The following is a 60,948-nucleotide window of genomic DNA, read 5'->3' as shown; positions in this document are numbered from 1 at the left end:
CGAGTCAAGATGCAAATCACATCAACAACATTATATCCTACACATAAAGCTCAGCTCACACTGGCTAGATGGGATGTAATGTCTACACAATGCTAGGTGATAATATGTTAATAAGGTAGCTAGCTTGCACCTGGCTAAAGTTATCTGCATGAACTCACCTGTGTTCTTATCCTAGCCGCTAGTTAAACCAAGGAAACATCAAAGGAGCTAAATAAAAAACGTTCTGTGACGTCCCCGATCGATCAGGTTACTCATTTCTGCATCTATTAGGATTGACGAGGACCGAAATCCATGGACTTGTTCTGAGAAAAAAATTGGTAACGATTCATCCCTAATTACTACAGCATTTATGCTAAACAGCTTAATAGGAAAGAAAATCAATTCCCCGCCCATCACGACGAGCCAAGAATCGCAGAGAGAAAGAAAAATGGTTTTATTCGAGGGGGAAAAAAAAGAGCTTGTCCTTCTGCTGGGAAATAAAATTCATGTCTTACAGGTGTGTAAAAATGCACTATTTATGCTTCTTTGTGTAGTAGCTCACCTTTAGCTATTTATTACCGAGTTTCGAGCTGGAACAGCATAGCGTTAGAGCCAGACACGCGTGATTTATAGTTTTCATTAGGGAGCTACTGGAGGTTACATTTTTTTAGAAAAAGAAAGAAAGAAGAGAGCAGATTGTTGGTTATGTACGATGTAGGAATTTAGCTACAGGGAAACATGATGCATCATAGCAGAGGAGGTGAAGATAAGAGTGATGGTAGGAAACATAAATAAACGTTCGTGGAGATTTGTCTTTCAGCAGCGTCACTCCTCCAGCACGTCGATCACAAAACGTAATAAAATCACAGCCAGAGCAAAGTGGAGAAAGCTGCGTCAGTCCTCCAGACACTGCCTGGACGCAAGACAAACATCTTCACCCGCACTTTAAAAACCTCTCACCGCCGCGTCAAATGGCAGCGTTAATGGTTTGTGATCCGCGCAGTGCTCACTCGAACGAGGCCTAAACTGCCATATCTTTATGGCCGCCTCACTGATAGCACGCTAACACACGTGCCGTCTGGAGCGCGGGACGAGGCGACTAATGTGAGCAGAGTGCTTCAGAGGCCTGTTTGCCTTTTGCTGGTGTGTGGGAGCAGAATGAAGCACACACACATACGCACACACACACACACACACACATCAAGTAAAGAGTACAGTCCCAGAGGAAGGATGTGGGTAATAAAATATTCCAAATAAGGTCGTTTTTGTCATGAATAAGGCATTAAGTGAGGGAACAGGTCTATTGGTCTATTTCCCCAGAGAGACGGAGGAGGGTCAAGATGACATCCGGAGTGTCACTGCACTGTGTGGAACAAAACCGGAGCTCTGCTGATTTAATACATTTTCCTTCATGTTGCAAGAGGAATAATAAAGTTGGCTGCTAGAAGAGACCTTTAACAGATTAAAGGAGCAGTATGTGATCCTGACATGTCCTGTGTCTATTACACATACCATACAGTGGCCTTCAAAAGGTTTTTTTTTCTGGAAATGTACAGGTATTACATTTCAATAACACACTAATGAGGTGTAAAAACACCAAATCCTTGCTTAAGTATAATAACCAAGTACTTCAGCGTTTTTCACACATCATAAAGTTCCACTCAGCAGCTCCACAAGTTGCTTAAAGGTGAAGTTTGGAACGTTTATCTCCATTTAGGGGAACTCTTGTTGGCGAGATGAAATTTTAGACTTTTAAGACAAGAACGTTCAAGTCCACATTAGAGCAACCTTCTCGCAGCAGCAAGGCTCCATGAGGAAGCTTTTGTAATGAAAGCCAATAACCAGCCGTAAATGAGTCGCAAGTGACTAATAGCCATGGGAGTTGCTCTAACGTGGCAATGTCCTGATCGATGCAGGATCTCATTAACGTGCGTGTTAAAATCACGCTAACATGGCTAGCAACAGAGACTCGTTTTAATGAGGTTGAGTTATGGGTTTAGGATTACTCGAGCTCGGATATATTGACAGAATGTGAACTGGGAATGGATTTCCAGAACCCTTTAAACTGATCCATATCACTTGTTAAAAAAACACACACACAAAACAACCTGCTATGACCAACAATTGTTGGCAGTGCCCCAATTCCTGGTTTGAAGCCAGTGAAGTGTAGGATTAGGTGTGTTGGTGATGTGTGGAACATTTACGGTTAAGTGGGAAAGCAGGGCTAAAGGTAAACTATATTGTTATAAAACACTATATTAACACTGCACTGAGATCTGGAAGAACCCTGGATCTGTTCAATTCCAATTAAATATGTCTTCTGTCAACCCCTCCCCCCACCCTTTTGTTGCATACGTTTATAGCGCACTCTGGAACAAGATCACATGGAAATGATCAGCGGATCCTCCACAACCCCAGAGGAATGATGGGAAGCACCCAGTCCTGGTTTCTCTCTCTCTACATCTTAATGCAGTCCCGAGCCATCACGTCAGCTCAGATCGAACGAAACGAGGTGATGTTAATCATCTGTATGGAAACAGCACATCCTTATCCATAATGACACTCGTAGATCTCCTGCCAAGCAGCACGGGGCAGAGGCTGACCTTTTTACTACATCTCACTGGGAGTTCAAGTAAAGACATGAGCCAGTGCTGGAATTAGCAAAGAAACTTAAACGCCATCTTAAGGATTCTGAACGTTGGAAATCCAGACACAATTTAATTATCTGTACAGAACATCAGAGGGATTAGAATCACTCCTGTTAAAACCTGTTCAATATTCTGTACAAAGAATCGAGACACCATTTTGGTTCAGTTAAATGATTCCTTCACCTTGATCATGCTGCTCTTAAAAGCAGGCAGTTTGAAGAGTATTAAATAATTAATAATCATGGTTATTTTATGAAAACAGAGTGTCAATGTCTGCCATGAATCACTGAGTCCTTTAGATCATGGATGAGATTCACTCCTCCCTCGTTCAGTGGCTCGGTGAGTGCCTCCGTGAACTCCGAGATTTATTCCTATTATGTTCAGTAGAGTCTGTCTCAGTGAATCTGTCGGGAAATGACTCTCTCCAGGATTCTCTTAAGTCTTGTTCAAAGGTTCAGTGTTTGACTTGAATGAATGTTGAGCATGACTGAAATGATTTAGAGACTCATGGCCAGAAATTGCTCCTCTCAAGTTCAAGGGGGTTAGTGTTTGACTCACATGAATCTCATCCATGATTAAAAAGAGTCAAAAACTGATTCACAGCACTATAAGAGAGGAAAGATTCTTAGACTCATCTGAAAAGATTCAATCAATTGAATCAGATAGTTGTGAATCTCAGCCATGAATAGAAATGATTCACTGAGTCAACTCCTGACAAAATGAACCAAGAGAATTTGTCCATAACCAAAATGATTCACTGAGTGAGTCGATCTCATTCCGAACTGAAAGGATTCAGTGAATCAAACGCTGTCAGTGAATCACAGGAGTTAGTCTTGGCCCTAACTGAAAGAATTCAGTGAGTCAATTGCTGATCTGCTGAATAAAGAATGGAACAAATTTTGGTCTTAACCAAAAAAAAAATTGGTTGCAATCTCGAGCAAAATGATTCCCGGTGTTCAACATAGATAAAAAATGCTGACTGATGCACATATACTTACAACATAAACCTACGAAATAAATCTTTGTTTGGTTATGAATATGTATAGAAAGCTTCGATTAAAAAAATAAAAACAATTCACAAACAGAACACGCGTCTAAAACAGAAGCTGAAGACCATAAACTGGTAGCTTCATGTTTAATAACCTGCACTTATAACTTTTGACAATAAACAAACCAAAATATACTACAAATTAGTTTAAACCAAAACAACTTGCTTCTTTTTAAACCTGAATAAACAATGAAATGAAGGACTAACCACTAAATATGATTAGAAGAGTACAGATAAGGGAAAGAAGGCAAACTGAACTATAGTTAATATTTGTTAAGCATCTACTTAATATAAATAAACGTGCAGGAAGGGCAGTCAAAGAACAGAATAATTATTCAGATTTTGCCAACAATGTTTCCACCATCTTGGGCAGGAAAGAATCGAGAAAATGGAAGAAGTCTTGAAAATGTCCCGCAGGATCATCGGTTGCTTTAAACGTGAGCACCGCCTTTGTGCACTCATCACTGCCCCTCACAGCAGCATCCACCCTGAACTGCACTTTCTCCTTGGGGTTCGAGTCATTCTCTATGATATACTGAGTCACCCTGCTCTCAATGCTGCTGCAGCCCCCTTCAGGCTTGGAGGTCTCATCGCTTGTTTTTAGTAAAACTCTCCGGATCTTTCTTCGGCCAGCCCACACCGGGTGTATCTGAGTCCAGTTCCAGTGAGCCACCTCTGGATAGTCTGCTGAGGGTTCCAGTCTCATCCTCTTTCCCTGGGGTGAAGAAGAGGAGGATGGACCTTCTTCCATCGCCAAGGGTCTCTTTATTCCAGAGTGAGCAATGGGCTGATGGCAGGAAATGTCAAGACTCTGATTATTGTTCACTTCCTCATCTTTGGTATCCTCTTTGGCACTGGTTTGATCTTGACTGATCTCAACATGTTCTGAAGGTGCACACTTGAGTATGTCATTGAACACCACTTCCAAGGTGGAGCAGACCTTTTTGAACCAAAGCACTCGGAATGCCTCTCCTGCTGAACTCAGCTCTGTACGGAAAGATGGTGACAAAATGTCTGCCCTGAACGGTACGGTGATCTCCGGGACTTTTTCTATAGCATCATGTGAGCCGGAGGGACCCTCTGTATGCGGTGCGAGAAGCTTGACTAGCCCCCAGGACTTGCCCTTGGATGACTTGTGCTGGTACTGCAGGCTTCGGCAGTACTTCTCCGCTTCACAAAACTCCCTGCGAAGATTCTTGTGTGTTCGCTCGGTAAGGTTGCCGGCTACATTATGGTGGAGTTCAAATGGGTCCAGGATGTTTACAGGTCCAAGTTTAGGGCGTATAGTTGGATTCTGCCTGGTGGTGTCTGAGCTCTCTGCAGTATCAGACAGCTCATCATCTCTGCTCAGAAAGTCTGTGATGGGAAGAACACGCCCGGCTCTCAGAGACACCACAGATCCAGGAAAATCAAACTTGGAGAAGTAGGTGAAGAAACCGAAAAGTAACGTGCCTGAGAGGGAGAAAGGGGGATAAGAATGAGAAACCGAAAAAGAACGGGAGAACCTACAGAAAAGATCAACCAGAGTAGAGGTATATAGGGGACTTTTTTTTCTTCTTCTTTTTTTTAAAACCCCCATCCCACCCACTCTGCAAGGAATTCTGACTGATCCTGTCCACTCCTGGAGAAACTCTGACCTACACTACATGGGCCAAAAGTATAGACACCTGATCTTCACACCCATGTGGTTCTTACCCAAACTACTGGAAGCACACAATTATATAGAATGTCTCTGTGTGCTGTAGCATTACAGTTTCCTGTCATTGGAATGAAGAGGCCAAACACTGTTCCAGCATGACAATGCCCCTGTGCATAAATCCAGCTCCATGAAGCTTCATGGTACGTTAAGGCTGGAGTGAAAGAATTCAAGTGTCCTGCACAGAGCCCTGACCTTTATCCCCTGAACACCATTGGAACAAAATTCAACACCAACTGCACCCCAGACCTCCACACCCAACATCAGTACCTGACCTCACTATTGTAGCTGAATGAACACAAATCCCCACAGCCAAGCGACAAACTCTAGTGCAAAGCCTTCCTAGTTAAGTAGAGCTCATTATAACAGTAAAGGGAATGCTGGAATGGGATGTTCAACAAGCACATATGGTTGTGATGGTCAGGTGTCCACATACTTTTGCTGAAAATGGTGCATCTCACTGACTCCTGAATGAATTCTGCCCACCCAATACTTCCCATTCATAAAACGACTTCTGACCAATCTCACCCACTCCTGAATGAATTCCGACCAATCCCACCCATTCTCAAACAAAGTCTGACCAATCCTATGTGCTGCCTAATGAACTCTGTTCAACTCCTCCCACTCCTAAAGGGACTGTACAAATATTTATATTAGAAAACCCACCACCAAAGATCAAATCTACCGTTCCCAAGCCTATTCTGACCAAACCTACCTCCTCCTTTTACTAACCACAATGTAAAAAACATCAGTAATTTATTCCCCAGTGACCCTGACCAATGTAGAATAAATACCAAAGTTATACTGGATATACACTATATTGCCAAAAGTATTCGCTCACTTGCCTTGACTCGCATATGAAATTAAGTGACATCCCATTCCTAATCCATAGGGTTCAATATGACGTCGGTCCACCCTTTGCAGCTATAACAGCTTCAACTCTTCTGTGAAGGCTGTCCACAAGGTTTAGGAGTGTGTTTATGGGAATTTTTGACCATTCTTCCAGAAGTGCATTTGTGACGTCACACACTGATGTTGGACGAGAAGGCCTGGCTCTCAGTCTCCGCTCTAATTCATCCCAAAGGTGTTCTATCAGGTTGAGGTCAGGACTCTGTGCAGGCCAGTCAAGTTCATCCACACCAGACTCTGTCATCCATGTCTTTATGGACCTTGCTTTGTGCACTGGTGCACAGTCATGTTGGAAGAGGAAGGGGCCAGCTCCAAACTGTTCCCACAAAGTTGGGAGCATGGAATTGTCCAAAATGTCTTGGTATGCTGAAGCATTCAGAGTTCCTTTCACTGGAACTAAGGGGCCAAGCCCAGCTCCTGAAAAACAACCCCACACCATAATCCCCCCTCCACCAAACTTTACACTTGGCACAATGCAGTCAGACAAGTACCGTTCTCCTGGCAACCACCAAACCCAGACTCGTCCATCAGATTGCCAGATGGAGAAGCGCGATTCATCACTCCAGAGAACGCGTCTCCACTGCTCTAGAGTCCAGTGGCGGCGTGCTTTACACCACTGCATCCGACGCTTTGCATTGCACTTGGTGATGTATGGCTTGGATGCAGCTGCTCGGCCATGGAAACCCATTCCATGAAGCTCTCTGCGCACTGTTCTTGAGCTAATCTGAAGGCCACATGAAGTTTGGAGGTCTGTAGTGACTGACTCTGCAGAAAGTTGGCGACCTCTTCGCACTATGCGCCTCAGCATCCGCTGACCCCGCTCCGTCAGTTTACGTGGCTGAGTTGCTGTCGTTCCCAAACACTTCCACGTTCTTATAATACAGCTGACAGTTGACTGTGGAATATTTAGGAGCGAGGAAATTTCACGACTGGATTTGTTGCACAGGTGGCATCCTATCACAGTTCCACGCTGGAATTCACCGAGCTCCTGAGAGCGACCCATTCTTTCACAAATGTTTGTAAAAACAGTCTGCATGCCTAGGTGCTTGATTTTATACACCTGTGGCCATGGAAGTGATTGGAACACCTGATTCTGATTATTTGGATGGGTGAGCGAATACTTTTGGCAATATAGTGTATGTTATACTGGAAACTGGACCTGGTAAACATGAGCTAGCAACCTGCTCCCATATTAATGACTATGGCCTTTCGTTGTCCCAGTGAGCTTCATGTCTGTGTAACCAGTCCTGATTAGTCTGTCTATAATTTCTGAATCCCTTTTTGTTGGCCCTGGAAGGATCCTGGTCACGCTGCATAACTTTAGACCAAAGATTTATTGTTACAGAGCTGTATCAGGGTTCACACAGATGCTTCAAATGTTTTTAATAAAAAGTATACAGGAATACTGAAGTCAGAAAAAAACACTGATTGTTGATGTTTTTTCTGCTGGAGCTAAAGCTCATTTATTGAACGTGAAAGTGAATATTAAATGGCTTTCTATGCTTCGATCACTTTTGAGCTACATTCATGTCCGTTTTAATAGATACTTACACAGGTCGTCTGTGTTTTTACTAGGAGGCACGCTGATCGGCTGACTAGGGAAGGTGCAGTCCCATCCGTCAAGGACGCATTCCTCCTCCTCACCTACACAACCCAAGGCAAATAAAAAAAAAAATGACCGTTTGCTTTTTTCCCCTGAAATCTTTCCTGGGGACATTTTCCATGACTGGTGCACATGATATCTGGTGCTCATTAAAAATGTCATCCTAGAGTGATGATGAAGTTTCCCCAGGAAAGAACACAACATGAAGGGGAATAGCCAATGTGTAGATGAACATGCACACCAAATAACAAGATTTATTCCTTTATTACTGAAGTTTTTTAAAATAAAATAAATAAATAATAGCACTATGTAACAAATTTTTTTACTTTTTTCTTGTTCCTGGGAAATAAGTGTCATTTCCCCATTCTTTCTAAACCAAATAAAAAGGAAAAACCCCATCTTAGCCATGAAAGTTTGGGTTTGAACCATGGGCAATGGGATTCTCAAATTCTGTGAAAAAAAACATGTGAAAAAGAGCTAAATTATACTTTCCAAAGTACAAACTACCTCTGGAATTGCAATGAAACTTTGGAAATGCACTATAACTACCTTCAAAAATGAGGTAGAACTCTCTGTAATGTTTCCGATAGCCACCCATTTTTCTAGAATCATCCAGAAATTTGAGGAAGTTCTTGGGGGGAAAAAAAACAAAAAAAAAAAAAAAACAAGAAATTTGGAGAAAATCAAGGTCTCTTTTTCTGGAATATTCTAGAACTTTGTGGCATGTTTTTAGAGTAATTTAGATTTTTCAAGAACTTTGTAGATTATTTAGAGAATGCTCTGGAGAGAAGTTTCTATTAATTTCTGTAACTGGGCTAATTTTGAGGTTTTCGTTCTCTTAAAAGCCCAAACCCAAACTTCAAGGGGCTTAACGGCTTTTTTTTTTTTTTTTTTTTAATCATTTTCCATCAAGAGTAATTGGAAAATGTCATTCACTACCCAAGGAACAAAAATAGTGTCATCAAGCTGAATTTATCTGTGAATGGTTCATGGGTGAATTTGCACCAGAAATCTGGCATCCATTATGGATAAATATCGTTCGTATCCTACTCGTTACTCGTGTGAGCAAATTTACACACAAGAAGAAATACTGAATTTTACTCTTTTTAGCGTTTAGGGATTTTCACATTAAAAAACACAAAACAATAAGCTGAGGTGTACGTACATGCCATGTTCTTGAGCTGCTCCACAGAGGGCAGTACAGGTGGACTGACCGTCTGCAGGTAGAATAAGACCAGCAGCGTCAGAGCGTAGTTATTGAGCAGCGGCCCGCCGCCGGACGGATTCCCTGTGCCGGAAGCAAAATTCACAATACACCATTATCCTCATCTTGTGAAGGATGTCGCGCTGGTTTCTGTTTTTAAAATGATTTAACAGCCAATTCGTCCAGCTGTATCAACTAAAGATGCAGATTTAAAGGTTTTGGGATCCTGTTTTTCCATTTAAGGTCAGAAAGCATCAGTATTCATTAATCATGCATTATGCTTATTAATCATGCTTTAACGTTCATTCTATTAATTGTTCTAAGGCAGAATACTCTTCTGTTATGTTTCTCTTCTTTAATGTGTTTAAACAGATGCATTTTTACATGATCCAAATTGTTGTATTTTACTCTGATCATGTAAATGAAGCACTTAATTCCTACTTTATGCAAAAAAAAATGTGATTATTATTTTAAAATGTTATGTTTTATCTACTTATTATTATGATTATGATTATTAGTCCCCTACACCACAGAAAGCTTGGCTCTTAAAAAGAAATGTATTTATATATTTTTTTTTTAAAGTTAATACACGTTAACAGTGATGCGGCTCATGAGGCTGCATCTTGTGACTGAAAACTAAAGCTCTGCTTTAGGTCATCTTCAGGTCATGACGGGGAAATAAAAAAACCTGTCTCTTTTATGATTCACATGATATTCACAGTAACTTGACATGAATATATGAACTGTGTGTGTGCGTGTGTGTGTGTCCTGATGCAGTACCTGCTATTTGTTTCTGCTTGGCCCAGAATCGTACAGTATAAACGAGAGGTCGCACCCTGGAGTCCAGCCCCGAGCAGAGCTGCAGGAATCGCGTGTTTCTGACCGCCAGCCTGCCGTCAGCAAACCAGCATTAGGACTAACTCCTCTTTATACCTTTATTCCAGTCTGAATGAAGTGAACAATGATGATGATGATGATGATTTTTGCTCTACCTGTTGTTGATGGTGATGTCTCCCTGCAGGTTGAGCTGCCGATGGCTGAACTTGACCACCGGGAGGCGTGCGCTGCTCACTGTTTGGACCTTATGTACTCCAGGTGTGCACTTCCTCAAAATGGCTGCCAGCAGCTCCAGCAGCTCCGCCGGGGAGGCCGTGGCCAGGTCGATGTCCGACAGGATGGAGTCTTCTGACTGGCCGTCCTCCGACTGGTTCTCGGCCGTCTGCTGGTCAGTGAGGAGAATATGATACTGTTATAATGCATTTTTATTTTTAACTCCTTTAAATCCCATTTTAGCTCTCTTTAATCCTTACATAAATTCTTTTATTTAACGTTAATCCCTTTTAAAAACATTTAGTTTTTATTCCTTTTAAAGTGGTGTGTTTTTTGCAGCTCCTATTTTAAATCACTTATTTACACCTACTAACAACGTGAAATTATTTTTATGCTCCTTTTCCCCCAAATGTTTAGACTGGATTAGTAATAAATAAAACGTGTATTTTTTTTTAACGGTGTCAAATATACTCAGGTGATCCTCAGTGTACCTGTGTGTGTGTGTGTGTGTGTGTGTGTGTGTGTAGGAGCGATCACGGACCTCCTCGGACTTCCTGGTGCGGTTCTGGAAGGCTTTGGTGTTCTCCAGGTCCAAGACGAGATCGAGGTCACACGAGTGAGAGCCAAACGTGTTCACAGAGGAGCCGAACGGAACAATCTGACAACCTGCATAAAAAGAAACAAAACTCATGAGGAGCAAACGTGAGACATGAGCCGAGTCATGGAGCAGTAATATGACCACACACACACAGTGAGATCTATACTGAGTATTCAGGCTACATAGAAAAGTTTTGAACGACTCGTAATGCAACGTTACGTCCAAGTGCATAATTTTACAGTATATTTACATATTTTTATATTTACAGTATATAGTACAAAAATTCTGTATCCAATAATTCACATCACAGATGGCTGGATAGGTGTTATGGCCCCCCCCCCCCTCTTTCTCTGTCTCCATCTCTCACACACTGATGGACTCGAGCTTTCCGCCGTCTTTCCACAGTCTCAAATCCAAAACTCAGACCTTACGATCAAGAGCATTTAAAAGATCCAGAAGAGCTTTCAGCAGGTTTGAAGGAGACATAACAGGTTTTTAAAATTCAGGTTCTGGCTTAATGACGGTGTGGAAAACAAGAGAAAAAGTTCAATTTGAACTCCTCACTCCGAGCCTGTCGATCTCGTAAATCAAACTGGTTTGATTTATACATTTAATTTAGTCCGATATAACGATATAATATCAATATCGTGATTAATTATGTCACAGTACTTACTATCAGAGATCATCGTGCCTACTGTGACATGTTTATAAAATATTTTTTAATCTTAAAATTTTTATTTTTTATATTTTTTGCCAGTGGTTTACTCTAATATACTAATATATTGTGATGTGTATTGTGTACCGCTGGAACGTCCTGAAATATCGTGACACTGTTTTTGTTATTTGCGCGTGCGCACACACGCAAATGCCTCAGGTGTGGATTCTGACCTGGTAGGAATTCGATGAAGACCTCCTGCAGGAGCTGGACGAGGAGCTCCCTTGCTTTACTGTCGTTCTCACTCAGCTGGAAAATCTCCACCATTTTCTGCATCTGCTCATTTACCTGAGAGGAGGAGGGTGGAGGGCTATGATCAGCTGTGTGTGTGTGTGTGTGTGTATATATGGGTGGGATGGAGATGAAGAAGGAAGCACTTACAGAAGACGTGAGGCAGAGCTCATGGTTGAGCTTCTCCAGGCTGATGTGAGGTTTGGTTCGGTCATGCTTCCCCTTGCTGGCCAGCTTGAACTCCTTCCTCTCTCTGGGTTTCACACGGAGCTTCAGTCCATCCAGACGATGCTGCAGCTGAGTCAACGCCGCCTCAGTGCTCACACTCTCAGCAAACTCCACAATGGCATACAGACTCTGACAAGGAACACACAGACAGGAGTTACGCACTGGGTTCCTCTGGGATCAGTACCGGGACCAGTTCATAATCATGACCCAGTACTATTTCTAGCACCTACACACACTGTCAATATTAATGACTGCAGCACTAGAAACTCAAGGTTCTGTCTGATTTAAATCTCACACACACACGTACCCGCTCCTTGTCCATGATGACCTCGGACACGGGTCCGAACTGTTGGAAATATTCAGCCAGCTTGCTTGTGGACGTGTCGGGCTTGAAGCCGCTGACATAGACGCTGTTCTCCTCTTGAGCCTTCCTCTTCGTCCGCAATCTACACAGGTGCTGGTGCTTCTTCCCCTTCATATGGGCCTCTAAACTTGCCTCTGATAAACCATAAACCATTAGGACAAAAAAAAAAACAAACATTCAGGATGGAAAGACAGACAGTTCACATCAGGAGTGAAAGCAAGCCACTACAGCTACAAAGTCAAACTAAAAATAAAAAGACTCGTGAATCACATATCTGATTCAAAAAAAAAAAGAACCGACTCGAAGAATCGACTCAAAGAACCGACTCCAATGTAAATAGTTTAGTTTAGCTGAAACTATATAAGCGGTATTTTTTTTTTTTTTAAGTTACATTACTTTATTTTTAAAATAAGCTCATTTATTTGCTGTCAGGTTATATTTATTTATAGCCCACGTCCTAATCTAAAATCTGACGGTTTTCCTACATTCTTAGCCCTCATGCTAGCTGCAGCCATTACTGACAACAACGTGCTGAAAACGTAACCAATAACATTAGGCAAGCTAACACAGTTAGCATTCGCCGATTCACTCGTGCTACATTCATTTAACTCAAAATCTTTGAGAAACAAACGAAGCCCCGTACCGTTAGGGATTTTAACGTCGCATAATTTACAATTATATCCTTTGGACACTGTCTGGATGTCTGGATCAGGCTGCATTGTGTTCCGCAAACAGAAAAATTAAATCTCCCTCCAGGTCAGGTTTTCTTCCTCCTCCGGCGCGGACCTCTTCTTCTTCCTCTTCGTTGTTTTATTAGCGGTTGTCTTTACGGGGCATTACCGCCACCACTGGGCAGAGGGTGCGGGGCATGGGTGTGACTTTAACTTTGTAAAATGTAAATAAATATAAAATATATAAATTCATCGCTATATAATGTTATAGCCATATCTATAGCTTCTCAACACCATAATTGTTCTATTTCAACTGAAAGCATAATTACAATCCATTAAAACCTTCTAATGGTCCCTGTTCATGCTCCTCTGTACTTGTAGTCGGATTTATCAAATTTCCAATATTTCAATGGTCATCATCTACCCATCAAAGAAGACCTCACCTAACACCGGTGGTTAACAACAACGCAAATATAATCAGAAATTTCCTGAAAAGCATTAAAGGAGAAGTTCACTTCTAGAACGAAAACCTACAGATAATTCCCTCACCCCCTTGTCATCCAAGATGTTCGTGTCTTTCTTTCTTCAGTCATAAAGAAATGAGGTTTTATGAGCGAAACATTTTTTCTTCATATAGTGGACTTCAATGGTGCCTGCGAGTTTGAACTTCCGAAACGCAGCTTCAAAGAGCTCTATCGTCATTATATCGGACTAAATTAAATGTATAAATCAAACCAGTTGACGAGATCGACAGGCTCGGAGTGAGGAGTTCAAATTGAACTTTTTCTCTTGTTTTCCACACCGTCATTAAACCAGAACCTGAATTTTAAAAACCTGTTATGTCTCCTTCAAACCTGCCGAAAGCTCTTCTGGATCTTCTAAGTGCTCTTGATCGTAAGGTCTGAGTTTTGGATTTGAGACCACGGAAAGACGGCGGAAAGTTTTGAGATAGCTCGAGTCCATCAGTGTGTGAGAGATGGAGACAGAAAGAGGGAAAAAAAAAACACAACACCTATCCAGTCATCTGTAATGTGAATTATTGGATACAGAATTTTTGTACTGTAAATATAAGAATATGTAAATATACTGTAAATGATCCCAGACGAGGTAGAAGGGTTTTATCTAGTGAAATTATCATTTTCTTAGAAAAATAAAAATTTATATACTTTTTTAACCACAAAAGCTCTGGGGTGTGCGTCTGCGATGCTACGCCCTACATCAGAAGGTTACGCGTGATGTAGGCGGAGCTACAGACCCAGTGTTTACTAGTGTGGAGAAGGAGGAGCGCGCCAATGTTGCGTGTGGAAAGTTATATGTACCTTTTTGTTAGTAAAGAACGTTTGACTTATTTGCACTTCACATACATATATACATTTTATATATATATATATATATATATATATATATATATATATATATATATATATATATATATATATATATATATATATATATATATATATATATATATATATATATATATATATATATATATATATATATATATATATATATATATATATATATATATATATACATACACACACACACATACATACATACATACATACATACATACATACATATACATACACACACACACACATATACACATATATACAGACAAGCTGTTGTAGTTTAAAAAGTATATGATTTTTTGTTTTTTTAAGAAAATGACCCATGGTTTTGCTAGATAAGAGCCTTCTTCCTGGGCTGGGATCATTTAGACCAAATTATTGGTACTTGTTCATGCATTGGTGTTAATGTGATGTTTAAGGAAACCAGATTAAAATCGACACTCGTTTTCCAATCCTCAGACTGTTTATTATCAGGATTTTTTTTTTCAAGCTATGAATACAAACACTGCTTAAAACAGGCAAAGAACAAAACCTTATATCATGGACACAAGCAGATAAGTGAACTTTTCCCCGAAAACAAAGAGAGAAATAAGACTGAAGACTTTGCATGAATACAAAGGGGGGAAAAAGCAATTCTGTTTATACAAATGCATTAAATGCCCCAAATGTTTCAAGCTTTAAAAAAATAAATCTGTAAATTTGAAATGATTTTTAAAAAAACAACTATGCTCTTTTTAAACAATAAAAATGGTTAAACTTGGAATTAAAAAAATACACCACAATAATTAAATGGTTCAAATATATAAAAACCCCTCGCTCTTGAAGATTATTTACATCATCTCAAGATCAGTGCTTTATTTCCTTCTTGTCCGTCTCACAGGAGCCGCGGGGACGTCTGCCTCGGCTTTCTTCTGACCTCTGGTTCCTTGGCGAGTGGCTGCTTCTACAGTTCAAATAATAAAGTCAAACAGGTGTAGATTTTAAACGCTCACAAAATCCTATCTTTGAACATCTATGTAATAATCTCTACAAGCCTTTAAAAAGGTGAACGGGTTTCTAAACGGAAGTAGAGAAAACCTACCTGGGACAGGATCCTCAGCCTGGGGTGGAGCATCTTCCTGAGTTGCTTTTCTCCGGCCTCTTACGGGTTTTCCTTCCTTTTTAGGAGCTTCTTCAGCTTTCACTTTAGAGGTTTCTTCTGCCTCCTTTGCCGTGGTCTTCCTCCCTTTGCTTGGTACAGCTGCAATCGTTTCAGTTTCTACACCAGCTCCTTTGCCTCTTTTCCTCTTCGGTAAAGACTCTGTATCCTCTGTTTCCTCAGCTACAACCTCCATGCCTTTTCTTTTCTGCCCCCTTTTTGGGCAGGCAGCTGTTTCATCGTGTTGGGAAATTACCAAAGCAGCTGCTCTTCCTCTCCTGGCTGGTTGGACATTTTCTTCAGCAGCTGGTTTCTCCATTTCTGGTTCGTCTTGTTTCTTTGCCACTCTCCCTTTGCGTCCTTTGCCTGACTGCTTGATCTCGGCAACTGAGGGATCATCTTTATCTGCAGGTTCATCCTTCTTGAGTTGAGGCCCTTCCACTTCTGCTTCTTCTCCAGCTTCATGGACTGAAGTGTCCTTGGTTGAGACCTTAGATTTCTTGGTGACTCTTCCTCTTCCTCTCTTAGCTACTACCTCAGAGTCTGTCTGCACATGTAATATTTCCTCGGACACAGACGCCGGAACCTTTGTTTCATTGCTGGCCTCCTCAACTGGTTCCACCACTACCGTGGCATCTTCTGTGACCTCCTCTGGCTCAGATTTTGAAGCAGCTTTTCTGCCACGGCTGGACTTGACAACTGGAGGAGGAACTTCGACAGTAGCTGCACGACGTCCTCTTTTGACTGGAGCCTTGGACTCATCCTTGACAGCAGCTGTGCGCTTTCCTCTGGCTGATCTGGCTGCTGGTGCCTCAGACTGCTGATTGGGTTCCGAGTCAGTACTGGGTTTATCATGCACTTCTTGAGAGTCATCTAAAACCTGAGCTTTGGGTTGTTTTGTCCTCCTGCCTCCTCTGATGTTTTTCACCACTGGTTCTGCTGGTTCCTCAGTCAGCGCAGCAGTTGTAACAATTTCTGTAGCATGACCATTAGCAGCATCCTCTACCTGTGGTTTTAACTGTTTGTTTCTAGCACCCCGACCAGATCTGACTGCTGGAGCTTCTGGTATAGGCAGAGATTCAACCGGATGAGGCTCAACAGTGGATTCATCAGCCACTGCCTGGCTGTTCAAAGCCACTGGATTCACTTTCCTTCCTCGTCTAGACTTCAAAGGAATTTCAGTGTGTTCTTCAGGCAGCACCTCAGGATCTGAAATGGGTTTAGGAGTTTCCTCAACTTCTGTTACTGGAATTTCCTTCTTTGCTGCCCTGCCTCTCCTTGGTTTTGAGTTGGTTTTAACATGATCTTCAGTTTCTGCTGACTGAACTTCAGTACTGTCTGATAATTTGGGCTCAACATCATCTGACTCCACAACAATCAGGGTGGGTTCCAGAGACTCCTCAACATGTGAAGTCTTCAACATTACCTTCTTTGTTGCCCTGCCTCTCCTGGTCTTTGTGGTGGATTTAAGAGAATCTTCATTTTCTGCTGCAGATTCAACCACCTCCACTGCAGCATCTGCGCTCTTAACGTCTGAGGTTTCTTCAACTTCTGCAGCCACTGTGGGTTCCTTCCTGCCTCTCCTTGCTCTAGCGGTGGTCTTAACTGGTGCCTCAGTGTCTGCTGATGGCTGAAGTTCAGCACTCTCTGATGCCACCCCAACCTCCTCAACTGAAACTTCAGGCAAAGGTTCTGGCTCTTGTGGATTCTCCAATCCATGTTTTCCTTTCCTTCCTCTCTTGGCCCTAGCAGGAGCTGGTGACTTCATGGAAACTTCTAATTCTGCAGAAACCTTCAAGTCAACAACAGGACCCACCTGCAAAACTTCGACATCTTGTTCAGCTTTCCTTCCTCTTCTGGGTTTAAGTGCTACCTGCACATCCTCTGCAGAGGCATGAGATGATTTTGGAGCCTCCACTTGCTCCTTAAGGTTTTTTCCTCTGGTAGACTTTCTAGCAGGACTTTGTACAAGAACATTCTCAAGGAGGTCAATGGCTGACTTGCCTCTCCTTCCTCGAACAGCGGAAACAGACTTGGCAGAATCAGCACTAGTTTCCTCTTCAGCTCCTGCAGCTCTAGCAGACAGAGAATCGGAATTCACCGGATGTTCTTGAATCTTCTGGGTTTTCTGTGCCATTCTTACTTGAGCACCACGCCTAGTTTTTTTAGCAGGAGAGGATGTGTTTGTTTGCTCATCTTCCACCTCCTGGCTAGAAGTTTTTGCTTCTGTACCATTTTTTACATCCTCAACCAGGCAGATGTTTCCCTTCTCTTTAGATTCCAAACTGGCATCTTAAAAACAAGGCATTAACCCATCAGCATATATACTTCCACATAATTATATAAAACAAGAGCTAAACAATTGTACATGCAAACACAGCAGAGCATTTAACTCACCTTCCACAAGCAAAACACCAGAACCGCAAGTTTCAAGCTCTTCAACAATAATGGAACCCTCAATCGCAACATCTGTTTTTTGCTTGGGGGTCATCAAACTATCAATTCCAAAGTCATTTTCGACTGGCTTGCCTTTCTCCTTGGGGGTCTGATGCAAGCTCTTGACACCAATCAGATCTTCAACCAGCTGTTTCTTCTGCTTGGGAGTCTTCATCATTTGCTGAATGCCAGTCAGGTCTTCCTCAACCGGCTGTTTCTTCTGCTTGGGAGTTTTCATCATCTGTTTAATGCCTGTGAGGTCTTCTTCAATGGGCTGTTTCTTCTGTTTGATCAGCTGGCTCTCCTGCTTGGGAGTTTTCATCATCTCTTGAATGCCAGTCAAGTCTTCGTCAACCAGCTGTTTCTTCTGCTTGGGGGTTTTCATCATCTGTTTAATGCCTGTGAGGTCTTCTTCAATGGGCTGTTTCTTCTGTTTGATCAGCTGGCTCTCCTGCTTGGGAGTTTTCATCATCTCTTGAATGCCAGTCAAGTCTTCGTCAACCAGCTGTTTCTTCTGCTTGGGAGTTTTCATCAATTGCTTAATGCAGGTCAGGTCTTCTTCAGTGGGCTGTTTCTTCAGCTTTGGAGTTTTCATCATCTGTTTAATGCCTGTGAGGTCTTCTTCAATGGGCTGTTTCTTCTGTTCAATCAGCTGGCTCTGCTGCTGGGGGTTTTTCATCATCTCTTGAATGCCAGTCAGGTCTTCCTCAACCAGCTGTTTCTTCTGCTTGGGAGTTTTCATCATCTGCTGAATGCTGGTCAGGTCTTCTTCAATGGGCTGTTTCTTCTGTTCGATCAGCTGGCTCTGCTGCTGGGGGGTTTTCATCATCTCTTGAATGCCGGTCAGGTCTTCCTCAACCAGCTGTTTCTTCTGCTTGGGGGTTTTCATCATCTGTTTAATGCCAGTCAGGTCTTCCTCAACCAGCTGTTTCTTCTGCTTGGGGGTTTTCATCATCTGCTGAATACCGGTCAGGTCTTCCTCAACCGGTTGTTTCTTCTGCTTGGGCGTCTTCATCAATCGTTTTACTCCAGTAAGGTCCTCCTCTTGCTCAGTCTTCTTCTTGGGGGTTTTGGCAAGTCTCTTCAAGGCTACAACACACACCACAGGACTGTTTGCATCTTTTGGAGTCTCCATCAATCTCTTTACTCCAGACAGATCTTCTTCTAAGGGAGCTCTCTTTTGTTTTGGCGTTTTAAGTAGTTCTTTAACACCTTCCAAACTCTCTTTCTGGAGTAGTTTTGGTTCTTTGGGCGTCTTGAGCAACTTGCCTCTTAGGTCATCTATAGGATCAGCTTTTTGCTTAGGTGTTCTCATGAGTCTTTTGACTCCTGTAAGGCATTCAGATGGGGCTGGTTTGTGTTGTGGTGTTCGGACTGGTACAGCCTTCTTGTTCTTAGTCTGATCTTCACTAGGCATATCTAATACTGTGGATACTTCAGATGGACAAAGACCAACAGTGTCACCCATTTCTTCAATTAAACTTCCATCCTGGTCGTCCTGGAGGAGTCTGGTTACAGCTTCGCTGTTGTAGTGGCCCAGTTTGGCGGTGGAGGCGACACTCATAGGAGACACCACCATTTCACCTATACACAAAAATGTGTTGGGTTTATTCTCGATAAATTTATTTTAAAAAAAAAAACACAAACAAAAAGGAGCAATTCTTACCAGATTCCTCAGGAGTATTCATTACTGACATTTCAGTCATTTCACCAACAGCAAGCGGTGTTGCTGGACACACATTCGTCTTTGTAAAAGCACTCTTCCGTCTGCTGTTAGCTGGAGTTTTAAAGATATCCGATACCCCTGCAAATGAACAAAGATTTTGGAGACTTGAAGGAAATGAAATAATATGCATATGAGCTGAGCACTCAACTTAAAACAAAATCAACTCACCAGTTAGATCTTCATCCATTTTCAAATCCTTTTTAAACAGGGCGACGTTGCATACTACTTTAGGAGCAGCACCCACAAGCTGAGTAGATCTTAAATAGGCCTTGCCTACAACGATACTGGCTGGAGAATCCGCATGTCCAGTGCTTGTGTGATCTTTCAGTCTGTGTGCAGGTGTCTGCAGAGAAAATAAACAAACATTCTTAAACAATTAAAAATCCCAAAATGTCAACAACAGCAAAACAAAGCAGTAAAATTACCTTGGGCTTGGTGACTTTAGTCTTCTTGACAGCTGTTCTGTTGTTTTCTGTTTTCTTAGCACCACCTTCCATTTGAGGCTTAGCCTGTCCAAACTTTACAATGTCAGCCCAGGAACTCACAACTTAAAAACAGGAACAAAAGAAATCTTAATAGAAATAAAAAACACCAAAATTCTTCCTGTTGTCGTACAACACATGTTGACTTTACCTTTCAAGTTAGCACGTGAAGCTCCACTGCGTCGCGATCGCACAACATCAAGTGCGCTCTTCAGAACGCTCTTTGGGGTCTTCCGAGCCGATGCCTTCATGCTGCTCCTTCTCAGTGTGGCTCTCGGGGTCACACATTCCCGAGGCTCTTCTACTACAGGTACAGATTCTTCCTTTGTTTCTTTCTCGTGATCGGAGATGGGTGACGGGGTGCTGATTCGGGAAACCGAAAATCGCCCGTGCGTCATAGGTGTCTTGAGAAGTGACTCTTCAATTGGAGATGGAGACTTCACCGAAGCATTCGAAAGCCTCCTTGAGGATTTAGGGGTTGATGGTTTTGAAGAAGGTGGAGGGGTCTTGGAATTTTTAGGAGACTGGGTTTTAGCCTTTGGGCTTGGAGACTTTTTGGCAGATGATGGAGTCTTCAGAGCCTTGGCAGGGGAAGGGGTCTTGGGAGCCTTGGCAGGGGAAGGGGTCTTGGGAGCCTTGGCAGGGGAAGGGGTCTTGGGAGCCTTGGCAGGGGAAGGGGTCTTGGGAGCCTTGGCAGGGGAAGGGGTCTTGGGAGCCTTGGCAGGGGAAGGGGTCTTGGGAGCCTTGGCAGGGGAAGGGGTCTTGGGAGCCTTGGCAGGGGAAGGGGTCTTGGGAGCCTTGGCAGGGGAAGGGGTCTTGGGAGCCTTGGCAGGGGAAGCTGCCCGTTTAGTTGAAGCATTCTTAACAGGGCTCTCTGCAATATCCTCTTCAAGCTGATAACCCTACAGACCATTAAAAGACGTTAAGAGACAAACCCTTTAGAAATTAAATGAAAACACTTAAAACATCACAAGCACTCTATTCAAGGCTTACCATCAGGCCAATGGTGGAGGCTCGCCTCAGAAGAGATTGAGATTTCTGAGTGAACCCCAAGCTGCGTCTCCCAGGGGTTGCTCCTCGGCGTAGGGGGGAATTAGGTGGTAAACGTTTGTCAAACAGTTCAGGGCTCAGCTGTCCACCAAAGGACACACGTTTTCTCTTGGCTGCAGGAAGCGGTAGGTCGTCACATTTGTGCTTCCGGGTGGAGGCCTGCCTGCTACCTGCTGAACATCAAGTTGAGTCATATGTCTGAAAGGTGCTGTGTGGCATACGAGTTTTTCTGTCTGCCAGCTAAGATGTTCTTGTTAGCAACAATAGTAAATAATAGTTAGCAACCTCTGTTGTTCGGCATGTGGAATTGGGATTGGAGTCCATTTTAAAAGTGACCAAAGAGACCACAGCCCTGCCTACATAGAAACTAATGGATCACAAGACAAATTCACAAGGCAATATTCACCTAAATAAAATTGACTAATTCAATGAGAAGAAAACCTCTACAACTAAATAGTAAAACGTTCTCGCCATTCAATGCTCCCTGACTTCCTTTTTCCAAAAGGAAAACCAGCAATAAATACAGAATAAACTCACAGCTTAAAGGACATCACAAATAGTAATGTATAAAGCAGTTCCCTAGAGATGGTAAAGTAAGGCTCTACAATCTGTAGTCGACCAAACAAAATGGGAAGTATTACACTTATGATGAAGAGATGCAGGAGAGCGGTCAGCACCTGAAGTCTGTTCGGTTACTTAGGGTTAATTACGGTTAGTGTAATTATGAATAAATATCCAGAATGGATTGTGCTTTACAATAAATTCTATCAACACTTACTTGGTACATTTTGGTGGCTTTTATACAGGTGAGTAATGTTCCAAATTCTATTTGTACAAAGTAATTTACTACCATAGCAACACATCATAAAGCAGATGCAACAGTATTCAAGTGGTCAGCATCTTCAAATGCAGATTAATGTAGAACATGTTAACTGAATTTTTCCTTTGAAAACTTCATGCTACTTTTTTTTTAGCAATGGACATTCAAACTAAACTAATGATAAAGTATAACTTTAAAATTTATTAAAAGTTACTGCTTTGTGTGTTCAAGTTAAAAAAAACAACACTGACCTCTGTCATCAGAAGTGGGTGTGGCTACAACCTCCTGCAAGACATCCTGGACTTGGAACCTCTTTCCTGCATTTGCTCTCGGAGACGTCCTATTGGCCGGTTTCTCTTTAGCTTCTTCAGACTCTTCTACCTGAGAGGGATTCTGGGAAGTGGTCTGGTCCTCCGGGGTTTGGGAAGCACCGCTCCTCCTGGTTTTCGGTGACTTGGTACTCGGACTCTCGAAGGTGATTTGCTGGGCCACTTGGTCTGCGGTGAACTTCTGTGGCGTTGTCTGAGGAGTTTTCTTTTGCGATGCAGGCGTGCTGCCGCCCTCTGACTGCCTCTTCTGCTTTCCCTGAACTACAGGTGTGGCTATTTTCACCTGTGCAGACAGGTTCTCTGTTTGAACACCCTCTACAGGCTTGGCGGTTGAGGATCTTCTCTTTTTCTGGGCCGATTTCGGAGTCACCGGCTTGACGTTCTCGTCTGAAACCTCTTCAATCTCCTGTTTGTCCACTGGATGTCTCGAGAGAGGGGTATTGGACAGACTAGCAGATTTCCACACAGGTTTGGTGGCCAGATCTCGCTTGACCATGTTGTAAAGATCAGAGAAGGGAGACAAGGTGCTGTCCATGCTTTCTTTGCTCTGCTGATCTCCAACACTCTGGTCCAGACAGACAGGCAGGTTGGAGCCATCTTTCAAACAGGTATCTAGGAGAGAAAAAAACAAAAACAAAAAAACAGTCAAATCAAGGCAAAGGCCAAACCACAAGCTATCAGCAATGCAACAGCTTCTCATGAAGATTATGAGGGCTCACCTGTGGCGTGCTCAGACTTCTTTTTCTCTGTGGTTACAGGTGTGCTCTTCACCTGCTGGTCTTGTAAGACCTGGGAAACAAACACCACCATTTTAAAGAGAGAAGATGAACGCTGTCAGCTTGGGAGGCATTTACACTGTCGCTGTATATAATTTCCTTCTGAAGATACGCTCTTAAGTCTCTCAAAAAAATAAAGAGGGTTCTCTAAAGGTTTTCAAACATTCTTTGCCTCCTAAAAAGGAGTTGAAAGTACTTTTACAAGATTTTAAGAGTGTAAAGCTCATCCTAACACTAACCTAATATTTCAAATAATTAAACAATAGTTAAAATCTAAACAGCATAAACAAATTAAAAATAATTTTAAATAGTAATGTTGTAAACTAATTTGATTAACAAAACCACATTAAGACCCAAAAAGAGAGAACTTGTTTAATAATTTTCTTACATTTGATTTGTTTTTTTAATGAAAGCAAAAATAGAATAGAATTAATAGAGTTGGATTAATATGGAATATTATTTATTATAAAACAACAACAAATAAATAAATAAATAAAATCAGTCACATCAAACATGATTCATTTTTGCCCAACGGAAGAAGAAAGAAGTAAAAAATTCACTACTGGGAAAGAACATGAGTGAAATGTAAACCTTTGGGGTGAAAAGGATCACACTGGACTAGTATCTAATGTGAAAAGTCCACACAGATTCTTGACCATAAACAGCATTGTGACAGGACACTGCTCAGGTCAACTGCTCACCTTGACAGTGTCTCCTTTACCAGGTGTGGATAAACGCTTCTTCTTTGGCGTCGGGGCAGGTGGATACTCGAACCTGCAGAGCATGAAGTCAACTTAATACCAACACTGAGAGAAAGTAATGTAAAACGACATGGACATTAAGTGGTGATGTACCTAAAAGAACGATCGATAATTGTGATTAGATCTCCATGCTTTAAACGTTCGGACTGCTGCAGAATCTCGCCGTTGATGCGGGTCGGATTCACTGAGCTCAGGTTGGTCAAAATAAGCTAGAGAGAGAGAGCAAGAGAGAGAAATTATAACTTTGTTGATTCATGCTAGCTCCATTTATACTGCCTTTATTCATAGTGTTAATGCAGCAATAAAATCTGACGATAAATTCCTCAAAGAAAAACCCAGTGACGAGAGCTTTGAGCTCTACCTGTCTAGCTACACTGGTTGTTATGGCAACAACTGCTACGTTTTGTGAACCTCATTAAGGATTAACTTTCTCTTTTGTTCATCAGCCTGAATCTCCAGATCACTTCCAGCAGTCGAGTCGATTCAGACTTGAATCACTAAAGCCCAATAGGAAGTGAAACACCGCCACATTGTACAGACGCTCCTGAACACGATAGAGTAAAGAACCGCCCCGAAACGCAGAACACAGGATGGTTCCATTCAGACTCACTAAACAGTGTAGTGACTGAAACGTCAGTAATAGTGCAGCTACAGGAACCCAGAGAGAGAGCAGTCTTATGTCACACTAATCTCTGTACATTACTCAATTCAGTGGGCGGGGCTTCTGAGTGCCTAGTTAATATCTGAGGATTTACAACTGTCAATCATTCCAGATAATAAAGGTCAATTGGCTCATTTCTTTTTTTTTTTTTTTGAGAGATAAAAGACTTGTCTAGCGTGTTGAGTGACGACCCAAAGCAGCGTACTCCAATGTTAAAAAGGAGTTCCAACACAAAAAGCATAAACGTTGGCAGTTTTGTGTTTGCAGATGCCAGGCATACAAGTGTATTACGTGTAATTTACATTAAATAGGAGGGCTTTTAAAAAAGCAGTTACCAATCACAGCATCCATCACTAAATAGTCAAATGCATTATCAATACTTCACCAGCATAGTTTGGAGGACTTTTACACAATCAGCAACAAAATCAGAGGGGAAAAAGCCCAGCACAAAACGTCAGACAATCTGCTAATATATCATTTGGTGGTGATGAGGAATGACATGTGGTGGTGATGAGGCTGACACAAATGTCTCCACAGGAATCTGAGTATTCACTTATGTTCATTAGAACTAAAATAATGTCATCCTGTAAGGCAACTAATACACTAGTCGCTTGTTCCCGAATCCGTTACCTCTTTGTTTTCGTTAAACTCGATTCTGCAGTGTTCCTTGGACACCTGTGGCAGCTGGATCCGGATATCACAGTCAAGCTTCCTTTAAAACGGTAATAAGCAAAATCACATCAGAGTGAGATCATAAACAAAGTGCATTACCAGAGTAAACGTAATACATAAATAACAGAGCTCATTTCTCAACTCAAATTAAAAAACAGGTCACTGGGGCATTTATGCAAGAAACGTGGTGTTAAGGAAATTTCAGATAGGTTTACATCCTATATTTCTCTTTTGACACGAACCTTGCTTGATCAGTTTTAAAATCTGTTACAATTCCTAAACAAATCCATAAACCACATTAAAGTCAAGTTGTTCAATTAGGACAAAAGTAGGAAAAAAGAAGGAAAAAGGGAGGATGAATTTGTGTCTAAAGCAGGTGGAGTTACTGGAAGATGCTGATCTTCCACCGCTGTTTTGTCGTTTTCAGCTCACTGTGAGCTTTTTATGGCATGTGAGCTAAATATAATCCAGTTCCCTTGTGAATGTAGGCTTTATTTTTTACAGCTGATCAGCATACACACATTAGCACAATGAAAATTAGTAAAAATTATCTTGAGTTTTTTCCCCCCACCCGTTTTGGCCACAAAAGCATTCACACTTCGAGTCATAAACTAATGACTACCATATTCTAACACCATTTTGGTGAATGCTTATTGATCTGAACTATTTTGGACTATATTTGGACAATCTGCGAGTACTGAAAATTAGAAAACCGTCCAGAAACATTGATAACTATATTCAGAATCGACATGTGTTACTGTTAATCTTGACAATGAAGGAGAAAGCAAGAACCCGAGCACATTTCCTGGAGCGCGTGAGGTTTAAACCCACGCTGATTGGCTAGGAGGAGTGTCTGACGTCACTGACAGAAAAAAAAACCCGCCCGAGTTTAAACAGACGTAAAGAGAATCTCAGCTCTTTTCAGTTAGTCTAATGAGTCGGCTCATCTGATAAGAATCGACTCCCAAGATGATTTGTTGCTTTTCATCATTCCAAACCAAACAAACGCGATTCTGACGTGGGATTCTTTCATGAAATCTCAAAAAAAAAAAAAAAAAAAACCACAACTCTTCTTTTTAGGGGAATAAACAATCACATGGCATTCTGTAAAATATGCACACACATCCTGTTTATCGGCTGGGAGTCAAAAACACGAGGACTAAGCAGCTTATATATTAAAAAGAGATTTACGTGATGGCGTTTTGAGTTAATTCGACGGAAATGCAGACTGTATTACCTTTAGCTAAAGCACAAGATGAAAATACAGCTCATGTACACCATATGAGTCGACTCTTAACGTTCACCCAAAAGAGCAGAACCAAAGAATCGACTCGCGCGCGAACGACACATGGCTATTAAACAACCGTACTAGACATGTCCAGTTACAGACAACACATGAATAACTAAGTACACAAACACGTTAACGTTATGTTGTTATGATAAGTAGAAAGTGAATGAAAATCAGTGGTTATTACTGACCTCCCGAAGAGACAGGATGCTGTGAGTGGAAATTCGGTCCCATCTGTACCATTTCTCTTTATCACCACGATTTTCCCGAGCAGAGGCATCTTCCTTGCACCAGCTCTACTTACCTGGTGGATAAAGAGGGGGAACAGAAGACACTTAATTGCACAAAATTGTCAGTTTATACTCATTGTCTGACTTAAACATGGAACTCGAGGCTACGTTAAACTCCTAGCCCAGTAGCATGTGGTTCTCCAAAGTAACCCACATTGCTCCAAGTCTCTAAAAATGGATCTAAGGCGATGTGAAAATAAAACACACCTTTATTAAACTTTATACATTTCAAGTTAGATATTACTGCAATAGCTCTGTTCGCGTTCTTTCAAGCACCGATTTTCCAACAAATCCCGCCTCTTTGCGCTGCATTGGCTAGCGATTGAGACGGACACGGAAACAGTCCAATGAGCGAACACTCGCGAGATTAACCCACCAATCCCAGCGTAAAGCGAAAACTCTGCCGCAAAACGGCTAGGAACCAAAATCATTACCCTTGAAGATAGCGAGTTCTTTATGTGGCAAGAAAAGAAAATACACCAATAGTCTAGAATGCGTACTGAATACAAACGCGTTACCTGATTTAAAACAGATCTTCAAGACGAAATATATTCCATCGATAAGTTAAAAACGCTACATAAACAGACACTGAGGCGACATAAGCCTCCTCTCGAACCAACTACTTTACACTGACTAGTTCGTGCCGCGTGCTGGGACGCAGCGCGCGATCCATATCCCTCCGCCAAACAACAAACAACTCATCTACACAGACTTTTATTAATTAAACTTTAACCACAACAGAAACACGGAGAATATGATAAACACATTTAACAATTGATTCAAAACGTATGCGGTCCGTGTACTAGTGCGAGGAACTATTTTGTTTATTTCAAACAAGCGGAGGAAGACTGCGGCCAATCACGACTAGGGGTTTGAACAGAGTTCGAAATTCCGCGCGAAGGCCGCTGAATGGTCGTTGCGCGAAGTGATGGAAAAGGCTGCAGCCAATAGGAAGAGCGCTCGCATTTAAACTGCGATTGAATGACAGCGTAGATGTAAATAGTTCAAGTTTCATTATTTATAATCTGACAATTAAATAAACAAACAGTACTGGATCGTAATTACACGAATAAAGCCAGAAAATATGAAATGCAACGGTTAAAATATTTATTCATTATTAAAATTGGTCAATTCTATCTAATTATTATTATTATTATTATTATTATTATTATTATTATTATTATTATTATTATACACTTGCGGTATTTTTCTGACTGTAGCATAAACGCAAAAAGAAAGTTAACTTCTAAACAGTATGAAGATGTTTGTTTAATATATATGTATTATATAGTAAGATTTAAGATTTAAGAATTTAATGTGAAGCAGAGATGCGTGATTCTGCGCGTGCATGCTGAAACAGAAACAGTTCTCCCAGGTTTGACGAGCTCCATCACAGTGTGGTATGGCAGCTCCATACTGGGTAAAAAGAAATGATGCAAAGGTTAGTGAAAACTGCCCAATGCATCATCTACCTGCCACTGAGTCTCTTCACTACTGTAGACGCCTGCACAAAGCATACATAATCATCAAGGGCTCATCCCACCCTAGTGACAAACTGTTCATCGCCTTCCATCCTGGAGGAGATACAGGACCATCCACACCAGGACCAGCAGGTTCAGGACCAGTTGTTTCCCCACAAACAGTGGTGGACTGGGACAATAATCCAGGCTGGGAATTTGACTCCATCCCAGGCCAGACTGCTAATCTTATAGGCTAACCCTGTTAGTTGATGTAACAGGTAGACTACCAGACGAATTTGGCCTAAATTAACCCTCAAAAACTCACTAGAAATACACCATCTATACTACCACACCACATACTTGGCTTACACTTTTAAAAAAGGAATAATAGGAGATACACATTCAAATGTTGAAATATATATATTTTATGTATTTCCAATGATCAAGTACAGTATATCAAAAGTAACAGAAACACAAACTTAACAAAAGCTACGATAATGTAAGTAACAGATAACAATGTTCCCTCAAAGGCATAAGAAGAGACCAGTAAGAGTAAAGAGTAAGTAATTAGCACTAGTGCACCAGTAGGTGGCGCAGTAGCTGCTATCTTGTCAATTAGAAGAATTTTGTGGTGAAATATGGCACTAGAAAATACTGTATCCCCATCTCTAAAACAGTGTGCACGTTTGTCATTTTCTAAGCTGTTGCAACATGCTCTATCATTATATAATTTTTTTTATATATATATTTTGTACATACCATTAGAAGTGGATTTATTAGGCAATAGTTAGCCATACTGTAGATGCGCGTTTGTAGGTAATTAATTTTTATTTATTAAAAAAAAATCTTGGCCCTCCAACACTAGCTCTCTCATTCACCTATTGCCTGCCTCTGGAAATAACCAATTAGGCAGTGCATCGCTGTCATTGGGTCATGTGGTGATGTGGTCATTTTCACTCCGCGATTTCCTGATTCTTAGATTGAGAGGTCCGTCAATTCATTCCTGGTTACACACCAGCCTATCACACATCAAGGTGATCATCTGCACGATGGCAGGCCAGAACGACCACCAGGCCACCGGGAAGCCTTCACTCCCCATATGCATCAATGAGCCTTGGCCAGCCATGACCCTGTCACCAGTTCACCACTGTTCCTTCCTTGGACCAATTTTGATAGATAGTGACCACTGCAGACCGGGAACACCCCACAAGAGCTGCAGTTTTGGAGATGCTCTGATCCAGTCATCTAGACATCACAATTTGGCCCTTCGTCAAACTCGCTCAAATCCTTACGCTTGTCCATTTTTCCTGCTTCTAACATCAACTTTGAGGACAAAATGTTCACTTGCTTTCTAATATATCCCACCCACTAACAGCGGCCATGATGAGGAGATCATCAGTCTTATTCACCTCACCTAATTAGATTAGAAATGCAGATAAGAGTTAAGATTATTTATGTATGGAATACTTTACACATAAAACTACAAATTGTAAAATAAAAATAAAAGTAGTCTCTGCTAGATTTTGTGGCCATGCAGCAACTTGTCATTTAGTCTGAGCTTAAAAAGAAACCATGGTGTAAACCTTTTATAGGAGGATCTTTTACATTTCATTTCATCAGATAAAAACACACCCAGTCCTCCTCTATACCATGATGAACATTAGATATTTAACATAGAACAGAAGAATCTGAAAAGAGGGAATGATCACCATGAAATCTCAAATGTCAGGCAATATATTTTTATTATCATCTATATAAAATAATACAAAACAATGATAAACATTTAACATAAACTTCATAAATATCTAATAAAGTCTAAATATCTGATAGTTTAAATATCTAATAAATCTTAAATATCTAACAAAATGTAGAATAAAGGATAAATATCTAATAAAATGTAGAATAAAGCTTAAATATCTAATAAAATGTAGAATAAAGCTTAAATATCTAATAAAACTTATGTAATTAAAGCTTAAAAATCTAACAAACCTTAAATATGTACAATAAAAGCTTAAAGATATAATGAAGCTTAAATAACTAGTAGAAGAGAAATGTAGAATAAAGGATAAATATCTAATACAATGTAGAATAAAGGATAAATATCTAATGAAATATAGAATAAAGGATAAATATCTAATAAAATGTAGAATAAAGGATAAATATCTAATAAAATGTAGAATTAAGCTTAAATATCTAATAAAATGTAGAATAAAGGATAAATATCTAATAAAATGTAGAATAAAGGATAAATATCTAATGAAATATAGAATAAAGGATAAATATCTAATAAAATGTAGAATAAAGGATAAATATATAATAAAAGGTCAATGTAGAATAAAAGGTCAATAGAAATGTCTATGTGAACTCCAGCGATGTTTCTACAGCTGCTCAGGAATGAAGAAAAGTGAAAGAGGTTATTAATCAGTTCACAATAACAACAAACACTGAAATAACTATTTACTTACCTACAGAGAGCTCAAGCAACATGTCAAGAGAAAGAAGAGTGTTTAAAGTGTGACCAGGACATGGATTAGTTTATTAAACTTTGGTTAGTTATGAATAAGTTAATAATCATCTAGGATTAAACTAAATGGAGAATAAAAACAGTTCTATGTTACCAATGAGCAAAACATGCAGAGTTTAATCTACTGATGAGGATCCAATAGCAAATAATAGATTTGTGTCCTGATCACTCTTTAAGACAAAAGGGATAGAGGTGTGTGTGTGTGTGTGTGTGTGTGTGTGTGTGTGTGTTAGAGGGGTGTGAATGTTGCTCAGACTCTCTCTATGGTCTTCATCATTTCCTGGACACGCTGCTTCACGATCTTCAACACTGCGGAGGCTAAAGCTGCTGGATCTCCGTAAAGCTCCAGAGGCTGATGGAAAAGATCCTCAAGCAGAACTGTCAGTATATTCTGTACACACACACACACACACACACACACACACACACACACACACATATCCAGCATGACATTGATGAGACTGATCAGAGAATTTAAAGCAGATTCTTTAGAACGTGTATCATGGCATTAGAAAAAGTTCCTGACTTACAGAAAGCCTTAAAAAGAGTCGCTCTGCCTCAGGCTCCCTGACCTCCACGTCCCACTGGCTGATGGCTAAAAACAGAGGCTGCAATAATCCTCCATCCGACTTTAAAGAAGAAAAACAAGAAACATGATGTTACGTGATAGAACCTTCTCCCAAGTTTTGCTGGCAGTTCTATAGTGTTTATGAGACTCTTACAGCTGGAGGCGGCGAGCTGTGTATAAAGCACCTGAACAAGACGAGCTCGAAGAACACATCGAGGAAGCTGAAATGGTGCAGCTGTACAGGAGAGAAACGTTAGAAAAAGCAGTTCCATTTACACCTTAAAGACTCCATCTCTAATCCTTTCCATTTAGCCAGGTGGAATTGTAAACGCTTATTTCCCAGCTTACCTGAGCCTGGAGCAACTCCGCCTCGATCCACTCCCAGTTGGACGGCTTTCTCACGAAACGGATCACGGAGTCGTAGGCCCGCTTAACACCGTCCACGTCCTGTCCGGAAAAGGAGACACCTCGTCACTGCTTTGTCACCTGGGCTAACGCCGGGTGTGTACGAGACAGAACCGGGGGAAATCAGCACTCACCTTTTTGTTGGCTGCTGCCAGACGCATGAGAATCTTCTTCCCTGACAAGTACAGGAGGTTCTGCACGAGCATGCAGTCCAACATTCCCTGAACAACAGAGATAACACACAACACGAGTCAAGCCAGAGTGGAATCTACCGTGGAGGAACAACACGTCTTCAGAGAGACTAGACGAGTAAAGAAAGGTTGACTCACAGAGAACGCCTCCCGAATGGCAGGCAGCTTCAGAGCAACGTCTGTAACTCCATCGAGCCAGAGGTGTGCGCTAAAACAAAACACGAGCTGACGATGAGCCGATTTCTGTTACACTGACATGAGACAACGTCAAAAGGTGAAGATGACCCTACCTGATGAAGGGTACCTCGCTCTCCTCAGGAGAAAGATCATCCACACTTTCCTGCAGACAGAAAACAGCATGAGATCATTAAACAGCACACAGTACATTTATCCAGAATCCCACTGATGTAGATACAAATCCTGTCTGAGACACTGGATTACCTCAAAATCTGACTCAATATCCAAGTCAGCATGAGGAGTGAAGGATCTTTCCTCTTCCTCCAGATGGGACGTGTCCACCTGATCCTCCACACTCACAGGTAGGTGAGAGCATCTCCCCTGATTAAAGGTTTGCTGTGAATAAAACACAAACATTGACAGTGCACATGAACAAACCCCAGAAGTGAACTCCACAATGTAGTGGACAGAGGAATGAATTTACCTCGCCGTCCTCGTGAGGCACAGAGGTGACGGTCTCCACGCCAAGGCAGGGCTCCGGCTCTTTCACGCTCCCAGAGACTCGCTTATGAGGAAAAAAGGAGAAACTCAGTCGCTGTACTTACTAAAGCTTTGTGGTGCTGCAACAATTCAGCTCTTACCTGTACGCTGGTGAAAGACTCCTCACATGCGGTGGAGTTCGAGGATCCCTGTTAATAACAACCACGACAACTGCATGTCACTCAAACGCTCATCTATTCATAATGAATGCTTTATAAACAGAAAGAAGACTGCTACTACCAAAGGAACGCAGGAGGTCTCGGTGACGGTAAACCTCCACGGCTGGATGAAATACCTCCGCACTTCCACCGACTAGAGACAGAAACACAACACAGAGTGTGACTACGACATACAAACAAGAGCGTACATTCGTGTCTCTGCTGCTGCGCTGACTTTAATAAAACACCTGAAACTGGGAGCCGTAGATGTGGGAGGTGAGAAACCGGACGTTACTCCGAGCGCTGTGCAGGTCACCGGCACCACTGTGGCGTGAAAACTACAGCACAAACATTCCAGTGTGACTCTCATCAAAGCAGTTTCATACAAACACATGGAACAATTTCATTACAGTAAAAACTAGACTGAGAAAAGGAGGAAATATGAAATTACCAGGACGACAGCTGACGTCTGAGGGAGGAGTTCAGTGGGAGGGAGCTGCTGGATCGGCTCAGTGACCTTCATAAACACACACACTCTGTTAGAAATGAACAGCTAATAGAATTTTCATTGTAGTATGAAGTGTTTTAACTCTAGTGCTTTATTACTGACACATACCTGGACATCCTCCACTTCCTCCACATCAGCAACAGCTCCTGTAATCAATTGTACACATTTAACCAAATCACTATTTATTCATGTCCCTGCAGAGGGTGTGTGTGTGTGTGTGTGTGTGTGTCTGTGTGTGTGTCTGTGTGTGTGTGTGTGTGTGTCTGTGTGTGTGTGTCTGTGTGTGTCTGTCTGTGTGTGTGTGTGTGTCTGTGTGTCTGTCTGTGTGTGTGTGTCTGTGTCTGTGTGTGTGTGTGTGTGTCTGTGTGTGTGTGTGTGTGTGTGTCTGTGTGACAAGAACTCACTTGTTTCTGCAACATTAACTGTAACTTTAAAGTGTTAAAGATAATCGAGGAAAGTTTTGAATAAAGACTGAAAATAGAGAATAAATCTCTGTGGTTTGAGAGGAAGAAGAGGAAAGCTAACAGTAACTCCGCTTCATGTCGGGCTTCTGGACATCACCCTGTCCTTCATTCATTTCATCTAAAAGCACAACTCCAAGTCTTTTATTCCTCACATCATCACTTTTAGACCTAAAATCCTCTTCTTAAGAGCCATGTAGCATCGCGGGCTAACGTTAGCTCGGCTAAGCGCTTTATAGCTAGCTCTGTTAGCTAAACTGCACACCGGGGTTTATCCTGTTTATCCGCTGTAGCTGTGTATTAAAGTCTTTCATTTCTCACACACACACACTCACACACACACACACACACTGTGTCTCTGTAAACTGTAAGCTGATTATAAAGACACAAGCTAAGTGCTAAGTGAGCTCTTCTCTTCTTACCTGGAGCAGGTTGAGGATCGGCAGCGGGCAGACCGCTTCTCCTCTTCAGCCTGTGATAAGCCCAGTATCCCGCAGAGGCGAGCGCGAGCAGACCGCCGGCGCAGGCCACACCCCGGAAAGTGCTCGCGCTGGGAAGAAACTTACCAATGTTCATCTTCTTTGTAGAATAATCGTAGATTTGAAGCAGCGAGAGTCCACTAGCAGTCCAAATTGTTGTTGTTTCTGTTGCCGTGTTTAATTGTAAACACTTCTAGGACGCCTCCTGGTTACGTCACGCATTTTAAAAATCAACAACATGGCGACGTATGTTTCGTATATTTTTTTAGGTATTAAATAAAATAATTATTAATAACGAACTTAGACGAGGCGCGAGTAGTAAAATAATATTAATTTAAAAAAAAAACCCATATAAATTCCATATTTTTAAACAGTAGAGAGCGCTGTACCGGATATTGATATGGACACCGACAGGTCAATGCGTCCGCCATATTGGAAGGGGCGGAAGTCGTTCATAATCAACTCGCTTTTATCTACAATTTGTAGTGGACCTTTAGAAACTCATGCTGTAACTCGCTTTGTCTTTGTTACAGATGACCTCCTTTTCGTAGTCTCCATCTATCTGCAGATCTTCCACAACACTTCATTAATAAAAATGGAATAATGAGTTGATCATGTGCTCCAAACACAATGAACATCATCAGCCATAGTGCCACATTAGTAAGTCACCAGAAATGAGTCAGGTTCTACGGTGGAGTAAAGTCTTCTCTGACTGTAGACACTTACACGCTGTCATTGGTCGAGATGTGATATTTGGTTCAGTTTGGTTTCATCAGCTTATTATTATTATTATTATTATTATTATTATTATTATTATTATTATTATTATTGAAAACAAACAGGTTGGACCTTGCACACTCCTTTATTTATTTGTTTGCTTCACACTAGTGATGCTGCAGCTTGTCCTCAGTGATCACAGGATTAATGTGGAAACATCTTAGAAAGCTTCAGTTTGGAAAGATGATGTCTGTCTAATATCTTCAAATGCAAAAGCCCACGTCTAGCACACACTGAGGAAGAATGAACTCGTTCTTGTGGCCTAACATGTTTCAGTATCTTAAAAGAGTTAAAAACCAAAGGATTTGTTAACGGAGATGAGCCAGAGGTAGATATGGCTGAAAAAAATTAATCCTGTCCAAGAGGAGGGGGAGCTGTGTAATTTTCTATACAAGTCCAATCAGTCAGATCTCTCAGGACCCCAAATAAGAGAGCGCTTATATACAATATACAATATTATTCCCTCACATTACAAAGTCATGGCCACACATTGAGCAACATCCTCACAATCTGGTGAGCAGACCCCAGTTTATGTGACTGGACAGTTGACTGTCTGAAGAGGAACTGAGCGGCACCAGAGCAGCACAGGGAACTGACTCTCTTAGAGAAGATATATCCTTACATGGGTTCTTTTACCACTGCTACTCTGATGACACTCAACTTATCTTCTCCTTCCCTCCCTCAGATACCATGGCTTCTGCTTGGATCTCAGCATGTCTGGAAGACATATCTTGATGGGTGTCAGCTCATCGGCCTAAAGTCAATCCCAGCAAAAACAAACTGTTGTTCATGCCTAGGTAAGGATCTTGCAGTCTTCCTGAAAACTGGTGACCACTGCTCACAACCTTGGGGTAACCATAGATTAAAAAAACTGTCCTTTTCTTCACACATTGGTCATGATGGTGTTTTTCTTTACAGTATCAGAAAGATTCTGCCTTTTTATCCACATAGGCTGCTCATGTGCTTGTTCAGTCTCTTGTCATTTCGAGACTGGACTACTCTAACTCTCTGCTGGCAGATCTAACTCTGAGCACAATTTGGCTCTAAAACTACCTCTGAGCACAATTCGGCCTCTGCAAATGATCCAAAATGCAGCTGCGTGATTTGTTTTCATCCTCTACACCACACTGCTACGCTCATTGCAGTGGTTTCCAGTAGCTGGATGCATCACATTTAAAACACTGATGCTTGCTTACAAAGCCAAAAATGGACCAGCAGCCTCTTACCTCAAAGCTCTTATCGCTCCTTGCACTGCACCACTCTCCCTCAGATCCTACAGCATTATTATATCAATAATTAAACATATTATTATGTGCTTCATGATATATTTTTATTAAACACTTCTAACCAGTCCAGAGGGGTTGTGTGGAAGTGCAATAGTTCTGCCACAGGATTCGTCAATTGTCTACAAAACACAGCAACACCTGCAGGATGGTGAATTCTCATTAACATAAATATCCACAATGTATGTATAGTTTACAGGCAATAAAGTTATTAAGATATTTAATTCTTTTGCTGTGTAATGCTTCTATAAATCTAATATTCAGAGTTTGTGGTATTTTGCACTGAGATATTTGTGGGTTATTTTCTCATATTTGTACAAGTCAATGAAGTGTAATGCCTTTCCTCAGGAGTGCTTCAATAAACCCAATACTATAGTTTGATGTATTTTGTACTGTGATATTTATCAACATTATGTAAGACTCTATCTGCATGGAATCTTTAAAATAAAGTTTGTTTCATCAAAAGTATATTTGTTTAAGAATGCTTTGTCTTTCTAATTTCCATTTGTTTACATTTATCATACATCTTTATGACTTATGTCTGAAAGTTACTTATCTGATATCATCGTTGTGCTATGGTCATGTCCTTACCCAGTAATCTGACACTTATTACCACCCACCTAAATGTACAAGAACTGAAGGAGAATTTCTGTAAAAGGACATGATAAATGTTTGCTCTTTGACTTGGCCCAGCAGACGGGTATCAGGGCTCACCTACAGTCTATAAATATCTGTATCTTCTGATAAAGAAATATACTCCAGGTGTTGATTTCATTAATTAAAAAAAGCATAAAATGGGCAACACTTGAAAAAAAACCCACAACAGTGTAGCAAGTATCATTGAACATGAATAAGAATAAAACCTTAATAAAATTCAAAGAATTTACAATTTATACAATAGCATGCAACTATGTAGGCTACTAGTGTTTTTGGAGTTGGAACTAAAGTAAACAATAAAAGAAACAAATCAAACAAGTTGCAATTATAATTAAAGACAAATCGCAAAAAAAAAATGAAATGGAAATGCTTTGTTTTAAAACCAAATAAAATTGATGCCCAGTAGAATTTCACTTTAATAAAAATAGTGCATTAACTGTTGAACACAAACACACACACAAAAAAGCATTTAAGATCATTACATTTTGTGTGGTCTTTCAGCTTCCTGCTGGTCAGCAACAGAGGTAAAATGTTCAGAACTTTCGTACACTCTCGTTTCCCAGTCATTTTGATGGAGACATCATTTTTAGGGTGCAGAAAGGTTTTTTTTGTATTTTTTATGTTCCTGGGCTGGTTGGCCACAGACTGTGCACACTGGGAGTTTTTGCACCCTTGACAGTTTGGCTCCCAATTCCGACAGGTGTTTCAGCTCACGCTTGTATAGCGTAGCTTTTGTGCCAGTACTGTGTGAGGTGCAATTGGTCTGACTGGCAGGCAATATGGGCACCAGTGAAGAATGCAATCTGGCTGGACCAGTAACGTGAGAAGTTACCTGACTGGTGAACATTATCAGATGTGTGAACGGGACAGAAATCCCATGGGTCGCTGTAGAGAAAGAGACAGGTTTTTCTCACCAGCGGCAGCAGAAGTGAAGGCGGTTAAGAGCAGGAGAGTGGTATAGATATGTCGGTCCTCTCCTTCAACCTCTTCGTCCCTGCTGTGCTAGCTGTGGGCACTGCATGATCGGGTAGTCCGGTGCAGGAAGGACTGCTGGCTGATGTGGCGCCGGAGATAGCTCTATGGATGACATCGAGGTGGTCTTTGTGACTGTCAAGGGCTGTTTCGTATTGTCCAGGTTGAGGAGCCTCTCTTGATGATGGATGAAGTCCCGCATTGTCTGGACAGTTATTTTCTGTAGAGGAATGCCTGCTTTGCACAGGACTAGATCCTACACCAAAATCCGGTGCTGAATTCTCTCATACACCTTCAAGATTGTGCTCTTCTCTAAGCTGGTGCGAGATGCATGAGCTGATCACAACCACAGCAGTTTCACCAGTATGTACATCAGCCTGTTGTGCTGAGGACTGATGTCTCGTTGAGCTGGACTGCAGGCATCCTCCTGTAAAAAATACAATTCAGAATACAAGCTTCAAATGTGTACGTTCTCTTTTTTGTTTATTGTGGTTCATTGTAGCAGACACTTAGCTAAATGCTGGAGGGTGAACGGAGGTGTCTTGGCTGGTGTGCGTGATGTGGGACGGGGCAACATCTAGAACCTCGCCTTTTGTCTCCAAGTCACTGTGGTACGCCTCGCCAGCTTCGCCTGTATCGGGGTTTCCGGGCTGAAATCCACCTCCTCCTCAGGACCAGGTCCGCCATTGACGATGTCCTGGAGAGAGAAGGGCCCAGATTCATCCATGCTTTGGCTGAATAGGTACTCCAACAAGAGCAGCTCCTGGGAAGGCACATCAGCAAGGGGCCCAGAAATTCTCCTCCACAGTTTCTCTACAGAGCTGCTGACAGCGGGTGTTAAGGAGGTCAATCAGTGGAGTATACCCTGTGGTGCTTTGCCAACAAACACTGCACTGGAGCACCTGTCAGTGTTTCACTGTATAATGCCTGGTAGGGCCAAGCTGCACAGTGGGGACATGAATGTTACGATAAAGTGTGTTAAAAAAATGACAAGGTCACATATTTCCTTTGTTTCAAGTATACAGACTGCAGTTGTGTACCTGGAACCATATTCGGCAGAGCTTTGTGGAATCCCTCCAGGCTGTTGCTACGACGCAGATATTTGTAGTAGGGCACGTCCACGTTGTTGATGGTTGTGCTACGTACCACTCTGTACATGTTCATGTCTGGTGGGTCCTGGATGCACTCCATGGTGTTGCTGCTGACTTGCCCACACCTAATCGATGGCCTCTGTAAATACGCACAGTCCATATGTTCATACAGTGTATTGCGTTCTTTGGATACTACAATGTCAGTAGTGAAATTTTTTGTATGAGGTCTTTTATTTACCAGGTGTTTTGAAGAGGCTCACTCCACTTTTGTCCAGCCCAGTGGGACCTTTCAGCTCCTTGATGGCCAAGTGGATGGGACGGAACATTTCCTGGGCCCCGAGGGTGACCCTCCACACGTGGTGTTTGAGATGCTCCCTGGAAATGTAGTGCTGGACGACATCCTGATCCGACACGGATTTTAGCATCGCCGGATTCTTGGCGAGCAGATCCAGATCTGTGCGGTTGTATGCCAGCACTGCCCCAGCTAGCGCAGACTTGAAGGCAGAATATTTGCTGTGACTTTCTGGGTGGATGGCTGCATCAAACCGGTAGATCCAGTGAAAGATGTCCAGACACACAACCATCCCGTTGTCTGCACAAGACTGGAACAAGATCTCCACTGCTGTTGAGCCCTGTGCATATAACTCTGCATATAATATTTTGGGGACAGATAACTGGCCAGCCAAAACATTTCCATAAGTCTCTGTTGACTCCTCCCAGGTCAGCAGAAATGAAACAATTTGGGAGTGCTCATTGCCGATGCTGGTGAACCATTCAGCTGAGCCTCGACCTTCCCTAGACAGCTTCTTCACCACCTATAAGTTGGCATTTGATAACCTGTTCGATTCTACAGTGTTTTTTTTATCGTTTTAAAACAGTGTGAAATTTTGTTAAATTTGAAACAGATAAAAACACACAGTACTGCATTATGTTTGCCATTAGATACAGTACAGCCTCTGCCAGCATGAAGGCATGGCACAGGAGACGAGCTGAGGGCAGCTCTCTTGGAGCAGGTGAAGCCTGAAACCTGTCTCCCAATGCTGAGACGATCCCACCAGTTTCCACTAGACTCATGAGGAGCTTGGTGTACAGGTCCTTGCGTTGACGGTACTCCTCAAAGTGATTCTCCTGTATTTGCTACCACACTTTTACTATAGTGTTCACTTTGGTCTGGTCACGCAAAGGTCACACAACGTTCTTGTCCACGCCACGTCTGTAAAAAGGGTCACAGTCAATATGTGGAGATTGATTTGAGATTTCACTTCTTGCACAGATCATTGATGTCCTTGTAGGTTTGAAGGGGGTTTCTGACTTCTTGGGCCATATAGTGGACTTAGACTTCTTGGACCTGACGGTGGGGTCCGACTGCTCAGACCAGACAGTGGGCTCTGACTCCTCGGGCCGTACAGTGGGATCAGGCTGACTGGGCTTGTCTGATGGAATCCTGAGAAGGCAATCTAACAGATGGACTGCTAGGGTTAGCTCTTACCTGTGGCTCTTGGGTCTTGAGCAAATCTAACACATTTACAGAAAAAGGAATGTTATAAACTAATAATAATAATAATAATAATAATAATAATAATAATAAATAAACAATATAATTAACCAATCATATTATAAAAAGGCTTGATTTTTGTTAACCCTCGCTTTAACTCAATTACGTTCCACAGCTTGCAGCTTCCATTTCAGCATCATCACCTGGCCATAATGAGGGATCACACCTGCTGTTGAGGAACAATAAATGTATGGATAAATGGATCTATCTAGATTTTATGATTTCCCAGTTTTTAATAAACAATCCTAGAACACAACTGACTTACGTTTGAGCATTTTTTATTGTTCTGTGCTATTCTTCTATTTCTGTTCGTAACACTTACTTGCTCCTTGTCATTAATACACTTCTTGAACCTCTTCATCTGCATACTTATGATGTGGGTCAGCAGTGTGTGTAACCATCTCCTCACAGATGTGTCTGCTTTCTGAATGATCTCCCTCTGCTCAGAGGAAAATAGCTCTGGCCTGTTCTTTAAAGTGGAGTGCTGATGGTAGAGCTCCCACATCTCCTTAAAGGTGTGACCTTCAAAATCTTTCTGACCATAGATACATCTATCTACGATGGCCTCAAGGAGAATAGAGACTTGTGGGAAGCTCTCTCCATTCTCAGTGAGGTAGTCTTTCACCCACTGGGTCGCTATCACTGCATTTTTATGTTTATTTGTCACCTCAGCAATAATAACATGAGGAGTACAAGTTCTTGGACAGTAAGGTTAAGGGGCTTGGCAGGGTTGCACTGGATGCTGTACAGGTTTGACTCATGAACAATAGGATCAGAGAGGTCATCAGAGACAAGTAGTTTGACATTTTGACATGGAGACAGAATTTCACCAGCTGATGGAGAGATCTGTAACCATTCAGAGTGTACTGGAGGCACAGTGGTATGACATGTTTTCCATCGAGGGGTTTGGGAATATCTGCTGTCATCATCAGACAGAATGTCACCTTCATCATCTTCTGTGGTATTATATCTGTCTTGAGTATCTATAAAAACATACAAAATGTAAGTTTCCAGTGTCAATGAAAGCACAGCAAAAATAAAAGAGTGTGACATTTGACTATTTTTATGCTGTCTGCTGCATAAACCTATCACAACCATTCTACTACAGGAAGTAAATCAATACATTAGTCTTGGTTGTGTACAAATGAGCTCACCAATCAAAACCATCTATTTTTTTTTTTTTTTTTTTACTTCTGCTCAAACCTTTTTCTCCATTCCACTCCTCCTCACTGTCAGTGCTGTCTATCTCACTGTCCTCACTGTCAGTGCTGTCTATCTCACTGTCCTCACTGTCAGTGCTGTCTATCTCACTGTCCTCACTGTCAGTGCTGTCTATCTCACTGTCCTCACTGTCAGTGCTGTCTATCTCACTGTCCTCACTGTCAGTGCTGTCTATCTCACTGTCAGTGCTGTCTATCTCACTGTCCTCACTGTCAGTGCTGTCTATCTCACTGTCCTCACTGTCAGTGCTGTCTATCTCACTGTCCTCACTGTCAGTGCTGTCTATCTCACTGTCAGTGCTGTCTATCTCACTGTCAGTGCTGTCTATCTCACTGTCCTCACTGTCAGTGCTGTCTATCTCACTGTCCTCACTGTCAGTGCTGTCTATCTCACTGTCCTCACTGTCAGTGCTGTCTATCTCACTGTCAGTGCTGTCTATCTCACTGTCCTCACTGTCAGTGCTGTCTATCTCACTGTCCTCACTGTCAGTGCTGTCTATCTCACTGTCCTCACTGTCAGTGCTGTCTATCTCACTGTCAGTGCTGTCTATCTCACTGTCAGTGCTGTCTATCTCACTGTCCTCACTGTCAGTGCTGTCTATCTCACTGTCCTCACTGTCAGTGCTGTCTATCTCACTGTCCTCACTGTCAGTGCTGTCTATCTCACTGTCCTCACTGTCAGTGCTGTCTATCTCACTGTCAGTGCTGTCTCTCACTGTCAGTGCTGTCTATCTCACTGTCCTCACTGTCAGTGCTGTCTATCTCACTGTCCTCACTGTCAGTGCTGTCTATCTCACTGTCCTCACTGTCAGTGCTGTCTATCTCACTGTCCTCACTGTCAGATGGGATTTGCCTAACATTCCAATTCTGCTCTTGCCTTCCATAAAACAAATCTAAGTCCATTTTTCTGTGTTAAAAGAAGTAAAATGAATATTAAAAAAAGAGAGAAAAGATCTATTTTAAGGGTTTATACTGTGCATGTTTACATGTGACAATTATGTGATGACATCATAACACATTATCAGCAAAAACATCCTTAACAAGGAACAAAAAATCATTAAACCATGACAAAAAGCTTCTCTATGCCTTCATAGATGCACATCTATTTTTAATTTACAGTTAATGTAATTTTAGATAAGATTACTAATGGAAATAATCTTACCTTCGCTCACACCACGTGCTCATGTGACCATGTGGCAGAAAAGAAAGTCCCGCTGTCACATGATGCTGGATAGTGACTCCCACATACTGGATTGTTCTTTGATACTTTTGGATTATTCTAGTTGATTGAAAAAATTGATAGTCACATCCACTGGATTTAGGGCTTGAGAAACCTTTTCGTTGCCTGAGGGCTACGCTGTGTAGTAATGCTTACTATTTCTTGTATCCTACATCATCTGAAAACAAGCCAGTGAAACAGTGCATTTTCATATTGTCCAAATGGCACGACCAGCTTTCTCAGACACTGCTGACGTGTTGGTGTGGGGATCCCCTCATTCACTAGGAGCTTCTCTGCATGGACCAGGGCAGTCGACTGCTTTCCCTGTAGTGACGGGCGTCTTTGGTTGCCATTAGTATGGCCTGCTGGAGATTTTTAGGGGCACCTGGGTTCACGACACAGATTGGGGTCAGCATCCTCAGGTGTAGCCTACTGAAATACACTTTTAAAACAACAACAGCAGCAGTCTGATAATAATGAACTTTGATGCTGACTGTTTTCTTATTTAATTGTGTCCAGAAACTGAACCAAATATCACATCTCGACCAATGACAGCGTGTAAGTGTCTACAGTCAGAGAAGACTTTACTCCACCGTAGAACCTGACTCATTTCTGGTGACTTACTAATGTGGCACTATGGCTGATGATGTTCATTGTGTTTGGAGCACATGATCAACTCATTATTCCATTTTTATTAATGAAGTGTTGTGGAAGATCTGCAGATAGATGGAGACTACGAAAAGGAGGTCATCTGTAACAAAGACAAAGCGAGTTACAGCATGAGTTTCTAAAGGTCCACTACAAATTGTAGACAAAAGCGAGTGGATTATGAACGACTTCCGGCCCTTCCAATATGGCGGACGCATTGACCTGTCGGTGTCCATATCAATATCCGGTACAGCGCACTCTACTGTTTAAAAATATGGAATTTATTTGTTTTTTAATTAATATTATTTTACTACTCCACTCGCGCCTCGTCTAATAAGTTCGTTATTAATAATTATTTTATTTAATACCTAAAAAAATATACGAAACATACGTCGCCATGTTGTTGATTTTTAAAATGCGTGACGTAACCAGGAGGCGTCCTAGAAGTGTTTACAATTAAACACGGCAACAGAAACAACAACAATTTGGACTGCTAGTGGACTCTCGCTGCTTCAAATCTACGATTATTCTACAAAGAAGATGAACATTGGTAAGTTTCTTCCCAGCGCGAGCACTTTCCGGGGTGTGGCCTGCGCCGGCGGTCTGCTCGCGCTCGCCTCTGCGGGATACTGGGCTTATCACAGGCTGAAGAGGAGAAGCGGTCTGCCCGCTGCCGATCCTCAACCTGCTCCAGGTAAGAAGAGAAGAGCTCACTTAGCACTTAGCTTGTGTCTTTATAATCAGCTTACAGTTTACAGAGACACAGTGTGTGTGTGTGTGTGTGAGTGTGTGTGTGTGAGAAATGAAAGACTTTAATACACAGCTACAGCGGATAAACAGGATAAACCCCGGTGTGTAGTTTATCTAACAGAGCTAGCTATAAAGCGTTTAGCCGAGCTAACGTTAGCCCGCGATGCTACATGGCTCTTAAGAAGAGGATTTTAGGTCTAAAAGTGATGATGTGAGGAATAAAAGACTTGGAGTTGTGCTTTTAGATGAAATGAATGAAGGACAGGGTGATGTCCAGAAGCCCGACATGAAGCGGAGTTACTGTTAGCTTTCCTCTTCTTCCTCTCAAACCACAGAGATTTATTCTCTATTTTCAGTCTTTATTCAAAACTTTCCTCGATTATCTTTAACACTTTAAAGTTACAGTTAATGTTGCAGAAACAAGTGAGTTCTTGTCACACAGACACACACACACACACAGACACAGACACACACACACACACACACACACACACACACAGACACACACACAGACACACACACACACACACACACACACCCTCTGCAGGGACATGAATAAATAGTGATTTGGTTAAATGTGTACAATTGATTACAGGAGCTGTTGCTGATGTGGAGGAAGTGGAGGATGTCCAGGTATGTGTCAGTAATAAAGCACTAGAGTTAAAACACTTCATACTACAATGAAAATTCTATTAGCTGTTCATTTCTAACAGAGTGTGTGTGTTTATGAAGGTCACTGAGCCGATCCAGCAGCTCCCTCCCACTGAACTCCTCCCTCAGACGTCAGCTGTCGTCCTGGTAATTTCATATTTCCTCCTTTTCTCAGTCTAGTTTTTACTGTAATGAAATTGTTCCATGTGTTTGTATGAAACTGCTTTGATGAGAGTCACACTGGAATGTTTGTGCTGTAGTTTTCACGCCACAGTGGTGCCGGTGACCTGCACAGCGCTCGGAGTAACGTCCGGTTTCTCACCTCCCACATCTACGGCTCCCAGTTTCAGGTGTTTTATTAAAGTCAGCGCAGCAGCAGAGACACGAATGTACGCTCTTGTTTGTATGTCGTAGTCACACTCTGTGTTGTGTTTCTGTCTCTAGTCGGTGGAAGTGCGGAGGTATTTCATCCAGCCGTGGAGGTTTACCGTCACCGAGACCTCCTGCGTTCCTTTGGTAGTAGCAGTCTTCTTTCTGTTTATAAAGCATTCATTATGAATAGATGAGCGTTTGAGTGACATGCAGTTGTCGTGGTTGTTATTAACAGGGATCCTCGAACTCCACCGCATGTGAGGAGTCTTTCACCAGCGTACAGGTAAGAGCTGAATTGTTGCAGCACCACAAAGCTTTAGTAAGTACAGCGACTGAGTTTCTCCTTTTTTCCTCATAAGCGAGTCTCTGGGAGCGTGAAAGAGCCGGAGTCCTGCCTTGGCGTGGAGACCGTCACCTCTGTGCCTCACGAGGACGGCGAGGTAAATTCATTCCTCTGTCCACTACATTGTGGAGTTCACTTCTGGGGTTTGTTCATGTGCACTGTCAATGTTTGTGTTTTATTCACAGCAAACCTTTAATCAGGGGAGATGCTCTCACCTACCTGTGAGTGTGGAGGATCAGGTGGACACGTCCCATCTGGAGGAAGAGGAAAGATCCTTCACTCCTCATGCTGACTTGGATATTGAGTCAGATTTTGAGGTAATCCAGTGTCTCAGACTGGATTTGTATCTACATCAGTGGGATTCTGGATAAATGTACTGTGTGCTGTTTAATGATCTCATGCTGTTTTCTGTCTGCAGGAAAGTGTGGATGATCTTTCTCCTGAGGAGAGCGAGGTACCCTTCATCAGGTAGGGTCGTCTTCACCTTTTGACGTTGTCTCATGTCAGTGTAACAAAAATCGGCTCATCGTCAGCTCGTGTTTTGTTTTAGCGCACACCTCTGGCTCGATGGAGTTACAGACGTTGCTCTGAAGCTGCCTGCCATTCGGGAGGCGTTCTCTGTGAGTCAACCTTTCTTTACTCGTCTAGTCTCTCTGAAGACGTGTTGTTCCTCCACGGTAGATTCCACTCTGGCTTGACTCGTGTTGTGTGTTATCTCTGTTGTTCAGGGAATGTTGGACTGCATGCTCGTGCAGAACCTCCTGTACTTGTCAGGGAAGAAGATTCTCATGCGTCTGGCAGCAGCCAACAAAAAGGTGAGTGCTGATTTCCCCCGGTTCTGTCTCGTACACACCCGGCGTTAGCCCAGGTGACACAGCAGTGACGAGGTGTCTCCTTTTCCGGACAGGACGTGGACGGTGTTAAGCGGGCCTACGACTCCGTGATCCGTTTCGTGAGAAAGCCGTCCAACTGGGAGTGGATCGAGGCGGAGTTGCTCCAGGCTCAGGTAAGCTGGGAAATAAGCGTTTACAATTCCACCTGGCTAAATGGAAAGGATTAGAGATGGAGTCTTTAAGGTGTAAATGGAACTGCGTTTTCTAACGTTTCTCTCCTGTACAGCTGCACCATTTCAGCTTCCTCGATGTGTTCTTCGAGCTCGTCTTGTTCAGGTGCTTTATACACAGCTTGCCGCCTCCAGCTGTAAGAGTCTCATAAACACTATAGAACTGCCAGCAAAACTTGGGAGAAGGTTCTATCACGTAACATCATGTTTCTTGTTTTTCTTCTTTAAAGTCGGATGGAGGATTATTGCAGCCTCTGTTTTTAGCCATCAGCCAGTGGGACGTGGAGGTCAGGGAGCCTGAGGCAGAGCGACTCTTTTTAAGGCTTTCTGTAAGTCAGGAACTTTTTCTAATGCCATGATACACGTTCTAAAGAATCTGCTTTAAATTCTCTGATCAGTCTCATCAATGTCATGCTGGAAATGTGTGTGTGTGTGTGTGTGTACAGAATATACTGACAGTTCTGCTTGAGGACCTTTTCCATCAGCCTCTGGAGCTTTACGGAGATCCAGCAGCTTTAGCCTCCGCAGTGTTGAAGATCGTGAAGCAGCGTGTCCAGGAAATGATGAAGACCATAGAGAGAGTCTGAGCAACATTCACACCCCTCTAACACACACACACACACACACACACACCTCTATCCCTTTTGTCTTAAAGAGTGATCAGGACACAAATCTATTATTTGCTATTGGATCCTCATCAGTAGATTAAACTCTGCATGTTTTGCTCATTGGTAACATAGAACTGTTTTTATTCTCCATTTAGTTTAATCCTAGATGATTATTAACTTATTCATAACTAACCAAAGTTTAATAAACTAATCCATGTCCTGGTCACACTTTAAACACTCTTCTTTCTCTTGACATGTTGCTTGAGCTCTCTGTAGGTAAGTAAATAGTTATTTCAGTGTTTGTTGTTATTGTGAACTGATTAATAACCTCTTTCACTTTTCTTCATTCCTGAGCAGCTGTAGAAACATCGCTGGAGTTCACATAGACATTTCTATTGACCTTTTATTCTACATTGACCTTTTATTATATATTTATCCTTTATTCTACATTTTATTAGATATTTATCCTTTATTCTATATTTCATTAGATATTTATCCTTTATTCTACATTTTATTAGATATTTATCCTTTATTCTACATTGTATTAGATATTTATCCTTTATTCTATATTTCATTAGATATTTATCCTTTATTCTACATTGTATTAGATATTTATCCTTTATTCTACATTTTATTAGATATTTATCCTTTATTCTACATTTTATTAGATATTTATCCTTTATTCTATATTTCATTAGATATTTATCCTTTATTCTACATTTTATTATATATTTATCCTTTATTCTACATTTTATTAGATATTTATCCTTTATTCTATATTTCATTAGATATTTATCCTTTATTCTACATTTTATTAGATATTTATCCTTTATTCTACATTTTATTAGATATTTATCCTTTATTCTGTATTTCATTAGATATTTATCCTTTATTCTACATTGTTTTAGATATTTATCCTTTATTCTACATTTTATTAGATATTTATCCTTTATTCTACATTTTATTAGATATTTATCCTTTATTCTACATTTTATTAGATATTTATCCTTTATTCTGTATTTCATTAGATATTTATCCTTTATTCTACATTTTATTAGATATTTATCCTTTATTCTACATTTTATTAGATATTTATCCTTTATTCTACATTTTATTAGATATTTATCCTTTATTCTACATTTTATTAGATATTTATCCTTTATTCTACATTTTATTAGATATTTATCCTTTATTCTACATTTTATTAGATATTTATCCTTTATTCTACATTGTATTAGATATTTATCCTTTATTCTACATTGTATTAGATATTTATCCTTTATTCTACATTGTATTAGATATTTATCCTTTATTCTACATTTTATTAGATATTTATCCTTTATTCTACATTTTATTAGATATTTATCCTTTATTCTACATTTCTCTTCTACTAGTTATTTAAGCTTCATTTTATCTTTAAGCTTTTATTGTACATATTTAAGGTTTGTTAGATTTTTAAGCTTTAATTACATAAGTTTTATTAGATATTTATCCTTTATTCTACATTGTATTAGATATTTATCCTTTATTCTACATTGTATTAGATATTTATCCTTTATTCTACATTGTATTAGATATTTATCCTTTATTCTACATTGTATTAGATATTTATCCTTTATTCTACATTTTATTAGATATTTATCCTTTATTCTACATTTTATTAGATATTTATCCTTTATTCTACATTTCTCTTCTACTAGTTATTTAAGCTTCATTTTATCTTTAAGCTTTTATTGTACATATTTAAGGTTTGTTAGATTTTTAAGCTTTAATTACATAAGTTTTATTAGATATTTAAGCTTTATTCTACATTTTATTAGATATTTAAGCTTTATTCTACATTTTATTAGATATTTAAGCTTTATTCTACATTGTATTAGATATTTATCCTTTATTCTACATTTTATTAGATATTTATCCTTTATTCTACATTTTATTAGATATTTATCCTTTATTCTACATTTTATTAGATATTTATCCTTTATTCTACATTGTATTAGATATTTATCCTTTATTCTACATTTTATTAGATATTTATCCTTTATTCTACATTTTATTAGATATTTATCCTTTATTCTACATTTTATTAGATATTTATCCTTTATTCTACATTTTATTAGATATTTATCCTTTATTCTACATTTCTCTTCTACTAGTTATTTAAGCTTCATTTTATCTTTAAGCTTTTATTGTACATATTTAAGGTTTGTTAGATTTTTAAGCTTTAATTACATAAGTTTTATTAGATATTTATCCTTTATTCTACATTGTATTAGATATTTATCCTTTATTCTACATTGTATTAGATATTTATCCTTTATTCTACATTGTATTAGATATTTATCCTTTATTCTACATTGTATTAGATATTTATCCTTTATTCTACATTGTATTAGATATTTATCCTTTATTCTACATTGTATTAGATATTTATCCTTTATTCTACATTTTATTAGATATTTATCCTTTATTCTACATTTCTCTTCTACTAGTTATTTAAGCTTCATTTTATCTTTAAGCTTTTATTGTACATATTTAAGGTTTGTTAGATTTTTAAGCTTTAATTACATAAGTTTTATTAGATATTTAAGCTTTATTCTACATTTTATTAGATATTTAAGCTTTATTCTACATTTTATTAGATATTTAAGCTTTATTCTACATTGTATTAGATATTTATCCTTTATTCTACATTTTATTAGATATTTATCCTTTATTCTACATTTTATTAGATATTTATCCTTTATTCTACATTTCTCTTCTACTAGTTATTTAAGCTTCATTTTATCTTTAAGCTTTTATTGTACATATTTAAGGTTTGTTAGATTTTTAAGCTTTAATTACATAAGTTTTATTAGATATTTATCCTTTATTCTACATTTTATTAGATATTTATCCTTTATTCTACATTTTATTAGATATTTATCCTTTATTCTATATTTCATTAGATATTTATCCTTTATTCTACATTGTATTAGATATTTATCCTTTATTCTACATTGTATTAGATATTTATCCTTTATTCTACATTGTATTAGATATTTATCCTTTATTCTACATTGTATTAGATATTTATCCTTTATTCTACATTGTATTAGATATTTATCCTTTATTCTGTATTTCATTAGATATTTATCCTTTATTCTACATTGTATTAGATATTTATCCTTTATTCTACATTGTATTAGATATTTATCCTTTATTCTACATTGTATTAGATATTTATCCTTTATTCTACATTTTATTAGATATTTATCCTTTATTCTGTATTTCATTAGATATTTATCCTTTATTCTACATTGTATTAGATATTTATCCTTTATTCTACATTTTATTAGATATTTATCCTTTATTCTACATTTTATTAGATATTTATCCTTTATTCTACATTTTATTAGATATTTATCCTTTATTCTACATTTTATTAGATATTTATCCTTTATTCTACATTTTATTAGATATTTATCCTTTATTCTACATTGTATTAGATATTTATCCTTTATTCTACATTGTATTAGATATTTATCCTTTATTCTACATTGTATTAGATATTTATCCTTTATTCTACATTGTATTAGATATTTATCCTTTATTCTACATTGTATTAGATATTTATCCTTTATTCTACATTGTATTAGATATTTATCCTTTATTCTACATTGTATTAGATATTTATCCTTTATTCTACATTGTATTAGATATTTATCCTTTATTCTACATTGTATTAGATATTTATCCTTTATTCTACATTGTATTAGATATTTATCCTTTATTCTACATTGTATTAGATATTTATCCTTTATTCTACATTGTATTAGATATTTATCCTTTATTCTACATTGTATTAGATATTTATCCTTTATTCTACATTTTATTAGATATTTATCCTTTATTCTGTATTTCATTAGATATTTATCCTTTATTCTACATTGTATTAGATATTTATCCTTTATTCTACATTGTATTAGATATTTATCCTTTATTCTACATTTTATTAGATATTTATCCTTTATTCTACATTTTATTAGATATTTATCCTTTATTCTACATTTTATTAGATATTTATCCTTTATTCTACATTGTATTAGATATTTATCCTTTATTCTACATTGTATTAGATATTTATCCTTTATTCTACATTGTATTAGATATTTATCCTTTATTCTACATTGTATTAGATATTTATCCTTTATTCTACATTGTATTAGATATTTATCCTTTATTCTACATTGTATTAGATATTTATCCTTTATTCTACATTGTATTAGATATTTATCCTTTATTCTACATTGTATTAGATATTTATCCTTTATTCTACATTGTATTAGATATTTATCCTTTATTCTACATTGTATTAGATATTTATCCTTTATTCTACATTGTATTAGATATTTATCCTTTATTCTACATTGTATTAGATATTTATCCTTTATTCTACATTGTATTAGATATTTATCCTTTATTCTACATTGTATTAGATATTTATCCTTTATTCTACATTGTATTAGATATTTATCCTTTATTCTACATTGTATTAGATATTTATCCTTTATTCTACATTGTATTAGATATTTATCCTTTATTCTGTATTTCATTAGATATTTATCCTTTATTCTACATTGTATTAGATATTTATCCTTTATTCTACATTGTATTAGATATTTATCCTTTATTCTACATTGTATTAGATATTTATCCTTTATTCTACATTTTATTAGATATTTATCCTTTATTCTGTATTTCATTAGATATTTATCCTTTATTCTACATTGTATTAGATATTTATCCTTTATTCTACATTTTATTAGATATTTATCCTTTATTCTACATTTTATTAGATATTTATCCTTTATTCTACATTGTATTAGATATTTATCCTTTATTCTACATTGTATTAGATATTTATCCTTTATTCTACATTGTATTAGATATTTATCCTTTATTCTACATTGTATTAGATATTTATCCTTTATTCTACATTGTATTAGATATTTATCCTTTATTCTACATTGTATTAGATATTTATCCTTTATTCTACATTGTATTAGATATTTATCCTTTATTCTACATTTCTCTTCTACTAGTTATTTAAGCTTCATTTTATCTTTAAGCTTTTATTGTACATATTTAAGGTTTGTTAGATTTTTAAGCTTTAATTACATAAGTTTTATTAGATATTTAAGCTTTATTCTACATTTTATTAGATATTTAAGCTTTATTCTACATTTTATTAGATATTTATCCTTTATTCTACATTTTATTAGCTATTTAAACTATCAGATATTTAGACTTTATTAGATATTTATGAAGTTTATGTTAAATGTTTATCATTGTTTTGTATTATTTTATATAGATGATAATAAAAATATATTGGCTCACATTTGAGATTTCATGGTGATCATTCCCTCTTTTCAGATTCTTCTGTTCTATGTTGTTAAATATCTAATGTTCATCATGGTATAGAGGAGGACTGGGTGTGTTTTTATCTGATGAAATGAAATGTAAAAGATCCTCCTATAAAAGGTTTACACCATGGTTTCTTTTTAAGCTCAGACTAAATGACAAGTTGCTGTATGGCCACAAAATCTAGCAGAGACTACTTTTATTTTTATTTTACAATTTGTAGTTTTATGTGTAAAGTATTCCATACATAAATAATCTTACTTAACTCTTATAATCTGCATTTCTAATCTAATTCTGCATTTGTGTTTTCTATCAACAAAACTGATTCATACAGAGGAGAGACACAGTGGCTTAGTGTTTAGTACATTTACACTATATTGCCAAAAGTATTCGCTCACCTGCCTTGACTCGCATATGAACTTAAGTGACATCCCATTCCTAATCCATAGGGTTCAATATGATGTCGGTCCACACTTTGCAGCTATAACAGCTTCAACTCTTCTGGGAAGGCTGTCCACAAGGTTTAGGAGTGTGTTTATGGGAATTTTTGACCATTCTTCCAGAAGTGCATTTGTGAGGTCACACACTGATGTTGGACGAGAAGGCCTGGCTCTCAGTCTCCGCTCTAATTCATCCCAAAGGTGTTCTATCGGGTTGAGGTCAGGACTCTGTGCAGGCCAGTCAAGTTCATCCACACCAGACTGTCATCCATGTCTTTATGGACCTTGCTTTGTGCACTGGTGCACAGTCATGTTGGAAGAGGAAGGGGCCAGCTCCAAACTGTTCCCACAAAGTTGGGAGCATGGAATTGTCCAAAATGTCTTGGTATGCTGAAGCATTCAGAGTTCCTTTCACTGGAACTAAGGGGCCAAGCCCAGCTCCTGAAAAACAACCCCACACCATAATCCCCCCTCCGCCAAACTTTACACTTGGCACAATGCAGTCAGACAAGTACCGTTCTCCTGGCAACCGCCAAACACAGACTCGTCCATCAGATTGCCAGATGGAGAAGCGCGATTCGTCCCTCCAGAGAACGCGTCTCCACTGCTCTAGAGTCCAGTGGCGGCGTGCTTTACACCACTGCATCCGACGCTTTGCATTGCACTTGGTGATGTATGGCTTGGATGCAGCTGCTCGGCCATGGAAACCCATTCCATGAAGCTCTCTGCGCACTGTTCTTGAGCTAATCTGAAGGCCACATGAAGTTTGGAGGTCTGTAGCGATTGACTCTGCAGAAAGTTGGCGACCTCTTCGCACTATGCGCCTCAGCATCCGCTGACCCCGCTCCGTCAGTTTACGTGGCCTACCACTTCGTGGCTGAGTTGCTGTCGTTCCCAAACACTTCCACGTTCTTATAATACAGCTGACAGTTGACTGTGGAATATTTAGGAGCGAGGAAATTTCACGACTGGATTTGTTGCACAGGTGGCATCCTATCACAGTTCCACGCTGGAATTCACTGAGCTCCTGAGAGCGACCCATTCTTTCACAAATGTTTGTAAAAACAGTCTGCATGCCTAGGTGCTTGATTTTATACACCTATGGCCATGGAAGTGATTGGAACACCTGATTCTGATTATTTGGATGGGTGAGCGAATACTTTTGGCAATATAGTGTATCTCTGGGGTTAGTGATTCAATTCCTGCCTCTGTCTTGTGTGTCTGTTTTCCTCCTGGTATTCTGATTACCTCTTCCAGTCCAGTGATGTGTGGTAGGTTGATTGGATAATTTAGAGATGCCAATGTGTGTGTGAGTGTGAGAGTGTTCCCTGTGTTGGGCTGGCACCCTGTTTAGGGTGTCCCCTGGTCCCCTTGGATAGGATCAGGCTCTCATTGACCCTGTGTAGGATAAACAGTTCAGAAAATGGATGGAAAGAAGATTCATACAAAGTAAAGAGTTTTATATACACCAATCAGCCATAACATTATGACCACTATCAGGTGAAGTGAATAACTCTGATGATCTCCTCATCATGGCCGCTGTTAGTGGGTGGGATATATTAGGCAGCAAGTCAACATTTTGTCCTCAAAGTTGACGTGTTAGAAACAGGAAAAATGAACAAGCGTAAGGATTTGAGCGAGTTTGATGAAGGGCCAAATTGTGATGTCTAGACGACTGGATCAGAGCATCTCCAAAACTGCAGCTCTTGTGGGATGTTCCCAGTCTGCAGTGGTCAGTATCTATCAAAAGTGGTCCAAGGAAGGAACAGTGGTGAACTGGAGACAGGGTCGTGGGCGGCCCAAAGCTCATTGATGCACGTGGGGAGTGAAGGCTGGCTCGTGTGATCCGATCCAACAGACGAGCTACTGTTATTCGAACTGCTGAAGAGGTTAATGCTGGTTCTGATAGAAAGGGGTCAGAATACACAGTGCATCACAGTTTGTTGCATATGGAGCCGCAGACCAGTCAGGGTGCCCATGCTGACCCCTGTGCACTGCTGAAAGCACCACCATTGGGCACATGAGCATCAGAACTGGACCATGGAGCAGTGGAAGAAGGTGGCCTGGTCTGATGAATCACGTTTTCTTTTACATCACGTGGATGGCCGGGTACAGGTACATTGCTTACCTGGGGAACACATGGTACCAGGATGCATTATGGGAGAAGGCAAGCCGGTGGAGGCAGTGTCATGCTTTGGGCAAAGTTCTGCTGGGAAACCTTGGGTCCTGCCATCCATGTGGATGTTACTTTGACACGTACCACCTACCTAAGCATTGTTACAGACCATGTACACCCTTTCATGGAAACGGTATTCCCTGATGGCTGTGTCCTCTTTCAGCAGGATAATGCGCCGTGTCACAAAGCAGAAATGGTTCAGGAATGGTTTGATGAGTACAACTACGAGTTTGAGGTGTTGACTTGGCCTCCAAAATCCCCAGATCTCAATCCAATGGAGCATCTGTGGGATGTGCTGGACAAACAAGTCCGATCCATGGAGGCCCCACCTCACAACTTACAGGAATTAAAGGATCTGCTGCTAACATCTTGGTGCCAGATACCACAGCACACCTTCAGGGGTCTAGTGGAGTCCATGCCTCGATGGGTCAGGGTTTTGGCAGTAAAAGGAGGACCAACACAATATTAGGCCATAATGGTCATAATACATCATTTATTTACACTTGTTCATTTGCACATTTTCTACTCTGCACTCCTGGTAGATGCTAAACAGCATTTCGTTGCTATGTCCCTGTACTTTGTAATGACAATAAAGTTGTACACTAACTGTAATAGCAGAGCCGGTTAGTGTTAGTGCTTTAGAGTATTACATAATGCTGTGATTTGGGACACAACTCAACAGAGAGCGATGGGCGGGGAAATGTGCAGCATGTCAGAATAGAGAAAAAGTAACATTTAAAAATATTAGCACACAAAATCTATCTTCAATGTTTTTAATATGTAAAATAATTGAGTAAAAAAAGGAGTTTGTTTGTTTATTGTGAAAGTAGGGTAACGACTGCTAGTTTGGGAATCCCTGGATTAATACAACACTGAAGGGACAAACACTAAACTACACGACCACCAGTAGGAGGCGCTGAAGTGACGTGTTAGAGGCAGTAACAAATATAAGTTACACGATATTGATGAAAGTTTTCATCTTTCAACATCTGCCTTTACATGCACATGAACTTTAATGACATTTAATATGGAGTTGATCCGCCCTTTACAGCTATAACAGTTTCAACTCTTCTGGGAAGGCTTTCCACAAGGTTTAGGAGAGTGTTTATGGGAATTTTTGACCATTCCTCTAGAAGCGCATTTGTGAGGTCAGGCACTGATGACGAGAAGGTCTGGCTCACAGTCTCTGCTCTAATTAATTCCAAAGGTGTTCTATCGGGTTGAGGTCAGGACTTTGTGCAGACCAGTCAAGTTCCTCCACACCAAACTCACTCATCCATGTCTTTATGGACCTTGCTTTGTGCACTGGTGTGCAGTCATGTTGGAACAGGAAGGGGTCATCCCCAAACTGCTCCCACAAAGTTGGGAGCATGAAATTATCCAAAATGTCTTGGTATGCTGAAGCATTAAGAGTTCCTTTCACTGGAACTAAGGGACCGAGCCCAACCCCTGAAAAAGAACCCCACACCATAATCCCCCCTCCACCAAACCTTACACTTGGCACAGTGCAGTCAGGCAGGACCTGTTCTCCTGATAACTGCCAAACCCAGACTCGTCCATCAGATTGCCAGATGGAGAAGCGTGATTGGTCACTCCAGAGAACTAGAGATCTAGAGTCCAGTGGCGGTCACTGCATCTAATGCTTTGCATTACACATGGTGATGTAAGGCTTGGATGCAGCTGCTCAGCCATGAAAACCCATTCCATGAAGTTCTCTATGCACTGTTCTTGAACTAATCTGAAGGCCATATGAAGTTTGGAGGTCTGTACACTGTCCACCTCAGCATGCACTGACCTCACTCTGTGATTTTACATGGCCTACACTTCATGGACTGAGCTGCTGTTGTTGCACAGGTGGTAACCTATCACAGTTCCACGCTGGAATTCACTGAGCTCCTGAGAGCGACCCATTCTTTCACAAATGTTTGTAGAAGCAGTCTGCATGCCTAGGTGCTTGATTTTATACACCTGTGAACCATGGAAGTGATTGGAACACCCGAATGTGATTTGGAGTGGTGTCCCAAAACTTTTGGCAATATAGTGTATAATGCCCTCATCAGTTGCAGGATAAGTGTTTTGTTGTGAAGCACAAATTAAACAGAGGCAGATCTTTTTTTCAACCACAGTTTTATCTCATTTCATCTGTGCACAATTGACATGAGTGTAAATTCATGTTTTCAACATTTTCGTTTCCATGAAAAAACTGCTTCATCATCATCATCATCACAATCAGTCTGAAATAAAGCAACAACTCTCTGTCTCTCTCAGTACCCCCCCCTCTCCATTTTCTCTAACGGCCATAAAAAGAGGAAAAAAATCAGTGAAGAAATACACCTACACTCCAAGTCCATGTTTTTTTGTTCTTCCACAATCATTCCTGGGTTCTTCTCTATATATATTTATATATATTTTTGTAAAAAAAAAAAAAAAAAAAAAAAAGCCTCTTGGAAGCTAGGCCAAGTCCATCGTTCATTCCTTGTGGTGAAGTCCAGGCCTGAGATGTTGGAGGAAGAAAATGAAAAAGAAAAACAAGTCCACACAAGTTCTGAGTTCTTCGCTCTTGTTCACGTTTTCGTGTCTGTAAAATGTTCTCTCTACCGACTGTCTGATGAGTCTTTACAGCAGCGGAGAGGTGAGAAACAGAAACAGGAAGCGGCGGACGACCGAGCCCCTGCAGCACTGAGTGGGCGGAGCTAAGAGGAAGAGGAGGATATTGTGTTTGTGTGTGTGTCAGGGCGACTGCGTGGATGGGCTGCTGTGGGCGGAGCTAGGCGAGGGCGAGGGACTGCAGCTGCCTGAGGGGGCAGGGTTTGAGCGTGTGCTGGCTCCACCCCCTGTGCTCTCCAACCCTTCTGAGTTCTCCAGCATCTCCTGGATGAGAGGAGGCATCGAGCCGGGGATCTCCATCTTCAGCGTGATCACTCGCTCCGCCCCTGAAAGAGAGAGGGGGAGAGAAATGGGACGTTTACTAAACAAAGTTGTGTTATGAAGCTTGTTTCTAGTTTAAATTAGAATACATTCAAACATTTAACAAGCTGCCAAAAAACTGTGTGTGTGTGAGAGAGAGAGCGAGAGAAAGACACTCACCTTTGGCGCTGATGCTCCGCAGGTCTGTGATCTTCATCAGCATCTTGGGGAACATGTGGGGTTTGTGTGGCCTCCTCTTCCTCACATAGAGCTTCAGTGCCTCCAACAGTGGCTCCTGCAGCACATCCACCTTATCGGCCTCCTCCAGATCCTGACGATCTGTTCACAGACACACACATTGAAAACCTTGTTTGGTGCGGTGTTCCTAAAAAAGCAGTTTACCGTGCTGCCACTAGGTGGTGCTGAGAGTCCATGAATTGTCATTATTTGGTTGTTTGTGTGTCTGTGTATGATACTGAAATGTAGGTTAAAGTATAAATAGCTACGTTTAAAAGGGGAAGTAACACTGAGCTAAAATAATACGTTGTTTTAATAAAAGAATAATTAAAAAGTTATTAAAAAATTATTTTTAATGGTCTAGAAATACTAGAGTAATACTGCTACAAATAATAACTAATAAGAAAATAGATAAACACAACAGAAAATGATAGAAGTATAAAACAAAGAGAAAATAGAGCTGAAGTAGCTACATACATATGAGTGTGTGTGTGTGTGTGTGTTCTCACCCCCACACAGCAGGCAGATGGCGCTGAGCAGGCCCGTCTCTGCATCGTCCATCTCGAGGGGCAGCAGCTGGTTGGCGAAGGCGAACACCAGGTCCGTGAGTGGCCCGAAGCCGGCGTTGTGCATCTGTGTGCGGTTCAGCGTCAGACCGTCTGAGAACGTCATGGTGTCCTGCTCAGGTGTGTAGCGTGTACAGATACGCAGAATCTACAAACAGGAGCAGCTTTAGCACCAAAACAAGACTGACTGCTAAATGTACGTCACAATACATAATGCTAATAATAAATAATAAACAGCTACTCAGTTTGTGTGCGTGTATATCTCACCAGGATGTCGAGGCAGGCGGCTTTGAGCAGTGTGATCTGGTCGGCGATGGAGAGCGTGGTGAAGCCAGGAAGCTGCTTGGCAAACTCCACTGTCTTGATGATGCACTTGGTGGACAGCTCGCTGAATTTATCCCACAGATCCACATCCAGCGAGACACGTCGCTCCGAACTGTTACTCTGTACACACACACACACACACAGCTCAGAACAATGATGTTGAGAAAACTTTACCACATGCACTAGAGTAGACCCTGGAGATGCCTTCTATAAATGATCTATCACAATCCAGGATTCAACAGCAGTGTGGTGTTGTACATAACTATTATTTACTCTCACTGGTCCTCAAAGCTAAACTTCCAGTAAGACTGGATGATAAACACTGATAAGGTCATTTATCTCACACACACACACACACACCGTAGTGTATTTGCCGAGCTGACAGAGCGAAGGGAATGTGTCCTGGTGCGCCTTCCTCACACACTCGATCATTAGCTCGGTGTCTGCGCTCAACACGCCGCTCTCCACACACTCCACCTTCTTCTCCTCCTTCTTCTTCTTGTTCCTGTCGTTCCGCACCGCTACAGACAGAGAAACAGAACGATGTTAGCCTTGACTCCTCTTCACAAGTCCTGTCACTTTATTTCGTGTCAGCAAGCTAAATGGCTAGCGTTAAATAATAATGAACGTGTCTGACTGTTCCTCTCTCCAAAAAATACTCTCAGAAATCACTTTAGTTCTTGTTAGCAAGCTAACCGTTTAGCACAGAATTAAAATGAACTGTGATAAAACACTTTAGGTTGTCAGCTAGCTAGCTGGTTAGCATTGAGTTTTAAAAATCTTCTTCTAAAAGAAATCCTCTCAGAAATCCTGTCACTTTAGCTCGCTTTTGCTACCTAGCATTGAGAAATTATGAGTTTTAAAAATACGAGTTCAATATCCTCTCAGAATTCCTGTCAGGTTTGCTCATGTTAGCCTTTGAGATGTTTAGCACTGAATAAACATCAACCTTGCTTAAATGAAAATAAATACTCGCAGAAATACTGTCACTTTAGCTAGCTACCTAGCTGACTATCGCTGAATAATTACTAAACTTTTTGACGAGGTAAAAATCCTCTCCAAAGCATGACACCTTTCCTCAGCTAGCTATTTAGCAACGAACAACTGATTTCTGAATATAAAAAATATCTCAGGTATCCTGTCACTTTAGATAGCCTTCACATCAGATAGCTAATCAAACAATTAGCAATTACATAGCTGTCTATGATTAAAGAATTATAAATATATATATTTTTTTTGCGCACAAGATAAAAATCCTCTCAGAAGTCCCATCACTTCAGTTCATGCTAGCTATCTGCTTAGCACTGAATGACTGAACCGGAATATCTGATTAATATAAAATCCGCTCATAAATGTTGTCGCTGTAGGCCATTTAGCTAGCTAGCATTGAACGAATAGGACTTTCTTTTTTGAAGATGAGGTAAAATCTCTCAGAAATCTTCTTACTTTAGCTCACATTCGCTAGCTGTCTGACCATCATGAAA

At 40.4% G+C, this 60,948-nt stretch overlaps 5 protein-coding genes across 14 annotated transcripts in view; 1 reads left to right on the top strand and 4 right to left on the bottom strand.

Moving 5' to 3' along the window:
• Positions 1-3,720: 3,720 nt before the first annotated feature.
• On the bottom strand, positions 3,721-13,076 carry tut1 (terminal uridylyl transferase 1, U6 snRNA-specific). Of its 2 annotated transcripts, none has more exons than XM_058406975.1 (10): positions 12,917-13,076; positions 12,217-12,407; positions 11,832-12,038; positions 11,624-11,738; positions 10,679-10,803; positions 10,080-10,309; positions 9,868-9,977; positions 9,049-9,171; positions 7,832-7,924; positions 3,721-5,127 (listed from the first exon to the last, which is right to left on the bottom strand). In XM_058406975.1, exons 1-10 carry the CDS (start codon positions 12,990-12,992, stop codon positions 4,007-4,009), a joined length of 2,391 nt encoding a protein of 796 aa, XP_058262958.1. In that variant the 5' UTR covers positions 12,993-13,076; the 3' UTR covers positions 3,721-4,006. The 2 variants fall into 2 exon arrangements, with proteins under 2 accessions (XP_058262958.1, XP_058262959.1); XM_058406976.1 differs by having other exon boundaries at positions 10,080-10,306.
• Positions 13,077-14,746: 1,670 nt separating this feature from the next.
• On the bottom strand, positions 14,747-27,402 carry mki67 (marker of proliferation Ki-67). 3 transcript variants are annotated; one of them, XM_058406318.1, is made up of 15 exons: positions 27,250-27,402; positions 26,633-26,745; positions 25,112-25,193; positions 23,914-24,029; positions 23,761-23,833; positions 23,003-23,072; positions 22,206-22,895; positions 21,078-21,307; positions 20,236-20,986; positions 20,028-20,149; positions 19,771-19,945; positions 19,543-19,680; positions 17,838-19,460; positions 15,384-17,732; positions 14,747-15,245 (listed from the first exon to the last, which is right to left on the bottom strand). In XM_058406318.1, the coding sequence occupies exons 2-15, from the start codon at positions 26,719-26,721 to the stop codon at positions 15,157-15,159; spliced, it is 6,597 nt and encodes a 2,198-aa protein (XP_058262301.1). In that variant the 5' UTR covers positions 26,722-26,745; positions 27,250-27,402; the 3' UTR covers positions 14,747-15,156. The 3 variants fall into 3 exon arrangements, with proteins under 3 accessions (XP_058262301.1, XP_058262302.1, XP_058262303.1); XM_058406319.1 differs by having other exon boundaries at positions 21,078-21,304; XM_058406320.1 differs by lacking the exons at positions 23,914-24,029; positions 25,112-25,193; positions 26,633-26,745 and having other exon boundaries at positions 27,250-27,364.
• Positions 27,403-30,402: 3,000 nt separating this feature from the next.
• On the bottom strand, positions 30,403-34,421 carry LOC131363813 (uncharacterized). Its single transcript, XM_058406716.1, has 15 exons — positions 34,146-34,421; positions 33,371-33,408; positions 33,206-33,271; positions 33,003-33,092; positions 32,837-32,908; positions 32,698-32,745; positions 32,541-32,621; positions 32,321-32,452; positions 32,170-32,219; positions 32,018-32,087; positions 31,823-31,909; positions 31,632-31,730; positions 31,438-31,518; positions 31,246-31,344; positions 30,403-31,106 (listed from the first exon to the last, which is right to left on the bottom strand). The coding sequence occupies exons 1-15, from the start codon at positions 34,297-34,299 to the stop codon at positions 30,966-30,968; spliced, it is 1,308 nt and encodes a 435-aa protein (XP_058262699.1). The 5' UTR covers positions 34,300-34,421; the 3' UTR covers positions 30,403-30,965.
• Positions 34,422-44,042: 9,621 nt separating this feature from the next.
• LOC131363845 (uncharacterized) lies at positions 44,043-47,935 on the top strand. Its single transcript, XM_058406774.1, has 15 exons — positions 44,043-44,318; positions 44,970-45,007; positions 45,107-45,172; positions 45,286-45,375; positions 45,470-45,541; positions 45,633-45,680; positions 45,757-45,837; positions 45,926-46,057; positions 46,159-46,208; positions 46,291-46,360; positions 46,469-46,555; positions 46,648-46,746; positions 46,860-46,940; positions 47,034-47,132; positions 47,250-47,935. Exons 1-15 carry the CDS (start codon positions 44,165-44,167, stop codon positions 47,388-47,390), a joined length of 1,308 nt encoding a protein of 435 aa, XP_058262757.1. The 5' UTR covers positions 44,043-44,164; the 3' UTR covers positions 47,391-47,935.
• Positions 47,936-57,832: 9,897 nt separating this feature from the next.
• Positions 57,833-60,948, bottom strand: part of raraa (retinoic acid receptor, alpha a) — a 90,321-nt gene continuing 87,205 nt past the window's right edge. For all 7 annotated transcript variants that reach the window (XM_058406234.1, XM_058406240.1, XM_058406233.1 and 4 more), the window contains 5 exons: positions 59,825-59,985; positions 59,408-59,584; positions 59,084-59,288; positions 58,518-58,676; positions 57,833-58,363 (listed from right to left, as the gene is read on the bottom strand). In XM_058406234.1, the coding sequence (XP_058262217.1) occupies positions 58,161-58,363; positions 58,518-58,676; positions 59,084-59,288; positions 59,408-59,584; positions 59,825-59,985 (905 nt within the window). In that variant the 3' untranslated portion in view covers positions 57,833-58,160. The remainder of the gene's footprint in view (positions 58,364-58,517; positions 58,677-59,083; positions 59,289-59,407; positions 59,585-59,824; positions 59,986-60,948) is intronic.

Source organism: Hemibagrus wyckioides, linkage group LG13 (genome assembly GCF_019097595.1).
Source record: "Hemibagrus wyckioides isolate EC202008001 linkage group LG13, SWU_Hwy_1.0, whole genome shotgun sequence".
Lineage (NCBI taxonomy): Eukaryota > Metazoa > Chordata > Actinopteri > Siluriformes > Bagridae > Hemibagrus > Hemibagrus wyckioides.
This window is presented reverse-complemented; position numbering and strand designations above follow the sequence as displayed.

Bases quoted from the DNA above. Each gene is read 5' to 3' on its own strand.
- tut1 (XM_058406975.1), bottom strand. From the start codon at position 12,992: ATGCAGCCTGATCCAGACATCCAGACAGTGTCCAAAGGATATAATTGT. The intron at 12,039-12,216 runs GTACGTGTGTGT...GTTCCTTGTCAG, and splicing joins TCATCATGGACAAGGAGCGG to AGTCTGTATGCCATTGTGGA. The intron at 10,804-11,623 runs GTCAGAATCCAC...CTTTTTATGCAG, and splicing joins CTTCATCGAATTCCTACCAG to GTTGTCAGATTGTTCCGTTC.
- mki67 (XM_058406318.1), bottom strand. From the start codon at position 26,721: ATGCCTCTGCTCGGGAAAATCGTGGTGATAAAGAGAAATGGTACAGAT. The intron at 20,150-20,235 runs GTAAAGTCAACA...CCTGTTTTTAAG, and splicing joins TTCACGTGCTAACTTGAAAG to TTGTGAGTTCCTGGGCTGAC. The intron at 17,733-17,837 runs GTGAGTTAAATG...CTTGTTTTTAAG, and splicing joins TGGTGTTTTGCTTGTGGAAG to ATGCCAGTTTGGAATCTAAA.
- LOC131363813 (XM_058406716.1), bottom strand. From the start codon at position 34,299: ATGAACATTGGTAAGTTTCTTCCCAGCGCGAGCACTTTCCGGGGTGTG. The intron at 33,409-34,145 runs GTAAGAAGAGAA...AATTGATTACAG, and splicing joins CGATCCTCAACCTGCTCCAG to GAGCTGTTGCTGATGTGGAG. The intron at 32,088-32,169 runs GTAGGGTCATCT...GTTTTGTTTTAG, and splicing joins AGCGAGGTACCCTTCATCAG to CGCACACCTCTGGCTCGATG.
- LOC131363845 (XM_058406774.1), top strand. From the start codon at position 44,165: ATGAACATTGGTAAGTTTCTTCCCAGCGCGAGCACTTTCCGGGGTGTG. The intron at 45,008-45,106 runs GTATGTGTCAGT...GTGTTTATGAAG, and splicing joins AGGAAGTGGAGGATGTCCAG to GTCACTGAGCCGATCCAGCA. The intron at 46,058-46,158 runs GTAATCCAGTGT...TTCTGTCTGCAG, and splicing joins ATATTGAGTCAGATTTTGAG to GAAAGTGTGGATGATCTTTC.